The sequence below is a fragment of the Mercenaria mercenaria genome, unplaced genomic scaffold (assembly GCF_021730395.1).
Source record: "Mercenaria mercenaria strain notata unplaced genomic scaffold, MADL_Memer_1 contig_772, whole genome shotgun sequence".
Taxonomy (NCBI): Eukaryota; Metazoa; Mollusca; class Bivalvia; order Venerida; family Veneridae; genus Mercenaria; species Mercenaria mercenaria.
The window spans coordinates 1,315-73,403 of NW_026463673.1; the positions used below are offsets into that span (position 1 = coordinate 1,315).

Sequence of the window (72,089 nt, forward strand, 5' to 3'; positions counted from 1 at the left end):
ATTTAACATGGTATATCTGTAGGTCTACGTCAACATGAAGGTAAATGGCTGTTTACTATTCTCGCAGTTAGCTCCATCATAGCCGTCTACACATGTACATGTGTGCGTGTTGACGCCATCAGCACATGTACCACCATTTTGACAAGGTATTGGAGTGCAGTCATCTATGTCTGTTGAAGAAAAATATCAAATTCAAATAGAATGTTATGTAATAGGGCTGCATTTAAATCTGTTTATTCCCTCCGTATAGTACATGAATGAAATATCTTCGTGTGCCTTGACAGAAATACAGACAACAGTCTACGTTACAGGGGTAGGCATCAAAGATTGTAATCAGATATTTACAGGAAGAATGTTAGACTTACCTCGGTGAATGCTTTCTTCATTTGAATATCAGATCATATTCTTTGACTTACTAATCATCATGTGTGTTGTTATAAATAACAGTTAAATATCAATTCATATAGATCAATAATCATATTGACAATGTATAATCTTTTATATAAATATACGTTAAATAATAATTAACAACTTAATGATAACTACAATAGCTATTATATTACACAGAAATAAATAGAATAGAAGCATACTATTCTCGCATTTAGCTCCATCATAGCCATCTACACAAGTACAGGTGTGCGAGTTGACGCCATCGGCACAGGTACCGCCATTTTGACAAGGGTTTGGATCGCAGTCATCTATATCTATAACACAAAATATATTTTAATTTTGAAAATGAACTTAAATGTCGTTGTCGTGTTTCGAAATGTTTATTTCTTAATCATAATTGATTAAGAAAATTTATTTGTATATGTTCTATACAAAGTCAAAAGAAATATTTATTTTGAAAAGTATGAACGCGATTATTCACAAGAGAGCCATACAAGTGAACATTGTCACATCAAGCAAAGACAACGAATTTTCCCGATTTGAGTATATGGATTGCAATATAGTTACAGGCGGACACTCCATAGGCCTACGGCTTGCCATTATATACAGACCACCCCCTTCCAAAGAAAACGGTTTAAACACAACTTTTTTCCTGGAGCAAGAATGGCCCAATTTCTTTACTAAATATGCTACAATTGGCAAGACCACCATCATTGTAGGGGACCTTAACTTCCATCTTGATTTACCGGAAAATAGTGACACAAAAACGTTTACAAGCTGTCTAGATGCATGTAGCATGTGTCAACATGTACAAGAACCAACACATGTAGCTGTGCATACGTTGGATGTAGTGATAACCAGAGATAATGATGTCACGGTTTCAAAATATCGAGGTCATAGATCCTGGACTCTCTGATTCAAATGGAAAGATGTCACATGATCATTTTGCTGTGATATTTGACGCTAAAGCTTCCAAACCACCCCCAGTACGAAATACTGTGTCGTACAGGAAATTACGTTCAATCGACATTGACTCATTTCGAGAAGACATACGAAGAATAGATTTCTTTAACACACAGTGCACTCCATCTGATACTGATATCGATGAATTTGTGGAGGAATATTCAAATCAGCTAATTTCTATAGTAGAAAAACACGCCCCTTTGACTACCATGACTATTGTGTTAAGACCTTCATGTCCTTGGTATACCGAGCAACTCCACAAAGCAAAACATCAGAAACGAAAATTAGAACGAAAATGGCGTGAAAGTAAGCTCACAATCGATCACCAAATTTACCGAACACAGTGTGCTGAAGTGAATAAGATGCTAAAACAAGCTCGTGTTGAATACTATACAGGCAGAACTGACTCATGTGGCAGTGATCATAAGAGTTTATCAAAGATTACCAAAAATATTCTTGGCGATACAAATGAGGTGATTTTACCATCACATTCATCTCCACAGCATATCGCACACGATTTCAGTGACTTCTTTATTGGAAAGATCGAAACAATCAGAATCGATATAGCATCGCAAACACAATCTGTTTCTGATTTAGATGACATAGAAACTGAATACACAGGTGTCAGTTATGTAGAGTTTACTCAAACCTCAGAAGACGAAGTGAAATCAATTATCAAAAAGTCAGCGAACAAATAATGTGAACTAGATCCTATCCCAACATGGTTATTAAAAGAATATCTTGACGAACTAACACCAGTGATAACAAAAATTATGAATGCATCTCTAGATGCTGCGTATGTGCCCAAAGCGTTCAAACATTCACGAATAAGACCTCTTCTAAAAAAGCCAAGCCTAGATTCTAATGTCCTGAAAAACTATAGACCTGTGTCAAACTTGCCGTTTCTGTCTAAAATCTTAGAAAAGTGGTAGATGTTCGAATTGAAAATCATCTGAGGAACAACGAACTCCACGAAGTTAATCAATCTGCTTATAAAAAATTCCACTCAACCGAAACCGCCCTATTAAAAGTCCAAATTGACATTCTTCAGTCGTTGGATAAGAACAATGTGACTATTCTTGTGATATTTGATCTCTCTGCAGCATTTGACACTATTGACCACGGGACGTTGATTCATCGCCTTGAACGTCACTTTGGTGTTACAGGCAGGCCACTCGCATGGATGATGTCATACTTTAGTGACTGCTACCAGACCGTATGCATAGATGGCGAGCTATCACAACCAGTGCTAATGAAGTAAAGTGTGCCCCAAGGGTCTGTCATGGGGCCAAAGAACTACACAATGTACACAAAACCAGTCGGAGCTATCTGCAGAAAGCACGGACTGAACAATCATTTCTATGCGGACGATTCGCAGTTATATCAATCCTTCAAACCAATAAACAAAATGTCTATTGAAGAGACCATTCATCGCGTTGAAAGTTGTTTTAAGGATATAGTAAGTTGGATGAATACTAACATGTTGAAACGCAATGCTGAAAAAACAGAATTAATCATATTTTCATCTGAACACAAGACACAATCTGTTTCAAACATATCTGTGAAAGTGGACGGCTCTGAAATCAAACAATCAGGCAGTGTCAGGAACCTCGGTGCTTTCCTGGATTCGAACATGAGGATGGAGCAACATGTGAATAGTGTGTGTAGGAATTCCTATGCACAGTTGCGGCAAATTAGTCACATCAGACAATATATAACCGCAAACGCAACCAAATCTCTAATCAACTCTCTTGTTACATCACGTTTGGATTATTGCAACTCTCTTCTATATGGAATTCCAAAACAGTCAATGAACAAACTGCAATATGTCCAAAACACGGCAGCTAGAATAGTAACCAGAACATCCAGATACGACCATATAACGCCTGTTCTGCGTGAACTCCATTGGCTTCCTGTGAAATGTAGGGTAGAATACAAAATTATAACACATACATATAAGGCACTCAAAGATCAATCACCAGCTTATGTAGCGAACATGCTAGAAATATATACACAATCCAGAAATCTGAGATCGCAGAATAATGCATTAAAACTAGTGGTGCCCAATTGTCGAACAATGCGATTTGGTGAAAGGAGCATTCAGACAGCTGCTGCGAGATTATGGAATGCCCTTCCATCTGGCATAAGAGAGTGCAAGACCGTACAAAGTTTCAAAAAAGCGCTAAAGACGCATTATTTCATACAATTCTTTGGGAACTAATATCTCACTGATTACCTGATTTATAATGTAGGTACTTTGCCGGCCAATTAATTACTTTAATTAAGAACTTCAGTGTGACAGAATGATGTTAGCGGTGTTTTTTCTGTGGGATGTATCATGGATGTTCTCCGGACCGTTTAGGTGGGGATTGACCCAATCATCCGGGACGGTTTGCATGCTGTGATGCATTTCGCAGACATCATATACCGTTTAATTCTGTCTGTTCAAAATGTAAGATATCTTCTGTTCTATTCTGCTGTGACCTGTGTCTTTGATAGGTCAGTTAATGTTTTATGATATTGTATTTTTGTTTCATGTTTTAATCTGCCTACCTTCCAATTTAAAATGCTTTGTATCTTATTACCGTAATGTAATTTTAAGTTCTTCTATAATAGTTCAGTTGCCATTTTTTATTGAGCATTATATAAATGTTTTTATGTAAAGCACTTTTGAACGTATTTTTATATGAAAAGACTGCTATATAAATGTGGTATATAATACTAATAATGAACACATTCTACATTGTATATCTGTAGTTCTACATTAACATGAAGGTAAATGAATGTTTACAGATCAATGAAATATGTTCTTGTGGCTTGACAGAAATACAGACAACAGTCTATATTAAAGGGGTAGTCATCAAACAGAATCATCAGATATTTACAGGAAGAATGTCAGATTTACCTCAGTGAATCCTTCCTACATTTGATTATCAGATCATTTTCTATGACTTACTAATGATCATGTGTATTATTTTCAAGAACAGTTGTTTATAAATTCATGTAGATCAATAATCATATTGACAATGTTGTTCTGTGCCTTAATTAGCAATGAATATATATCAGAATATACTTAGAACTTTAAAATGTAAAAGAATATAAAACACAGGGAACATTGCTTATATTTTGAATTTAAGATCGTGTACTAGAATAGTGAGATAAACTTTTATATACATAATATACGTAAATTAATGATTTACAACTTAAAGATATAAATAATAGCTATTATACTACACAGAAATAAATAGAATAGAAACGTACTATTCTCGCAGTTAGCGCCATCATAGCCATCTACACAAGTACAGGTGTGCGTGTTGACGCCATCGGCACAGGTACCACCATTTTGACAAGGGTTTGGATCGCAGTCATCTATATCTATAACACAAAATATATCTTGTTTTTTAAAATGTACTTAATGACTTTGTCATGTTTCGAAATGTTTATTTCCCAATTATAACGTATTAAGAAAATTTATTTGTATATGTTCTATAAAAAGTCAAAAGAAATATTTATTTTGAATAGTATGAACACATTTAACATTGTATATCTGTAGGTCTACGTCAACATGAAGGTAAATGGTTGTTTACTATTCTCGCAGTTAGCTCCATCATAGCCGTCTACACATGTACATGTGTGCGTGTTAACGCCATCAGCACATGTACCACCATTTTGACAAGGTTCGGGTGCATTCATCATGTCTGTTGAAGTAAAATATCAAATTCATATTGAATGTTTAGTAATAGGGCAACATTTAAATTTGTTTATTCCCTCCGTATAACACATGAATGAAATATCTTCGTATGCCTTGACAGAAATACAGACAACAGTCTACATTACAGGGGTAGGCATCAAAGATTGTAATCAGATATTTACAGGAAGAATGTTAGACTTACCTCGGTGAATGCTTTCTTCATTTGAATATCAGATCATATTCCCTGACATACTAATTATCATGTGTGTTGTTATAAATACCAGTTAAATATCAATTTATATAGATCAATAATCATATTGACAATGTATAATCTTTTATATAAATATACGTAAAATAATAATTAACAACTTAATGATAATCGCAACAGCTATTATATTACACAGAAATAAATAGAATAGAAGCATACTATTCTCGCAGTTAGCTCCATCATAGCCATCTACACAAGTACAGGTGTGCGTGTTGACGCCATCGGCACAGGTACCACCATTTTGACAAGGGTTTGGATCGCAGTCATCTATATCTATAACACAAAATATATCTTGTTATTTAAAACGCACTTAATGTCTTTGTCATGTTTCGAAACGTTTATTTCCCAATTATAACGTATTAAGAAAATTTATTTGTATATCTTCAATAAAAAGTCAAAAGAAATATTCATTTTGAATAGTATGAACACATTTAACATTGTATATCTATAGGTCTATGTCAACATGAAGGTAAATGGTTGTTTACTATTCTCGCAGTTAGATCCATCATAGCCGTCTACACATGTACATGTGTGCGTGTTAACGCCATCAGCACATGTACCACCATTTTGACAAGGGTTCGGAGTGCAGTCATCTATGTCTGTTGAAGAAAAATATCAAATTCATATTGAATGTTATGTAATAGGGCAGCATTTAAATCTGTTTATTCCCTCCGTATTACAGATCAATGAAATATGTTCTTGTGGCTTGACAGAAATACAGACAACAGTCTACATTACAGGGGTAGGCATCAAAGATTGTAATCAGATATTTACATATTTACAGGAAGAATGTTAGACTTACCTCGGTGAATGCTTTCTTCATTTGAATATCAGATCATATTCTTTGACTTACTAATCATCATGTGTGTTGTTATAAATAACAGTTAAATATCAATTCATATAGATCAATAATCATACTGACAATGTATAAACTTTTATATCAATTTACGTAAAATAATAATTAACAACTTAATGATAACCACAATAGCTATTATATTACACAGAAATAAATAGAATAGAAGCATACTGTTGTCGCAGTTAGCTCCATCATAGCCATCTACACAAGTACAGGTGTGCGAGTTGTCGCCATCGGCACAGGTACCACCATTTTGACAAGGGTTTGGATCGCAGTCATCTATATCTATAACACAAAATATATCCTTTTTTTGTTAAAAGTACTTAATGTCTTTGCCATGCTTCCAAATGTTTATTTCTCAATTATAACGTATTAAGAAGATTTATTTGTATATGTTCTATAAAAAGTCAAAAGAAATATTTATTTTGAATAGTATGAACACATTTAACATTGTATATCTGTAGGTCTACGTCAACATGAAGGTAAATGGTTGTTTACTATTCTCGCAGTTATCTCCATCATAGCCGTCTACACATGTACATGTGTGCGTGTTAACGCCATCAGCACATGTACCACCATTTTGACAAGGGTTCGGAGTGCAGTCATCTATGTCTGTTGAAGAAAAGTATCAAATTCATATTGAATGTTATATAATAGGGCTGCATTTAAATCTGTTTATTATCTCCGTATAACACATCAAAATGAATATATATATCAGAATATATTTAGAACTTTAAAATGTAAAGGAATATAAAACACAGGGAACATTGCTTATATTTTGAATTTAAGATCGTGTACTAGAATAGTGAGATAAACTTTTATATACATAATATACGAAAATTAATGATTTACAACTTAAAGATATAAAAAAAAGCTATTATACTACACAGAAATAAAAAAAATAGAAGCGTACTATTCTCGCAGTTAGCGCCATCATAGCCATCTACACAAGTACAGGTGTGCGTGTTGACGCCATCGGCACAGGTACCACCATTTTGACAAGGGTTTGGATCGCAGTCATCTATATCTATAACACAAAATATATCTTGTTTTTTAAAATGTACTTAATGTCTTTGTCATGTTTCGAAATGTTTATTTCCCAATTATAACGTATTAAGAAGATTTATTTGTATATATTCTATAAGAAGTCAAAAGCAATATTTATTTTGAATAGTATGAACACATTTAAAATTGTATATCTGTAGGTCTACGTCAACATGAAGGTAAATGGTTGTTTACTATTCTCCAGTTAGCTCCATCATAGCCATCTACACATGTACATGTGTGCGTGTTAACGCCATCACACATGTACCACCATTTTGACAAAGGTTCGGAGTGCAGTCATCTATGTCTGTTGAAGAAAAATATCAAATTCATATTGAATGTTATGTAATAGGGCTGCACTTAAATCTGTTTATTCCCTAAGTGTAACACATCAATGAAATATGTTCTTGTGCCTTGACAGAAATACAGACAACAGTCTACATTACAGGGGTAGGGATCAAAGAGTATAATCAGATATTTACAGGAAGAATGTTAGATTTACCTCGGTGAATGCTTTCTACATTTGAATATTAGATCATATTATTTGGCTTACCAATCATCATGTGTGTTGTGATAAATAACAGTTAAATATCAATTGATCGGCCCGCCCACTTAGCTCAGTAGGTAAGAGCGTTGGTCTACGGATCTCGGGGTCGCGAGTTCGATCCTCGGGCGGGGCGTATGTTCTCCGTGACTATTTGATAAACAACATTGTGTCTGAAATCATTAGTCCTCCACCTCTGATTCATGTGGGGAAGTTGGAAGTTACTTGCGGAGAACAGGTTTGTACTGGTACAGAATTCAGGAATACTGGTTAGGTTAACTGCCCGCCGTTACATGACTGAAATACTGTTGAAAAACGGCGTTAAACCCAGAACAAACAAACATCAATATCAATTCATATAGATCAATAATCATATTGAAAACGAATAATCATTTATATAAATATACGTAAAATAATAATTAACAACTTAAAGATAACAGAATAGCTATTATATTCCACAAAAATGAATAAAACAGAAGCATACTATTCTCGCAGTTAGCTCCATCATAGCCATCTACACAAGTACAAGTGTGCGTGTTCACGCCATCGGCACAGGTACCACCATTTTGACAAGGGTTTGGATCGCAGTCATCTATATCTATAACACAAAATATATCCTGTTTTTTAAAAGTACTTAATGTCTTTGCCATGCTTCCAAATGTTTATTTCCCAATTATAACGTATTAAGAAGATTTATTTTTATATGTTCTATAAAAAGTCAAAAGAAATATTTATTTTGAATAGTATGAACACATTTAACATTGTATATCTGTAGGTCTACGTCAACATGAAGGTAAATGGTTGTTTACTATTCTCGCAGTTGTCTCCATCATAGCCGTCTACACATGTACATGTGTGCGTGTTAACGCCATCAGCACATGTACCACCATTTTGACAAGGGTTCGGAGTGCAGTCATCTATGTCTGTTGAAGAAAAGTATCAAATTCATATTGAATGTTATATAATAGGGCTGCATTTAAATCGGTTTATTATCTCGGTATAACACATCAAAATGAATATATATATCAGAATATATTTAGAACTTTAAAATGTAAAGGAATATAAAACACAGGGAACATTGCTTATATTTTGAATTTAAGATCGTGTACTTGAATAGTGAGATAAACTTTTATATACATAATATACGAAAATTAATGATTTACAACTTAAAGATATAAAAAAAAGCTATTATACTACACAGAAATAAAAAAAATAGAAGCGTACTATTCTCGCAGTTAGCGCCATCATAGCCATCTACACAATACAGGTGTGCGTGTTTACGCCCTCGGGACAGGGATACCACAATAGCTATTATATTACACAGAAATAAATAGAATAGGAAGCGTACTATTCTCGCAGTTAACTCCATCATAAGCCATCTACACAAGTACAGGTGTGCGAGTTGACGCCATCGGCACAGGACCGCATTTTGAAAAGGGGTTTTGGGATCGCAGTCATCTATATCTATAACACAAAATATATTTAATTTTGAAAATGTACTTAATGTCGTTGTCGTGTTTCGAAATTTTTATTTCTTAATCATAATGTATTAAAAAGATTATTTTATATGTTCTATAAAAGTCAAAAAAATTTATTTTGAAAAGTATGAACACATTCTACATTGTATATCTGTAGTTCCACTCAACATGAAGGAAAATGAAGTTTACTATTCTCGCAGTTAGCTCCATCAAGCCGTCTACACATGAAACATGTGTGCGTTTTTAAGCCATCAGCACATGTACCACCTTTTTGGGACAAGGGTTGGGGGTGCAGTCATCTATGTCTGTAAGAAAAATATCAAATTTATATTGAATTTTTATGTAAAATGGCTGAAATTTAAGTCTGTTATTCCCTCGTATAACAATCAATGAAATTTCTTGTGCCTTGACAGAAATACAGACAACAGTCTAATTAAAGGGTAGGCATCAAACAGAATCATCAGATATTTACAGGAAGAATGTCAGTTTTTCCCTCAGTGAATGCCTTCTATATTTGATTAATCAGATCATTTTCTATGGCTTGCTAATGATCATGTGTGTTATTTTCAACAACAGTTGTTTTAAATTCAGGGTAGATCAATAATCATATTGCAATGTTGTCCTGTGCCTTACTTAGCAATGAATATATATCAGGTTTATAATTAGAACTTTAAATGTAAAGGAAAATAAAACACAGGGAACATTGCTTATATTTTGAATTTAAGATCGTGTACTATAATAGTGAGATAAAGTTTTATATACTTAATATGCGCAAATTAATGATTTACAACTTAAAGATGTAAATAATAGTTTATTATACTCACGAAATAAATAGAAAAGAGGCGTACTATTTCGCAGTTAGCGCCATCATAGCCATTACACAAGTCAGGTGTGCGTGTTGACGCCATCGGCACAGGTACCACCATTTTGACAAGGGTTTGGATCGCAGTCATCTATATCTATAACACAAAATATATTTTAATTTTGAAAATGTATTTAATGTCGCAGTCGCGTTTCGAAATGTTTATTTCTTAATCATAATGTATTAAGAAGATTTATTTGTATATGTTCTATACAAAGCAAAAGGAATATTTATTTTGAAAAGTATGAACACATTCTACTTTGTATATCTGTAGTTCCACATCAACATGAAGGTAAATGAATGTTTACTATTCTCGCAGTTAGCTCCATCATTGCCGTCTACACATGTACATGTGTGCGTGTTAACGCCATCAGCACATGTACCACCATTTTGACAAGGTTCGGGGTGCAGTCATCTATGTCTGTTGAAGACCAATATAAAATTCAAATTGAATGTTATGTAACAAGGCTGCATTTAAGTCTGTTTATTCCTCTGTTTTACAGATCAATGAAATATGTTTTGTGGCTTGACGAAATACAGACAACAGTCTATAATAATCGGGTAGGCATCAAACAGAATCATCAGATATTTACAGGAAGAATGTCAGATTTACCAGGGGAATGCTTTCTACATTTGATTTTTCAGATCATTTTCTATGGCTTACAAATGATCATGCGTGTTTTTTTCAAAAACAGTTGTTTATAAATTCATGTAGATCAATAATCATATTGACAATGTTGTTATGTGCCTTACTTTGCAATGAATATATATCAGAATATACTTAGAACTTTAACTTGTAAAGGAATCTAAAACACAGGGAATATTGTTTATATTTTGAATTTAAGATCGTGTACTAGAATAGTGAGATAAACTTTTATATATATATACGTAAATTAATAATTAACAGCTTAAACATATAAATATAGCTATTATATACACAGAAATAAATAGAATAGAAGCGTACTATTCTCGCAGTTAGCGCCATCATAGCCATCTACAAAAGTACAGGTGTGCTTTGGGGACCCCCATCGGCACAGGTACCCCCATTTTGACAAGGGTTTGGATCGCAGTATCTATATCTATAACACAAAATATATCTTGTTTTTTAAAATTACTTAATGTCTTTGTCATGTTTCGAAATGTTTATTTCCAATTATAACGTATTAAGAAAATTTATTTGTATATGTTCTATAAAAAGTCAAAAGAAATATTTATTTTGAATAGTATGAAACATTTAACATTGTATATCTGTAGGTCTACGTCAACATGAAGGTAAATGGTTGCTTACTATTCTCGCGTTCGCTCCATCATAGCCGTCTACACATGTACATGTGTGCTTTGTTAACGCCACCCAGCACATGTACCACCATTTTGACAAGGGTTCGGAGTGCAAGTCATCTATGTCTGTTGAAGAAAAATATCAAATTCATTTTAAAGTTATGTTGTAGGGCTGCATTTAAATCTGTTTATACCCTCCGTATAACACATCAATGAAATATCTTCGTGTGGCTTGACAGAAAACAGACAACAGTTACATTACAGGGTAGGCATCAAAGATTGTAATCAGATATTTACAGGAAAAATGTTAGACTTCCCTCGGTGAATGCTTTCTTCATTTGAATATCAGTCATTTCTTTGACTTACTAATCATCAGTGTGTTGTTATAAATAACAGTTAAATATCAATTCATATAGATCAATAATCATATTGACAATGTATAATCTTTTATATAAATATACGTAAAATAATAATTAACAACTTAATGATAACCACAATAGCTATTATATTACACAGAAATAAATAGAATAGAAGCGTACTATTCTCGCAGTTAACTCCATCATAGCCATCTACACAAGTACAGGTGTGCGAGTTGACGCCATCGGCACAGGCACCGTCATTTTGACAAGGGTTTGGATCGCAGTCATCTATATCTATAACACAAAATATATTTAAATTTTGAAAATGTACTTAATGTCGTTGTCGTGTTTCGAAATGTTTATTTCTTAATCATAATGTATTAAGAAGATTTATTTGTATATGTTCTATACAAAGTCAAAAGAAATATTTATTTTGAAAAGTATGAACACATTCTACATTGTATATCTGTAGTTCCACATCAACATGAAGGTAAATGAACGTTTACTATTCTCGCAGTTAGCTCCATCATAGCCGTCTACACATGTACATGTGTGCGTGTTAATGCCATCAGCACATGTACCACCATTTTGACAAGGGTTCGGGGTGCAGTCATCTATGTCTGTGAAAGAAAAATATCAAATTTATATTGAATGTTATGTAAAATGGCTGCATTTAAGTCTGTTCATTCCCTCTGTATAACATATCAATGAAATATGCTCTTGTGCCTTGACAGAAATACAGACAACAGTCTATATTAAAGGGGTAGGCATCAAACAGAATCATCAGATATTTACAGGAAGAATGTCAGATTTACCTCAGTGAATGCTTTCTACATTTGATTATCAGATCATTTTCTATGGCTTGCTAATGATCATGTGTGTTATTTTCAACAACAGTTGTTTATAAATTCATGTAGATCAATAATCATATTGACAATGTTGTCCTGTGCCTTACTTAGCAATGAATATATATCAGGATATAATTAGAACTTTAAAATGTAAAGGAATATAAAACACAGGGAACATTGCTTATATTTTGAATTTAAGATCGTGTACTATAATAGTGAGATAAAGTTTTATATACATAATATGCGCAAATTAATGATTTACAACTTAAAGATGTAAATAATAGCTATTATACTACACAGAAATAAATAGAAAAGAGGCGTACTATTCTCGCAGTTAGCGCCATCATAGCCATCTACACAAGTACAGGTGTGCGTGTTGACGCCATCGGCACAGGTACCACCATTTTGACAAGGGTTTGGATCGCAGTCATCTATATCTATAACACAAAATATATTTTAATTTTGAAAATGTACTTAATGTCGTTGTCGTGTTTCGAAATGTTTATTTCTTAATCATAATGTATTAAGAATATTTATTTGTATATGTTCTATACAAAGCAAAAGGAATATTTATTTTGAAAAGTATGAACACATTCTACATTGTATATCTGTAGTTCCACATCAACATGAAGGTAAATGAATGTTTACTATTCTCGCAGTTAGCTCCATCATAGCCGGCTACACATGTACATGTGTGCGTGTTAACGCCATCAGCACATGTACCACCATTTTGACAAGGGTTCGGGGTGCAGTCATCTATGTCTGTTGAAGACAAATATCAAATTCATATTGAATGTTATGTAACAAGGCTGCATTTAAGTCTGTTTATTCCCTCTGTATTACAGATCAATGAAATATGTTCTTGTGGCTTGACAGAAATACAGACAACAGTCTATAATAATCGGGTAGGCATCAAACAGAATCATCAGATATTTACAGGAAGAATGTCAGATTTACCTCAGTGAATGCTTTCTACATTTGATTATCAGATCATTTTCTATGGCTTACTAATGATCATGTGTGTTATTTTCAAGAACAGTTGTTTATAAATTCATGTAGATCAATAATCATATAGCCCGCCCGCTTAGCTCAGTAGGTTAGAGCGTTGGTCTACGGATCGCGGGGTCGCGAGTTCGATACTCGGGCGGGGCGTATGTTCTCCGTGACTATTTGATAAACGACATTGTGTCTGAAATCATTTGTCCTCCACCTCTGATTCATGTGGGGAAGTTGGCAGTTAGTTGCGGAGAATAGGTTTGTACTGGTACAGAATCCAGGAACACTGGTTAGGTTAACTGCCCGCCGTTATATACCTGAAATACTGTTGAAAAACGGCGTTCAACCCAAAACAAACAAACAAACAATAATCATATTGACAATGTTGTTCTGTGCCTTACTTAGCAATGAATATATATCAGAATATACTTAGAACTTTAACTTGTAAAGGAATCTAAAACACAGGGAATATTGCTTATATTTTGAATTTAAGATCGTGTACTAGAATAGTGAGATAAACTTTTATATACATATACGTAAATTAATAATTAACAACTTAAAGATATAAATAATAGCTATTATACTACACAGAAATAAATAGAATAGAAGCGTACTATTCTCGCAGTTAGCGCCATCATAGCCATCTACACAAGTACAGGTGTGCGTGTTGACGCCATCGGCACAGGTACCACCATTTTGACAAGGGTTTGGATCGCAGTCATCTATATCTATAACACAAAATATATCTTGTTTTTTAAAATGTACTTAATGTCTTTGTCATGTTTCGAAATGTTTATTTCCCAATTATAACGTATTAAGAAAATTTATTTGTATATGTTCTATAAAAAGTCAAAAGAAATATTTATTTTGAATAGTATGAACACATTTAACATTGTATATCTGTAGGTCTACGTCAACATGAAGGTAAATGGTTGTTTACTATTCTCGCAGTTAGCTCCATCATAGCCGTCTACACATGTACATGTGTGCGTGTTAACGCCATCAGCACATGTACCACCATTTTGACAAGGGTTCGGAGTGCAGTCATCTATGTCTGTTGAAGAAAAATATCAAATTCATATTGAATGTTATGTAATAGGGCTGCATTTAAATCTGTTTATTCCCTCCGTATAACACATCAATGAAATATCTTCGTGTGCCTTGACAGAAATACAGACAACAGTCTACATTACAGGGGTAGGCATCAAAGATTGTAATCAGATATTTACAGGAAGAATGTTAGACTTACCTCGGTGAATGCTTTCTTCATTTGAATATCAGATCATATTCTTTGACTTACTAATCATCATGTGTGTTGTTATAAATAACAGTTAAATATCAATTCATATAGATCAATAATCATATTGACAATGTATAATCTTTTATATAAATATACGTAAAATAATAATTAACAACTTAATGATAACCACAATAGCTATTATATTACACAGAAATAAATAGAATAGAAGCATACTATTCTCGCAGTTAGCTCCATCATAGCCATCTACACAAGTACAGGTGTGCGAGTTGACGCCATCGGCACAGGTACCGCCATTTTGACAAGGGTTTGGATCGCAGTCATCTATATCTATAACACAAAATATATTTTAATTTTGAAAATGTACTTAATGTCGTTGTCGTGTTTCGAAATGTTTATTTCTTAATCATAATGTATTAAGAAGATTTATTTGTATATGTTCTATACAAAGTCAAAAGAAATATTTATTTTGAAAAGTATGAACACATTCTACATTGTATATCTGTAGTTCCACATCAACATGAAGGTAAATGAATGTTTACTATTCTCGCAGTTAGCTCCATCATAGCCGTCTACACATGTACATGTGTGCGTGTTAACGCCATCAGCACATGTACCACCATTTTGACAAGGGTTCGGGGTGCAGTCATCTATGTCTGTTCAAGAAAAATATCAAATTTATATTGAATGTTATGTAAAATGGCTGCATTTAAGTCTGTTTATTCCCTCTGTATTACAGATCAATGAAATATGCTCTTGTGCCTTGACAGAAATACAGACAACAGTCTATATTAAAGGGGTAGGCATCAAACAGAATCATCAGATATTTACAGGAAGAATGTCAGATTTACCTCAGTGAATGCTTTCTACATTTGATTATCAGATCATTTTCTATGGCTTACTAATGATCATGTGTGTTATTTTCAAGAACAGTTGTTTATAAATTCATGTAGATCAATAATCATATTGCCCGCCCGCTTAGCTCAGTAAGTTAGAGCGTTGGTCTACGGATCGCGGTAATGTATCAAGAAGATTTTTTTGTATATGTTCTATACAAAGTCAAAAGAATATCATCAAATATTTACACAGTGTATATACATATCGGATCCCTCTCTGTGGTAAATGAGAATACGGATCCCTATCTGTTAACGCACAGGACACTTTTTGTGGTAATGAATGAACTCCAACGTCAGGGAGCTCGGAAAATCAAAATTGTCGTCCTGGACACATTTTTATGCATAAAAAACGTATGAACCACGGAAAGACGTATCTATATACCGTTGCTTTTTTATCGTTACATTTGTTTTATCAGTTGACACAAGTCCAAACGAAGCTGGAATGTAGCCTGAAGTACTTGCTCGGATGAACCTTGTGCGATGTCGATGAAACTTAAATACGACTTTCCTTGAATATAGCAAGTGTCTAATACCGTATATCGGGTTAATTATGCGGGCAAAATATTCTGCGGTTTTGTCCTAAAATGGGCCAGGTTTAATTCTGCATTTTTTATTTCTGCGAACTTCGAGAAATGCAGGAATTAATTTTTGCGGTTTGCATAAACCGGACGTAAATTCTCTGCATTGGAAATAGCATGTCATAATTAACGACTCAAATGCATATCGTTCTCGTCAGTTATGTCCTGGTGGCATTATCCATGTCGGAATGTAGAACAGTGAAGTTGGCGCAGCTGATTTATGTTTAAATCTGATTTCTTTTCATTACCGTGCATTAAAAAATCAGAGTTAAAAATAACTACTGTAGGTCTAGTACCGGTAATTCGTTTTGAAAGACATTTTCATGAAATGTAACACTGCTGGTACTACTCACGCACGGTATTTGTAACGATAACTTGTTTATGTTATTATTAAGAAAAGGGGAATCGGGTAGTGAAACCATTATCCGTTACAAAATAGTTGTACTACTTTTGAAACGTATTTACTATATAATAAAGAAAACACTGATTTACCATGAAGTAAACCCTGAATTACCTATAAAGACATAATAATTTCCTATAATGTTTTCGTTATCGTTTTCTATTTAGAAAAATTTACGATTTATTTAAAAATATATACAAATGCAAAATCTAGTTACATAGTCCATTCACAGTCCATTCAGTTACAAAAGTTAGAACACACATTAATTACTTTGTTTAACTTTTCATAAACCTAGAGTGTTTTGTGATATACACTAAGTCTTGTAAACATTACACGCCCGAAACGGTAACCATTCATTCGTGGAAAATAGATTGATACTAAAACAAAAGCAATCAACCACAATCGATACGGTGTGAATAACTTGACAGCAGACGAAAAACTCGTGAGATAACGATAACGGGTCATTATATCAAGCGAAATACCAAAGTTTATCTCTGCGTCAAAAATTCTGCTGATAGTTAAAATGTGCGGAATTTACTTCTGCGTGACAGCCTCGACCCGCAGATTTAGCAAAAATAAAACCCCGCAGAATTAACCCGCTATACGGTACCTTAGATGTGAAGCCGTTGATCCAATCTTATTTGTAAATACACAATATGTGGTTATTTTCATCATATTTCCTTAAAAACGCTCTACTTTCGATTTTGTTAATGCACGGGACCCCTCTCTGTCGGCTCGAATTTGCCTCACAGGATCCCTCTTGTCTCTCTGCACACGGTACGGGAACCCTCTCGACACAGTTAATTTCTATCGGCACAGGCGCCCTCTTAATTCAACTTCAGTGTTAGAGTAACCACAATAATTATAGGCTATGCACGAGGTTTGGAGCGGAAATAGATTGCACGACTTTAGGAGCGCAATATTCTTCCGCTAAAGAACGAGTGCATATTTACCGATGCAAAGATGACAACCTTTTTATTTCAGACCCATACAATGTAATTATAGACTTCCACCTAGCGCCGAGTCATTTAATTGTCAAATATATATATATATCGAAGTGAGAAATGTTTCTGATTTGAAGCTGCGACCAATAGTTGCCGGATCTTCTTGCCAGACTCACAGGTTAAGTAGTTTACTTGACATTTTATTACGGCCACTAACAAATCATTTTTCCAGTTATCTCGGTGATGGTACAGACTTTTTAAATTTTCTTCCGCAATAAACAACCGATGGCAACTTACTAGCCTCATTTGACGTAGAATCTTTATATTCTAATATCACACACGACTTAGGAATAACAGCACTAAAATTCTGGATAGAAAAACACAGAGATGATATACCGACACGTTTCTCAACAGAGTTCATGATAAAGGCAGCAACATTAATCATAGGAAATAATACATTCTTCTTCAATGGAAACTATTATCGTCAGTTGAAGGGAACAGCTATGGGAACAAAGGTCGCTCCTATCTATGCAACACTATCTCTTGAATATCTGGAAGAAATTTTGTATCAGCAAGTTGAAACAGAATTTGGTTTGGACTTCGCAAATTACTTCAAAGCCAACTGGAAACTAAATTCTATGCTCCGTATGTTACATCCAGTCTTAAAATTTATTATACAATAACACGAAAGAGAGCTGTCATTCTTAGATGTACTAGTTAAAATCATATATGGTAAAATCGAAACTGACATATTTTACAAACCTATCGATAGCAAGCAGTACCTACTCTTTAATTCTTGCCATCCAAAGCATACCAACGTAAACATCCCTTTTTGTTTGGCTAGACGCATTTGCACAATTGTGTCGAATGATGTAATATTGCATGAACGCATGAAAGAACAGCGAGAATTTCTAATGCAAAACTATCCAAATAACATAATAGAAAATAGGATTGATAAAGCCTTGAGATTAGACAAACAGACCTTCCGACAAGTACAAGAGAAAACAAATACTAAAATAATTCCATTTATAAGCACACACAACCCTAGAAATTTAGAATTTTACAGTGCAATTAAAAATAATTTATCCATTCTACAGACAGATCCGAAAATGACAAATATTGTAGAGGATTACACCATTATTAAAAGTAAACGCCAGCCTGACAACCTGAAGAAAATTCTTACAAGGGCCAAATTTGATGAAGACATATCAGTTCCAAAAGTAACGGAATGTGGTAGATCAAGCTGTGGATTTTGTCAACATCTATTGGAGGGCAACACATTTAATTTTGGAAGCGGAAAATCAGTTACAACCAAAACCACTTTATCATGTGATGTTCAGAATTAATATACGTTATTAGATGTTGTGGCTGCCAGAAAGAATATAGTCGTGAGGCAGGGGATTTTCTACGCAAACGCATAACTGTTCACTGACAACAGATAAGAGACAAAAATACACGCATGCTATATGTAAGCGAACATATCGACACATGTGCTGGACAAAGACAACCATCATTTATGATCTTCCAATTATATAAATTACAATCTACAAACGCGATTTTAACAAAAAGAAAAGAACAATTTTTTTATCAATATATTTAAACCAGAGCTTAATTCAAGACATGATTAACTAATACAAATAACTAGTTAAGAGTAACGTCCCTTCTTCTGACGGCATTTGACGTCGTTCCTATGCGACGTTATTATTACTCCTGAAGATCTGCACAAGCAGTGAAACCGGTTGAGTTCTTTTATATTCACAATTGGACAGGACAATCTGAATAAACCGCATATGTAATATTGGTGGATCTCCTTCACTTTCTTCTTTTTTTCTGTATTTATATTCCTATTGTTGCATTACAATACATTTTGGATATATATATTCACATTTGGTAAATAAGTCATATATACTTGTCAATGGAAAGTCTCGGCATAAGATGGAAGTCTATAAATTAAATAAATAAAATAACTTCACATGCCTTTCCAACAGTATTTAATTACAAACATACACTAGTTTCGCCTATCGGCTCATCAGTGTACATACAAATCTTACATATAATTTAGCAAGACGTGTTTGGACAATTGTTTCAGATACTTACATCAGAAATCTACTCTAAAAAGGACTTATGTCATCACTTCTTAACAGAAATTATCCTACAACTGTCATCCAAAATGGAATCAACAAAGCACTTAAAATTCCAAGAGAGACATTACTTAAAACACAAATCAAACCACATGTAGTGACTGCGGTTCACTGACCCGTGGCTATGTTCAATGACCTACGACACCCGCCAAAACGAGCCAATGTACGTTGGGATAGCTGGGAACTGGGCATTCTGGTATACCGCACTCTGCAGTGAGGACGCCATCTTCAACGTTATAGAGATACATTCAGTATTCTATCGATCGAACTACGTAGCTCAACAACCACCGGGAAAGCATTTCCAATAAGTAAGTAAACCATTATTGTTATTTATTATAGAGAAACCCTATAATGGTGGCAGCGGTTTAAAAATTATCGCTGCAAACGCTACCAAATTACGACAAGAGTGGGAGGGGTAACGATTGAAACTAATCGTTACCTACCAGAAACGGAATAAGACCGTAACCTAGGTCTAAAATATCAACGTACAGCCTTACTTGGTATCTACCTACAGCACTCTTCAAAGAAAATACGGCTAATCCGAGAAGATAATATATTCCACTGAACCTAGTGGGAATATTCGATCTACATCACAAATTTTGGAAAAGATAAACTACAATTTATGAATTAGGAGAATATATTCATTTTCTTAATTAATTCTTATATTTTGCAGATCTACTTTATTACGTCGGCAGTTTTGACTGTACACCAACGGTTTTGACAGTGGTATTGCTTGGTTTGACGAAGGTGTGTAGTGGGTCTGGTCTGTTTAAAATCAACTAACAGTCTACACTTGTGGTAAGTTGTTTTATATTCTTCAAAACAATGGCGGAAACTAAGTCAGATACATCATCAACACCTATTGCCATTAATTTTGCACCTGTGGAGGTACTTGTCACTATTCCAGGCATTAAGCTGAAACTAGCTAATGCTATAGTGGCAGTAAGGGAAAGTAGTGGGAATATCACCCTGGAGATTTTATCAACTATTGCCCGCAGACCTTTTCCAGAGGAAGTCGAACAATATTGACTTCAATCTAAATCGAACCTTGCATGAACCTGAAAGTGATGATTCTCAGGAATCATCAGGTGATCATTTAGAATCTTCTGGTGAACATCCTGATGCACCAGAAAATCAAGATAGTCTTCTGAATGCTATAAAAGCAGAAGAGAAAAAAGGTACATGGGGGTCTGATTTTATGCAGTTACTCTCATCGGCTAGAAGAATAATTACACGTCAAATTGATGCGGGAGAGAAGACTTGGTAAGTAAATTACCTAGTGTCCCAGAAACATCAACACCGACATCTAGCAATGTCCAGACTACATCTCCGGGGCAGCCAAGTTCTACCATTAATCAAACAATGACTGCACCATATACTTCATTACCATCTGCAGTAAAAGGTTTCCCAAAACCTAAATTACACTTTGATGAAACACTTCATCAGCGTTCAGGTACAGTTTCGAATAATAGTCAGACAGAGATCAGTATCAAATGGTGATCAAGGCGGAATTCGACAGAAAGACCCATTAGGTGCCCTTCCAAAACATCTGAGCTATGATGGAAAGGGCAGTTGAAAGCATTTTTATGCAATTCCAGCCATATGCAAGAACATACGCATGGTCAGAAGAAGAATGCCTGAACTGTTTGTGTTTAAGTCTAAAAGGTAAGGCTTTAGAATATCTTTCGGTAGTTTCTGATGGTAAAGAAATAAACTATCAAGAAACCTTAAAAAAACTAACAGACAGATTTGACAAGCATGACACACAAGCTACTGCTCAAGCAAAATTCATGCAATCATCTCAAACTGTTGGTGAGACGTTAGAGGACTGGGCCGATAGGGTTCTTACTATGGCTGTGAGAGCTTTCAAAGGTTTACCTGAAACATTTGCAACTGAAAAGGCAGTAAACAAATTCTGCCAAGGCATGATGAATAAAGATGCTGGAGAATATGTTTGTAATCAAGCTCCAGGAAGGTACATCAAGCTATTCAAATGGTAAGAAGGTACCAACAAATCCATGTAGCTATGCATGGTAAGTCGAAACCTGATAAGCAAAACAGGAGAGTAGATTACGACTCAGAAACTGTAAGTGCTGTTAATCAAAAACAGCCTTCAAGCAGTGACTATGTTCAACAACAGGGCCTGCAGAAAGCTCTCCAAGATCTTGAGGTACGGTTAAAGAAAACAATTATAGATAAATTAGAACAACCAGGTAAGAGAATGAGGCCAACAAGACCACGATTTGAACATAAATCACGGGCTTGTTATACATGTGGAAAAGAAGGACATTTTAGAAGAAATTGTCCTAATAATTAAAGGGATAATTTAAACTTCAAAGGGTCGGGGAAGAAGGCCGCATCCCGACCGCCACGTCAGTAGGCCAAAACCTGCACACAAAGAATAGCAAATCAGAAAACCATGATTTGACTTAATCGAGTAAGAGACATGAAGTAAAGGACACTGATATGGAACAGGTAATCGTCTGTCAAATGAGGTCTGTCTCACAGTATTCCATCAATGTACAAGTATGTAACAAAAACATAACAGCAGTGGTAGATACAGCAGCACAGGTAACAATAATTTCAGATGTTATCTATAAGTCATTACCAAACCCACCGCCGATTAAACGGGAAGTGAAAATGAAAGCTGCTGCAAAAGACATGGCAATGTCTGGCTATGTAGTAGGTCCTGTAAAATTGCAGATAGGATCAAAATCTTACACAGAAGACATACATGTAGCCCCCATAGAACAAGACATGATGTTAGGTTTCGATATACTGTACAAAGGTAAGGCAGTATTAGACATGGGATGACTTTGAAGTTAAATGAGGCAAGCCACGATACAAATGAGATGCCAAACATTGCTAGAGTAACAGTATGCAAAAGACAAGTGTTACCATCACACTCTGTAGCTAAAACTCAGTGTCGTATGGACATAAACTTACCAGACTATGTTATCGAACCAGAAGAAAACATAAAAAACAAGTTTTAATCTCCGAAAGTGGTAAGAAGCTCAGGAACTAAACCCATCATGTGTCTTTTAAATACAAGTGATAGATATAGAGTGCTGAAAAAGGGTGCAAACATAGGCAATGCTTATGTCGTACAAGAATTTTTCAGATCCAATGACTCTGGTATCAATTCACAGGTAGAAAGAGTGTCACAGGTGGAACTTTTTTTTTTTTTTTTTTTGGTTGGGTTTAACGTCGCACCGACACATTTTTGGTCATATGGCGACTTTCCAGCTTTGATGGTGGAGGAAGACCCCAGGTGCCCCTCCGTGCATTATTTCATCACGAGCGGGCACCTAGGTAGAACCACCGACCTTCCGTAAGCCAGCTGGATGGCTTCCTCACATGAAGAATTCAACGCCCCGAGTGAGGCTCGAACCCACATCGATGAGGGGCAAGTGATTTGAAGTCAGCGACCTTAACCACTCGGCCACGGAGGCCCCCAGGTGGAACTTGATCCAGTTACATCTGAAACAGACCAGTTGAAACATCTACCCAATCACTTGCGACAAGTTTTCACTGAATCTAGTGAAAACTTAGAAGACCAGAAGGTAAGCTTTGCAAAGATTCTAATAGAATACCAAGATGTATTTGCTAAGAATGACTTTGATCTAGGCAACTTCACAGCTATAGAACACACTATAGATACAGGTAATGCAAAACCTATCAAACAAAGAATGCGGAAAACTCCTGCATGTTTTTCTGGTGAGGAAGAAGCTCACTTAGAAAAAATGTTACAAGTAGGAGTTATACAAGAGTCAACATCAGATTAGGCATCTGCACCAGTGCTTATCCGGAAAAGGGACGGAAATGTTAGGTGGTGCATAGATTATAGAGGCGTCAATGACCTCACGACGAAAGATGTGTTTCCATTACCTCTTGTCGACGATTGTCTAGATACAATTTCAGGTAATATGTGGTTTTCCAAGTTAGATGCTAATGCAGCTTACTGGCAGGTCAAAATACGAGAAGAAGATAGGAAAAAGACAGCGTTCATAACAAAATATGGGTTATATGAAAATGTTCGTATGGATTTTGGGCTCTGCAATGCACCAGCCACGTTCGCCAGGGTAATGAACCTGGTCCTTAAGGGATTATCTTGGAAAATTGTTTTAGCATTTCTAGATGACATAGTAGTGCTGGGTTCAAATTTTCTAGATCATTTACAATACCTTCGTGAAGTCTTAGAAAGATTTAGGACTTACGGTCTCAAACTCAAGCCTAGAAAATGTGTATTTTTTCAAAGAGAAATTGAATTCCTGGGACGAAAAGTAACTGGTAACAGCTTGCAAATGTCCAAATCAGACATAGAAACAGTCATAAATTGGCCTGTTCCAAAGAATTCAAAAGATCTGGAATGTTTTCTAGGATTAGCAAACCATCGCTTATTTGTAAAAGATTTTTCCAAATTAGCAGCTCCTTTATATGCGCTTGTTGGTCACAAAAGCAGGTCCAAGCTTTTGAAACACTTAAAAAACACTTAAAAAGCTTCTTACAAATCCCCCAGTACTAGCTCTACCAAAAACTGAAGATCAATTTATTTTAGATGTAGACGCATCTAATCTAGCGGTGAGAGGGGAGCTTCTCCAAGTTCAAAATGGGGTAGAAAAAGTAATAGCTTATGGCAGTTTTTCTTTAACAAAAGAACAACGTCGTTATTGCACAACCAGAAAAAAAGTTGTTAGCTGTAGTCCGGTTCACGAGACAGTATAGACATACTTGTTAGGAAAATCTTTCAAGGTAAAAACAGATCATGCAAGTCTACGTTGGTTACCTAGATTCAAGGAACCACAAGGTCAGTTGACGAGATGGTTGGAGGAACTATCACAGTATAATATGGTGTTGCAACACAGGCCTGGTCGTGAGCATGGAAATGCTGATGCACTGTCGATCAAGCCGGCAGATGGATGGTGTGGTGCATTTAATGATGGGGTACGACTAAAAGACTTACCTTGTGGTGGTTGTAAGTATTGTAAGCGAGCCCATGAAAAGTGGACTTCCTTCACAGAAGAAGTAGACGACGCAGTGTCAATGGTAAAGGGATCACTCCTGGAGGATATTGCAGGGGCTGGCCACTCCTGTAACCAGGTAGGTGTATCGGATTACCGAGAGGGCATGGGTACGACAGTCTACGGGCAAAAGAATGAATCAAGAGAGTAATTGCAGAAGAACGATCAGATAGATCCAATATACTCAGAAACTGAGATACTAGGACCATTATGTCCGATTGAAGGTTTGCCAAAGGCAGAACTTTCAGAAATTAAAACCTTGGAAACCATCTTGGATAACGTTTCCTCGGAAGTCTCAGAACCAGTATCCAGTGAGGTTGACATGAATACCGCTGGGATTTGGACATTACTCCACTGGAAAAGGTTACTCTTCTTAGTATCTCTTCTGAAGCCTGGGGACCAGATTCATTTCAAAGACTTGTTTGAACCATCACCTGAAGAGAAGGAACAACTTCCACACATTCCATCAGCGTTTGATCACTGTCATCTGGATCGCTGTATGAACAAACTTGGCATTACTAGTCATTCTTTGGCTGACATCAACAGTACTGTAACTGTCCGTGAAGAATATCAAGTGGAGGTTCAACATGCCGTAGGCGTATTCTGCGATCCAGAGACTTATCCAACTAGAGATCAAGTGCGTGAGTGGAAGTCCCAAGGAGTTGTTGTAGCTGTCGTTTACACCCTAGGAAAACGAACCCATCAGCGGAACAGTGGCAAAGGTTTGAGGAGTTACTTTCCTGGCCAGAAATCACTGCCCTTGGAGAAGTTGGCATATACAGGACGGAACCAGTTAATACCTGGTCTTCACAGATGTTAAACCTTGACCGTGCTCTACAGTCTCTACGACCGGACAAAGTGCTTTTACTCCATGGTAGAAGCTCGGACGACGACCCTGATGAAGCCTGGTTAACCTGTCTATTCATTCTCAAGACATGTCACCAGAGAACACCTCATTCATTGTCATTGTTTCATGGGCTCCAAGAAGTTAGTTCAGCGTTGGACCATGAGTTTCCTAACACTTACTTTGGCTTCACCAGTATTGTCTCGAGGTTTCGGAACCACAAGAACACTACCAAGTTAGACTGCATCAAATGGCTATCTGAACATCGACTCCTGCTTGAAACGGATGCTCCATACTTTCCTAAAGGAGGACATCGAAGAAGTGTCTCAGCTCTTTTGGGATATTCAGCAGACGAAGTCGCCAAAATCAGAGGAGTTACTTGGCAAGACCTGTTGAAGAAAACCAACTCCAACGCTACACGTATGTACCTAGACGGGGCAGCTCCAGCAACAGAAACGACATAAATGATGGTTCAGGTCCGGTTTGGGAGGTGCGACTCAATCGGAATATTAGGTGTAGGGTGCCAACGTGTGTCCCTATTTCCGAGTACCAAAACTGGTTCGTAACCCGGGTGGCTGTACTTCGAAACCCAAAAGTTAGCTATTAAATTATACTGGTCAGTAATAATACTTTAAATTTAATCTACTGGTTAGAAACCCAGTACTAAATACTGGTTAGAAACCCAGTACTAATTATACTGGTTAGAAATCCAGTAATAACTACTCTGGTTAGAAACCCAGTGATATCCATCCTGGTTAGAAACCTAGTAATAGTACTGCGATATCTAGGAGTACAAAGTCTGAAGACTCAAAGTGTGTATAGGACCAGTGAATACAATCCCAAGATCCACGTCAGAGGGCATTCCTTCCTAGGATAAGGAGGAGTGTAGTGGCTGCGGTTCACTGACCCTTGACTGATGTTCAATGACCTACGACACCCGCCAAAACGAGCCAATATACGTTGGGATAGCTGGGAACAGGGCATTCTGGTATACCGCACTCTGCAGTGAGGACGCCATCTCCAGCGCTATAGAGATGCGTTCAATATTCTATCGATCGAACTACGTAGTTCAACAACCACCGCGAAGCATTTCCAATAAGTAAGTAAACCATTACTTATTGTTATATATTATTGAGAAACACTATACACAAAAAGACACAATTCCTTACGTGTCTACATTCAACCCGAAAACACTGAACTATACACAATTATCACAAATAATTTACCTATAATAATGTCAGACACTAAAATGAAAGAGGTACTCGCAATTCAAAATTTATCAAACGCAAACGCAAACGACAACCACCAAACCTTAAAAAAACATTGACAAAAGCTACAATAAAGTCTGATAAAAGCTGAAATTTCACCGATACAAAATGCGAAGGACCAAACTGTAGCAAACATATAAAAGAAAGCAATTGCTACAACTTCACGGGCTGTAAACACTGGCTCCCACTCTTTATGAAGGTGAGTTGAAAAAAAGAGCCAGTGATACTTCCGAGGCGACGCTAATGACCGGAACTACACGATAAAAAATGCAAACAAAGACAGAGGGTGAGATCAATTTTTACTTCCTGTAACAAATTTAAGTCCTTATTTAAAAAAGGGGCAATTCTATTCCATTCAGAATTGGTTAAACTTCATATGTATGCAGGTCGATCTGCAGAGCGAAGGCATTTCGTGACGTGAGATCTTTTGAAAGTTGTGAAATATGACAGAATTAAACCGAAAGTAGACATATGGCGATGTATTTCGCCCCGAATTTACACAAGTCAGAGATTTCAAAGTCATCGTTCGGATATTGTTGAAAAGAATGTCTTATTACTGTATAATCTGCGTTATTTGTTGGCACATTACTACCGTCTATGTGCCAAGATGAGGAGCCAGCGACACAGAAAAGACGCTTAGAACCAGAGTAGGAGCCAAGGCACATTTAACATCAGAGTGTTCAACGCTTTTAAGTTATTAGCAAACGAACTGCTTTCCTTCAGCTGCATTTAGATATATACCTTGTCTCTATTGTTACATGTGTAATGGAACTCGAACATTAGTTGTATACATTTGATATTTGCAATGTATGGGGACTTTCCCATACGACAACAGTTTTCATAACCAACGAATTTTAGAATTTAATTGAATAGTGAAAACATTTTGACAATCGATATGATTACTATGTTTTTTTTTATTTTTGGAGTTTCTCTTTTATTGTCAGTATTTGCTTTGTTGTGTTTTTAGTCACGCTTTTATACTGAAAGGTTTTACTAAAGTTAACTTAAATGTTATCAAAACTCAGCCTTCAACAAGGTGGTTTTAAACAGAATCTCGGATGTATGGTAACTTCTTTCAGCCTCCGTGAAGCAATATTATTCGCCAAAGAAAATCATAGTAAAGCATACGTTTGCTATCTTGACTGTAAACAAGCTTTCGACAGGGTATGGCACGACGGTTTAGTGTACAAATTGCATACAAGTGAAATCGACCCTTTAACTTTATCAATATGTACTCAAATATGCGCAGTTGTGTACATAACCAATCATTCATTTCAGACTGGTTCAAAATAAAACAAGGAACCAGACAGGGAGGGAAGAGCTCTCCTATGCTCTATCTCCTATACATCAATGGACTCATTTTGGAACTTGAACAATCAAAACACGGATTTTGCATGTATAACATAAATATTAGCATCCCCACTGTCGCAGATGACATGGTACTTGTATCGCTTTCAAAACATGGCCTTGATAAAATGATTAATATTTGTTACCGTTACTCAACTAATTGGCGATTTGAGTATAATGCTACAAAATGTGCCGTTGTGGTTTACAACGAGTCAAAGACAGAACTAGAAATTGGACAATTGGTACAAAATCAATAAAACAGGATACCGAATATGTGCATCTTGGTATAATACTTAATAAATACTCACTCTTAAACGATAACATTCACAACGCTAGCACTAGGCTTCGGGGAACTCTACTTAGCATAACTAGTAGCGGGATTAATAATGGAGACGACCTTAACCCACTGACCCTATCAAAGATATATAAATCAGTAGTACAACCTAAAGCAATGTGAGGTTGCGAATTATAGAATTACATGACTAATTTTATTACATTGATTCTTGAACGTGCTCACCGTTAAATATATACAAAGATTAGATCTGTGTGAAGTTAGCAGAATAGCAGAATAGCAGAATAGCAGAATATCTCCAGCAGAATAGCAGAATAACTCCAGCAGAATGGCAGAATAACAGAATAGCAGAATAACTCCAGCAGAATGGCAGAATAGCAGAATAGCAGAATAACTCCAGAAGAATGGCAGAATAGCAGAATGACTCCAGCAGAATGGTAGAAAAGCAGAATAGTAGAATAAATCAAGCAGAATAGCAGAATAGCAGAATAACTCCAGCAGAATGGCAGAATAGTAAAATAGCAGAATAACTCCAGCAGAATGGCAGAATAACAGAATAGAAGAATGACTCCAGCAGAATGGTAGAAAAGCAGAATAACAGAATAACTCCAGTAGAATAGCAGAATAACTCCAGCAGAATGGCAGAATAGCAGAATAAGAGAATAACTCCAGCAGAATGGCAGAATAGCAGAATAACTCCAGCAAAATGGCAGAACAGCAGACTAATTCTAGCAGAATAATTCCAGCAGAATGGCAGAATAGCAGAATAACTCCAGCAGAATGGCAGAATATCAGAATATAAGAATAACTCTAGCAGAATAGTAGAATAACTCCAGCAGAATGGCAGAATAGCAGGATAGCAGAATAACTCCAGCAGAATGGCAGAATAGCAGAATAATCTCAGCAGAATGGCAGAAATGCAGAATAATATCAGCAGAATGGCAGAATAGCAGAATAGTAGAATAACTCCAGCAGAATAGCAGAATAAGAGAATAACTCCAGCAGAATGGCAGAATAGCAGAATAACTCCAGCAGAATGGCAGAATAGCAGGATAATTCTAGCAGAATAGCAGAATAACTCCAGCAGAATGGCAGAATAGCAGAATAACTCCAGCAGAATTGCAGAATATCAGAATAGCAGCATAACTCTAGCAGAATAGCAGAATAACTCCAGCAGAATGGCAGAATAGCAGAATAACTCCAGCAGAATGGCAGAATAGCAGAATAACTCCAGCAGAATAGCAGAATAATTCCAGCAGAATGGCAGAATAACAGAATAGTAGAATGACTCCAGCAGAATGGCAGAATAGCAGAATGACTCCAGCAAATTGGTAGAAAAGTAGAATAGCAGAATAACTCCAGCAGAATAGCAGAATAGCAGAATAACTCTACCAGAATGGCAGAATAGCAGAATTACTTTGAAACTGAATATTTTGAGTGGACGCCTATGTCTGTACAAAGACATATTCAATGACGTTCAAGTGTACGTAATAATAATAATAACGACAATAATGATATTAACACTCATAACAGCCTAATTTAAACAAAAGGTAACGACCGCAACCTTACCCCTGAAGTTATTTTACCTCTATTGCGAATGCCAGTGCTTAAACAGCCTTACATGGTATGCACAGACGGGCTGCATATCGACGTTCAAACCCCCTAGTTAATGGTGTTATTACAGATTATTAGAAAAAAAGAAATACTACACACAACCTTAGCAATAGTGCCTGCACCAACAATTACGTTTAATTAAAGAAACATTAAAAATATAAATGTTAAAATGTAAAACCTTTTACAAAAATTCAAAAACTATTATATGCTGCTAAAATAGTTAGCAAAACATTTAGAGCAATGACACGAAGTCTCTGAAATACAGTGTCTTAAGATTTTTTAATGTGGCAAGTGTTTTTCTTTTGCATAGTTCTAACGGCAGTTCATTCCACAGTTTTGAACCAATAGTACAAAAACTTCTATTATTGAATGTTTTGCACTTGTTGTATGGAACAACATAACGACAATCAGAATTTCCGGATTATCTCAAACCTTATGTACTATGAATATACTGTCTTAGCAATTCTGTTAAATACATTGAACTCAATCGTTGCTTTTACCGGCAACCAACAGTATGACATTGCAGTAATCCAGATGTGAAATAACTAGAGACAAACCTAAAATTTCAGTGGCTGATTTTGTTAAATATTAACGGATGTTCTTACTTCGTAGGTAATTCAACATGACTGTACGACATTTGCGATTTATATGATCTTTAAAGTTCAGTGTTTCGTCAAGAAATGCACCGAGATATCTAATTATGCTTGCACGTTTGATATCATCACCCGCAATGTTAATCGCATTTGTGAAATATTTGTTCAATTGAGGTCAGCTACAAGACATGATAAATTCAGTTTTTGAAGTGTTCATTTTCAGTTTGTTTCTATTCATCCTGCCATTCTGCTGATGTTATTCTGCTATTCTGCTATTCTGCCATTCAGATGAAGTTATTCTGCTATTCTGCCATTCTGCTGGAGTTATTCTGCTGTTCTGCCATTCTGCTAGAGTTATTCTGCTATTCTGCCATTCTGCTGGAGTTATTCTGCTATTCTGTCATTCTGCTGAAGTTATTCTGCTATTCTGCTGGAGTTATTCTGCTATTCTGTTATTCTGCCATTCTGCTGGAGTTATTCTGCTATTCTGCCATTCTGCTGGAGTTATTCTGTTATTCTGCTATACTGCCATTCTGCTGGAGTTATTCTGCTATTCTGTTATTCTGCTGGATTTATTCTGCTATTCTGCCATTCTGCTGGAGTTATTCTACTATTCTACTGTTCTGCCATTCAGCTGGAATTATTGTGCTTTTCTGCTATTCTGCCATTCTGCTGGAGTTATTCTGCTAATCTGCTATTCTGCCATTCTTCTGGTGTTATTCTGCTATTCTGCCATTCTGCCGGAGTTATTCTGCTATTCTGCTATTCTGCCACTCTGCTGGAGTTAGTCTGCTATTCTGCTATTCTGCTGGAGTTATTCTGCTATTCTGCTGTTCTGCCATTCTGCTGGAGTTATTGTGCTATTCTGTTATTCTGTCATTCTGCTGGAGTTATTCTGCTGCTATTCTGCCATTCTGCTGGAGTTATTCTGCTATTCTGCTGGAGTTATTCTGCTATTCTGCCATTCTGCTGGAGTTATTCTGCTATTCTGCCATTCTGCTGGAGTTATTCTGTTATTCTGCTATTCTGCTGGATTTATTCTGCTATTCTGCCATTCTTCTGGAGTTATTCTGCTATTCTGCTATGCTGCCATTCTGCTTGAGTTATTCTGCTATTCTGCCATTATGCCATTCTGCTGAGTTATTCTGCTATTCTGCCATTCTGCTGGAGTTATTCTGCTATTCTGCTATTCTGCCATTTTGCTGGAGTTATTCTGTTATTCTGCTATTCTGCTGGAGTTATTCTGCTATTCTGCCAACTTCACACCACAGCATAGCTCTTTTTTTCCTTGGATTACATTCCGTAACAGCAACAATAGGCTATAAAAAGCTGCAATTTCTATGAGAGAGAGAGACATAGTTTAGGGTTTATGCCAGATATATTTAAGATCCTGCAAAAAATATGATTTGATAAGTTATATGAATGCTTTATTAGAAACCTCATAGTTTCTAAGCAAAGGAGCATGGAAGTCAGTATTACAGCGTTCCGTTTTCCAGCATGAGCAAGAGAAACGCTTTGGAAACATGTGCCAGCTTATAACAATTGAAGAGTGTTTAAACATTTTTGATGTGAAAGGTCCATGTATTTTCTGGACAATTAATAGGAAATATCCGTCAACAAAAACATATTGCTTTACGGCTACAAAGATACTTAATAAGTTGCTCTCATTTAATAAGACAGAGAGGTGCCAAAACTGCATTTTTACTGTGGACAATTCTACAATACACTTAATACTTTTTTGCCCATGTAATGAGACAGTCTGTTCATGCCTATGGTCAAAACTTATCGCGGTCTGTGGCGACCGTTCTTTTAAGACGTTCATATCAAAATCACCTATGAGTCAAATCATGGACTAACTGGCCGGTTTATATTGTACCGATAATGATATAATCATATTAGATGTGATAAAAGCATGTCATAAAATAATTAAAAAGTCACTGATTTATACGTTTATATATTGAACAAATGCTGGATTTGTGAAGAAAAAGACTGTATGGAATTTGAAAGTTTATATATGCAATAATGCGATAAGGAATCAATTGAAGGTTGTCTATTGATAACCCTTTTCTGCCTTGTATTTTGTTTCTACAAGGCATAAATAGAAGGGTGATATCCATCCATATGTTGTTAATATCAAATTTTAACGAGATTGTGCCATATTGTCTATATATAGTTAAGTATATGTGCTCATAGTACTTGTAATTGATATTGTTTGCACAGAAACAATTCTAGATCATTATAATATCGGTTGCTGATATTCTTGCTTATCTTATCTTTAAAACAAAGTTGTACTTGTCTGTATCTTGTCATGTTAATGCTCTTTGTATATATATATACTTGACAATGAAAATATATCTATTTAATTTACTTATTTGTATTGACTATTGTTTGAATATTTTTGCCACGATGTTCTTCTATCTGTGGAGGTAATAAAGAATCTATCTAGCGGAAGGAAAGCAGATCGTTTGCTAATAACTTATAAGCGCTGAAAACCGTGAAATTTAATGTGCATTGGCTCCCACTCTGCTTCTAAGCGCCTTCTCTATGTCGCTGGCTCCTCATCTTCGCCAAAAATGCATACTGACATAATGCGACAACAAATCACATAGATTATACAGTAATAAGACATTCTTTTCAACAATATCCGGACGATGACTTTGATATATCGGACTTGAGTAAAATAGGGTGAAATACACAGCCATATGTCTACTTTCGGTTTAATTCTGTCCTATTTCACAACTTTCAAAAGACCTCACATCAAGAAAAGCCTTCGCTCTGCAGATCGACCTGCATACATAAGAAGTTAAATCAATTCTTAGTGGAATAGCATTGCACCTTTTTTTGAAATAAGGACTTAAATTTGTTACAGAAAGTAAAAATTAAACTCACCCTCTGTCTTTGTTTACATTTATCGTGTAGTTCTGGTCATTAGCGCCGCCTCGGAAGTATCACTGGCTCTTTTTTCAACTCACCTCCATAAAGAGAGGAAGCCAGTACTGACAGCCGTGAACTTTAACGGCAAAACATTTTAAGTAAATGAAAATATGTCCTGTGATGTAAAAAATGTACTGTATGTAATCACCTGCAACGGATGTGAAGAATATTATATTGGCCAAACTGGTGATAAATTAAGAAGAAGAAGAAGAATTATTCACGCACAACAAATAAGAGACCCTTCAACTAGAAAAATTCCACTAAGTAATCATGTAGATATTTGCAGTAATAAAGATCCAAATGTTCCCATTTTTTAAAATGAAAGTAGATAGTACTTCAGCTAGGTTAGCGAAAGAGTTTTTTTATAAAATGATTTAAACCAAAACTTAACAGATTACAGTGACAGTTAAATTCTAAATAATCAAATAATAATATTTATTACGCCCTTTTGAGACAAATATTGTCGGAATTACGTCCCTTTTTATTGACGTCGCGTCATTACCATAGTAACGTCACGTTACATTTGTATGTACACTGATGAACCGATAGGCGAAACTAGTTTGTATTTTTGTAATTAAATACTGTTGGAAAGGCATGTGAAGTCATATATATATATATATATGTAAATTAATTAAACGTACTTGATATCTTTATTATGTTTCTAAATGTGTATTCCTTTTCAAAAAAATAAGAAGATATATTTGCATACTTTCAAAACAAATACAATGGAAATATTTATTTTGTAAAATACAAATGTATGAGCACATTTAACATTATTTATCTCTAGTTCTACAAGACAATGTATAAAATTAGATGTGTACTATTCTCGCAGTTAACTCCAGTATAGCCTTCGACACATTGGCATTCGCTGCTGGAACAGGTACCGCCATTCTGACAAGGGTTTGTACTGCAATCGACTGTGGCTGTAAAAGAAAAAATCAAGTTACGTTTGAAATTGTATTTAATAGGTTGCATTTGAGTTGGTAATTCGCTCTTTATTGCGAATTAATGAAATATCTTCGTTTGTCTTGATAGAAATATTTTGTTCTATTTACAGTTAAGCGATTAAAGTAACAGAATATGATCTGATATCCACAGGCAGAGAGTCAGATTTACCTCGGCCAATGGCATTATGCCTGTAAATAACAGACCATAGTCTATGATTCACAAGTCAAAAATTGTCTTAATATATAACACTGTTCAACTTAAATTGATATTGATCAATAACTATATTGACTCTTGATTATTCTATGTCTTACATGTCAACAACATAATATTGATGTCTGATTTCATGTTGGCTTTATGATAACTCCAACAAACGTCTGGTGTCGATGGTAATGACCGTGATAAAATGGTGATGAGAAAAGATTGAAAAAGAAATGATGATGATTTATGTTGCTGATCTGTCCCCCGTCAATTAACGTGCAAGCTGAGTTGCATTGAAGAACCATGGTAACAGCGCATAGCCATGAATATCAACGAAACGTATTCTTAGACCATTAACATGTTAGAGAAAAAACACGAAATATACATTATAGTTTTATTCGTCGATTATTTTCTGGACAAAGGGGCTTCCGTGCCCGAGAGATTAAGGCCGCTGACTTAAAATCGCCTACCCCTCACTGATGTTGACGTTTCATGTGAGGAAACTGGCTTGCGGAAGTGCCCGCTCGTGATGAAATAACCTGGGGTCTTCCTCAACCATCAAAGCTGGACCTATAATCTTGTCGGTGCAACGTTAAACCAAACACAAAATGTTCTGAACAAATGAGCTACCGTTAAATTATAAGTCAGAAAACAATCCACAAATTAAAGAAATTTTAATAGGTCTAATACTACATCGATATAATAGAATAGAAGGGTATTATTCTCACAGTTATCTCCATCATAGCCGTCTACAAATGTAGAGATGTGAGTATTGATACAATCGGCAATGGTACCACTATTTTCACAAAGGTTAGGACTTGAGACTGGATCTTGCGCATCCCAAGTGGTAATGTTTTAGCGACAATATTTCAAAATCCCTTGATATCTAGCATCATAGATATCAGATAGACGCTTTACATATTTGATCCCTAGATATGACTTTGACTATGGAGCGAGTTATACATATCTCACCTGTGATAAGTGAAAAACTAGTGCCAATTTACTTTTAAAAGCTTAAGGACCTGACACGGAATGGACGCTATACACGTATGACATTGCCATTACAGCTATCAAGGGAACTGGATTTTACGTACCAAACATTGCTATGTCACGTTAAACATTTATGCAAAGTTATTTCAAAATTCATTGATGGATGAATGACTTCATTCAATCATTATGTTTTAATTTTTTATTTGCATTCTACATACAACGGAAAGTACTTTCCAAAATGCTGAAACATCGCCCTGTTTATTTGTACAGATATGATTACTTTAAAATGACGTAACCAATATGCACAAATCTATCATCGACTTGGACATATTATAGCTAAACCACTACTTGAAACAGAAAACAAATAACCGCTTCCTGCTTTTAGTACCGCCCGCAGGGCAACGTACATTCAGCAATAATTCTTCGAAAATAAATGACATAGAACAACATTTTCCTTTTTCTAAATAAATGTTACACCAATGTTATCTGTTCACATCCGTTTTCCGATAATGTAAACATGTATGGAAATTGCAAATATGAATGATAATCGTCCGCATTTATCTCCAAATTAATTTAATGATTTACATAAAACCTAAAACGGTTGAGTTTGAAATTGCTTAAAAGGCAATTACAAAATGGCATCTCTATTACATGAATAGATCACAGAAAGAAAAGTAGGCAAACGTCCGTTTATAAATCTTCGATTTAAAAAGATATTAATATAACCAAAATGGGGTTCGAATCAGGTTGCGAAACCTCCAGATATAGTCTTAATGTTGATTTATTCTACGTTTTAGAACATGAAAATCGCCTGTATGAGTGTATTCAAAAGGTAGACAGTACCTATAATTACACGTAAGGTGAGGCTATATATTTCTTTGTCCTAGAGCTACAGATAGGTCAAAGACATTCCTGTTTTAACTTTGGTTGAAAAGTGAAATTTCGTAAGTGATAACACAACCTGGTCGTTTACGACCCTCTGTAGTTCCCAAGGTACCAGATATTGTGAGGCCTTTTACATCTACGTCACTGTGTAGAAGTTTGTTAAAATGGCGAGTTAGTAAGTCGAAAGATCGTCGAAAGTTGGAGTTGTGTTAGTAGAAAGTTGGAGTTACTAAAGTAGAAAGTTGGAGTTATGTAAGTAGAAAGTTGGAGTTACTTAAGTAGAAAGTTGGAATTATGTAATCGGTAGGAAGATCCTTTGGAAGCATAGAATGCAACCCAGTAGAATATTAGCAGACTCGGTTTTACTGAGTCTATTCAGGAGTGGTAATGGAATGTGCAACACCTCTCACTCTAAATAGCACTGGCTTGACAGGTATTGAATGGACTCCAGGAGAAAATAAATCAATACTGAATCCAAGTACGGGAGCACTTTTTACAGCTGCCACAAGGTACTTAACAATTGATGTTCTTAATTCGCTTCCCTTTTCAATAGATATAGATAACTCATTAACTCTTAGCTTAAAATATTTAGCGTATGTAATATAAACAAGAGGGCCAAGATGGCCCTAGGCCGCTCACCTGAGAAAAACACCATAACAGTGTAAACATGTTTGACCTAGTGATTTTATGGAAACAAATATTCTGACCAATTTTCATTACGATTGGACCAAAAAATGTGGTCTCTTAAGTGTAAACAAGTACTTTATTCAATTTGACCTAGTGACCTAGTTTTTGAGCCAAGATGACCTATATTCGAATCTGACCTAGATTTGATCAAGGCAGTCATTCTGACTAAAGTTCATCAACCTCAATTGAAAAATGCAGCCTCTATCGTATACAAAACGTTTTCTTTTATTTGTCCTAGCGACCTAGTTTTTGACCCCAGATAAACCATATTCAAACCTGACCTTAATTTCATCAAGGCTATCATTCTGACCAAATTTCAAGAAGATCAGTTGGAAAATACAGTCTCTATTGCATACACAAGGTTTTCCTTTGCTTTGACCTAGTGATCTAGTTTTTTAACACAGATGACCCGTATTCTAATCTGACCTAGATTTCATCAAGTCAATCATTCTGACTAAATTTTATGAATATCCAGTGTAAAATGCAGCCTCTATTGCGTACACAAGGTTTATCTTTAATTTGACCGGGTGACCTATGATCCTAGATAACCCATTTTCAAACACCATCTAGATTTCATACAGACAAATATTCTGCTTAAATTTCACGAACATCTGATGTAAAATGCAGCCCCTATTGCATACACAAGGTTTCTCTTTGATTTGACATAGTGACCTAGTTTTTGACCCTGGATGACCCATATTCCAACCTGACCTTGATTTCATCAAGGTAACTATCCTGACAAAAGTTCCTACCTGTGTGTGTAGGTGGATCTACCAAAGTGATGTTAATGTTCATATACATGTAACTATGGAAGTCCGGTGTGTCATGCTAATTTCCATATCATAATTACCAAACATTAAAGCCAAATGCCTTATGCAAAATGTTTAGAAAACGAAATTACATATACATGTACCATAATGGAAGGCCGATGCACCATGCTAATTGTCAAATGCTAAGTTACAAATATGTTAATGCTTAATGCCAATTAATTACTTAATGCTAAATACGAATTACTTAATGCACCTAATACTAAGTGCTATATGCCGATTGAAGGCCGATGTGCCATTCTACTTGCCAAACTCTAAATGGCAAATCGTTGATTAAAAAAGTTATGGTACCATGTCCCTATAAAAGGTGCAACATTTTATTGCTTAAAATCAGACAGTCAGGTAGAATATTATAGTTCTTTTTTTTTTCAAATGAGTAAAAGTTACATTCATTCGTTGAAAAGACAAAGATCTTTAATCAATAAAGTTTAATAGTTTGAGAATAACCATTTAGTTTCTATGACATTTAGCATTTGACATGTACCATTTAGTATATAGTACATAACATGTAGTTTTTTTATATAGAGTTAAGTATGTGACATTTAGCATTAAACTATTGGCATTTAGCATTACGCAATTGACATTTAGTGTTAACTATTTGTTTTTTATGGTAGAGTACCCGTAATATTAATGTTTAAAAAATTGCATTAACTTGATACAGTCTTAGAGTTAACATGTTGCTTTTACCGTGTCGTTTTGCTTTTGGTTTTGTATAATTTATGATATTTCCTGAAGTTCAATTGAAGACAAATTTCAAAATAATAACCACTGTACAAAACGTTTGCAGAGAATTCATTATATCAATAATTTTGATATTAGAATCCTCAAAGTAATGGTAAACAATTATAAAACACAAAAGGAAATTTCGATAACATTTTTTCTAGGGAGGCTCAAGTAAAAGGATAAAATCGGATAGAAATTTAGCTCTAGCACTGAAACATTATGGTCGAGTCCTGTGAGACTGTTTCAAAAATAACCATGGGGGAGAAATAAAACCTACCTAGTTTTCTTCCACAATATGTAAACTAAAGAGTAAAAGTGAAATAAAGAAATTTTACCGTATGTAACTCAATATTGTCAAAGATGTCTAGCCCTGCACCTTTCTGTATCAGAGGTAAAATCCACTTAAAACAGCAAGATATTGCTTATCAAACGAAAACAAGATCCGCTTTTGTGCAATTAATCAATAATAAGTCTTGATAAACAGTTTAACTTTCTAGAAAAAAAAGTTTGATCCTAGTGGGTCTCGAACCTATGCCCTCCTGAAATATTTGTCAAAGTGGGATTATGGTGTAGTAATTGAATACTCTTCAAATGGAGGTGCACTATCACGGGTCCATAACCTTAAGAAATAATAGATATATCTCTATATTGAATCAGTTGATAAAATGTGTGTTTAGATGAGCGTAGCACGAGTGATTTAATTATATGCATCCGAACGATTTACCATTTGTATTAGTGTCATAATGCCTTTGACTAAAATGTGGTTGTCACAGTGTTTGTTATGAACATGAAATATATTATTTTCTTGTTAAAACTAATGTTTGATAATTGTTTTCTCATGTATATGTCATAGATTTGACTAAGTATATGATTAACATAACAGAAACTACTATAAAATGCACTATTTTGATTTATTCTTGTGACATTGACTTCATAATTTCATGTGTAATATTGAAGGTAGCATTCTTCTAATTTAACAATTATTGTAGTCTCTATATGGACAGCAGCATTATCTGTTTTAACATGAAATTAAGAGCCTTATTAAACTTAACTGATAAAATTATTTGAACATATTTAATATTTCTAACCACGCAAATACTTCGCATTTTACAGCATTACATTTTATCCCGATACATCTTTTTGCGCTGTTATAAACACCTCTCCACGGTATTGGCGCGAAGTTGGCAGTACTACTGTCAGCAGTTACAGCAGTTAATAAGCTGTTACACTAGTTTTATGATGTTACTGACATCAGATATTTTGTTTCCCTTTCTTCACAATAGACAGTACTATATTTATCAGTACACCTAAATGTTGTCTCATATTGGCATTTTCCCTTTATTTACTGTTATTTTACACTCAAAATTGAGGAGAGGGATGTGCTTCCTGTCCCAACACCCATGCTCCTACGCCTATGGTAAAGTTAAGTTTGTACAAGTTTGATGTAATTAATTCCCCTGATTTGCTCGTTATGAAAACGAAAGTAGAAAATAGCGATTTTCCAGATTACATGTAAATGGTTTCGTATGTGGCCCGGGTACGTTGTCTAAATAAAATGAGTAAATGTATTTTACAGGCATATTGTATTCAATGAGTTATTTTTAAGGATTATTGAAGATAGGAATTAATATTAACAGAAAGTTGCTTGCGATGAAATCCAATTTCCTGGCTCCGTATAGACAATTAGGACGAAACTAGGGATCACTCCTTTGCACAAGGTAGAATTTGGAAACATGGGAAGTTTGGCGGTTCCCAACTCCGCCTCAGACCTTTATCTTTGGGTCGGACTGGGTGGCCGTTGTAGAGAGGGTTGTCCCCGTCAGGCACGGGTGGCTGCCATTCCGGGAAAACTCTTGTTTTGGAGGAACCCGGGTCGGGGTGTGAGGCGGGGGTGGATCGGGGTTGGCCTAAACTCGTCCCAGCAGTTAATGGTTATCAAATGCGTAAATTCAATTATTTATTCTTGCCCGTACATTTTTAACGTCTGTCGTTAATTTCATGTCGCTTTGACTATGCATATTCCGACCAACTTAAAAGTCAGAATTAGCCGGGAATAAATATTGTTTGGGTTGGGGTTTTACACCCGTTTTCGTCAACATTTATTTTTTTACAAGCATACACTCTTTGTCCGCAGTAACTTTCAACTGTCCCGCTGAAACACTTTAATCACGGATAGAGAGTGACCGTACCCGACCGCTCGATTGACGGACAAACGCCCCAACCAGTGTGTCACTCGGTCTGATATGAGGGTCGGGGTATAAGAGACTATTTCCTAACTTTTTTTTCCTTGGGTCACTTGTATTAAATGTTTCAAAACTGGACATGCACATGTTTGTTAACCATGGTTGAAAATGTTCATTTATAAAGGTGTATAAAAATTGTGGGAATGGCTGTATATGCAGATGTTGAAATAATTTGTAGCCCTATCCAATTGTTGTTGTTTTATTTTGCGTTTTCATAAGATATACTTGTATTATTTTTTTGTATGAAACAAAGAGCAATCAAATATAGTAAACCTCACTTATAAGGAACTCGTATATAAGGAACACTCGGTTATAAGGAACAGGTTTCAATTCCCCGATCTAATTCCTTCTTTATTTAATGTAAAAATCCTTGGTTATAGGGAACTCGGTTATAATGAACACTCGGTTATAAGGAACACTTTTTCCAGGCCCAAAGTACGAAATGCAATGGAAAACCCCTCGGTTATAGCGGACAGACATGAAGAATAAAAATTATTGAAAACTGGAAATAAACAGGAGAATCGCTGATGACGTCAGAGCAACGTCGGCACTATCACGCGCTTTCATGCACATGAATAAACACAAATTATTTCATTTCTATGATCTTTAGTTTGTTAATTCACGGATACGATAAAAAGAAAATATATAATATCATCAAATTACCAAATACTAAACGATAGTAGACTGTATTTACTCAAGATTATGTTCGACAGCTACATGTATTGGGTATTTCATGTTAACAACAGTGAACGAAAATCCTAAATAAATGTGCTAATTACACGTGTTTAACAATGGCAAACAGTCCAGTTTACCAAATTTCCAATTTTACATACCTCTTCTTTTGTTAGACAGAGGTCTATATTTTTCTGAAAGACCTCTTTGAACAAAAGAATTCTCGTGCTGGGGTCCAGCTGTTCTGACCCAGACCTGAGCACGTGAAAAGTGACGAAATGGCATCTGTTAAAGACCCACCACGACCTAGTGACATACTTTTTCTCCTACAAGAACTTTGTGAAAATCATTCTAATAATACAGCTATATTACATAATGATAGGTGGATAATTTAGGTCATCCCTGAATATATGTTTTCACAACTTCATCTACAAACTTATTCAATCAATCGCTTTTCAGTATGGGTTTAAAAACATTGATAAATAATTATCTTTCCATGTAGAAACAAAGATTGATCTGTACTTAGTTAAATACACCAAATACTGTTCTTAATCCTACATTTATCCGAAACAATATTTAGACATTAAATACGTCTTGGCCTTAAATATCTCTCAGCAAATTTGTTAGTAGATACTAGTATTTCTCACTTTTTTCATGCAAATCATGTATAATTACCATCATGGAAACACAAAAGAATACTATTATTTTGTGGTGCCTCTTTAAACACATAAATATGTTTCAATATGCTTTTTATGGTGATTTTATCATGTTTGCTCATGATTACCTAATAAAATAGTCAGTGGTAAATAAACGGATTTTCAAAAAAAGCGTGCATAACGTTATTAACATTTCTTCTTACATGTATGCATGATTAAAAAATAGAAAAAAAAATCCAAATTTCCACACAAAGTCGTAAAAGATGAGAGGAAAAAATATGTATGTGAAATCAAAATGATAAGTCAAAATTAAGCTTGAATAATCGCTCTTCCACTGAGGCAGACAAAAAAGTTTTACAATTCACCATTTTCCAGCATATTCCACTCAAAACATTATTTTCAGTTGAATATTGAGCAATTGAATATTTAGCAACACAGATTTTAACAAGCAAATTCAATTAAAGGGAATTCCTATAGTTTTTTATGCGCATCTTTCTGCGCAGCCGACTCTTTCTATGGAAAATTGAACTGAAGTCAACATTGGTTGCCATAATAAATGTATGTGAAGTTGATCCAGACTAATGAAAATATTCTGAACGGAATTATAATTACTGTAATAGGTATATAGGCATATAGTTAACACTGGAACCTACTAAGGGCCATAACTCTGGTGTTACCTGGGCAGTCTGACTGAAACCTGACGTGCCCTATTTCCCTATAGTGGTGAACATGTATAATATGAAGTTTTATCTAAATATTTCAAACCACTTCCTAGATATGGCTCCGGACGGACGGATTTGTGTTAACTTTGTCAAATTATATTAAGTTTCTTCATAGACGCTTTCTGTAATATTTTTTAAAACAGCTTTGACAATGTCTTTTGGTGTTTTGCGACCAAAATGTGCGTATCTTTCTCTACAAAAAATGAAAGTAATTTTGTGAGGTTTCATGTTGTCTACCGATATCGAAGTACGGTTTTGGTAGGCAGGCGATTATTATCCTGCATAAACCTTTCGGGTAATATTTCATAGGGTAACATACATTCTCGGCCTTACATGTACATATTTTTCCACTTCCTACACCTATATAAACTACAGTACGAGAGCGATCATCACGCCTTAACTTTACGAATAAACGTAATTTTCTAAAAGTACCATAAATTCCTTACATGTATGTATTCTGTGTCAGACAAACCTTTCTGTCTTCAAGTTCATTATATAGATCTAATGCCTGCCATACAATTTCGTCAGAATCTAACTGCTGGACATTTTGAGAAGGAATGACGGTATGTAAGTCGGACATCGACCACGTACATCGGCCTTTCTCTGTAGGAAAGACCTGCGCACGGGCTTCTCGAAACACCTCGAGCGCTTCGCGCTCTCGGTGTTCACTCGGTCGTTATACGACTAACCCCCCGCAGAACTATTGTAAAAGTGTCTTCTTACGGTTGTAAGCGGACACTTTATAAATAGAAGTGTCACTGGCGCCAGACCGGAAAGAAAATACCTCTGTACATGTTATACCCTACCCCTAGGTATTCTATAAGAACCATGGTCATGAACGGGAAAATATACTAACCCGTTTCAATCGCGCATTTCATACCTAAAACACGCAGTTCGGTAAACGTGTACTATGGATATTAAACAAGTGGTAATTTATCTTCCATTGTGTACCGATCACATTTCTTCAATACATCTTATCTTAGAAAAACAACGCGTAGTTTATAGTTATTTCAACGTTACACAAAAAACTTGCTTGAACTTCCCTGGTGAAGTTCCATTCTAGATTACAAAACCATTCTGATTGGCTGTTGTGATAATGTATGTCAGTCGTCATAGTACTACACGTGTTCGCTAAAATATGAAAATGCTGCATAAATGTGCAAAATAAATAAAATAAACAGAACAGGTGCAGACCAATGTACGATTTCAAATTAAAGACCATATACAAGATGAATTTCATTCATCATTTCGAGTTTTAGTGTAAAATTGTGATTTTTTTAAATTCTATTTTTGTTTGTTTACATTTCGCTAAACATGTGCACACTGCAATGACCTCTAGACCGGATGTTCATTAGGGAAGGTCACGCAAGTTTTTCTGTAAAGTTGACGAAAGCATAAAATATGTTGATAATCTCAGCAATATGGAATACTGAGACAACGTGACTGGTGCACGATGGAAGATAAACTATCGCTTGTTCAATATACAAGGTACCCATTCACCGAACTTCGCGTTTAAGTTGAGAAATGTACGATTGAAACGGGTAAGTATATTTTCCCGTTCATGACCATGGTTCTTATAGAATACCTAGGGGTAGTGTATAACATGTACAGAGGCATTTTCTTTCTGGTCTGGCGCCAGTGAGAAGTGTCCTGTATTAACGCACTCTATCAGTTAACTACCTATACTTGAAAATCGTGAACTAAGTCATAAACTGTGCCTGATGTAAGAATGTCCCTTTTCAAGATGAATTAATTTTTGACTATCTTCTGTTGAAGGTATCAATAATTTAAAATTGCAATGCAAATAAAGCTTTTTAAACAACATAAGAAAGAATTATTAATTTCAACTAAACAAAATGGCACCGATTGCTTTAGACCACACTGCAATACCTGACAAATTAAAAATTAAGTGAGCCGTGCCATGTGAAAACTACGATGTTCCGTTAAGGCCAGCGACTGCTCCCTATGAAGGCGAAGGTACGATTGTACGATGACGAAGAGCGATAGTACGATGACGATAACACGACAGTCCAATGGTGGAGCGCGACAGTATGATGGTGACAGTCCATCGTACTGTCGCGCTCTGCCGTCGTATCTTCGTTCTTCACCATCGTACTGTTGCCGTCCTGTCAATCATGCGCAGAACTTATTTGTACGACATATTACCGCCCGAATGTGTAAATAGTGTTAAAACACGGTTTGCTATATATTATTTCGATTCTACTATGTCCTTTATTTAAAACAATAGATAAGATGTATTGTACTATTTTATTGACCTGTCAAAATGCATATTGATTACATGGTCGGTAATAAATTTGTTCAATAGCCGGAATAGGATTGACAATACTGAACTAAATAGAAAAAATAGTGCAAGAACAAACGCTGAATTACGCCACGCACCCGATATGAAATTCAGGCGTCAGTGTATGGAAAAATATTGACGTTTCCGGTACCAGTGTAACTTAACGGGGAATAGAAACGTGTATGTAATAATAATTAAAACAAGCTATATTCATGATTCAGTTTCGATCGCTAAAATTTCAGTACGAAACACATTTAAACGTGAAGCCCTTGAATTTTGATTTCCACGTGTCCTTTTGTAATTTAAAACATATAAACCAATAAACAATTAAATATGAAAATAAAACATGTTCTCACTTATGGGCTCGAACCAGCAATTTCCCGCTTAAAAGCCATGTGTTGTAACCACTGAGCCATCGATACGAACGACAAGTAAGGGTTTCACTTACAATACTAATAATGGCATTTAGACACTTAAACAAAATTTATTTCCGTAAAACATACGGATAGCACCAAAGTTGGACCGAATATTATAATATCGAACGCACAGAGCATAATGTATGTACATTTGACAGGTTAAAAAAATAGCACAATAGTAGCGCTCTTTTTTGGTCGCAACAAAACTTTGACGTCACCGCACGTTAACTTGATGTCATTCTAGCGTAAACTTATTTCAACAAAGACAAAGACAAGCACATTAGAATTACTAATAATCTTGTGTAACGTAAATTTATAAGAACATAACCGAACTTTATTTAAGGAACACAGATTACCAAAAGATTAGCGATAACAAACGACTGTTTTCTAGACCTAATCAAATATTATTTATATTAGGCCCGAAATATTTTTAATTTCTCACCAGAAAAGAAAACAATTTTGTTATCTGTTGATAAATAACACTCTGTCTGGTGATATTAGTTTGAGTATTGTGTTCAAGTTAGATACGCAATGATTTAGCAAGGTTATCAATATAAACACGGAGCAGGCATTCGTCGACCCTTAAGGTAACTTGACAGGGAAAACCAAGATGGCGTCATGAAATTAGGGTTGGTCACATTATTTACTCTTATAGACGATCTGCTGCTACAGAGGTCTTAAAATGCATTTTAATCATTTAACACACACATAAACACTTGTAAAAATGCATTTAATTTATAAAAAATATATAATCAAATGTTCTGAAACTCACCATGAAATCTAGTCAATTTTTGTGCGCATTTTGCGGAAAAGTTATGTATCCAAACTGAAAATAATTTATATCCTCATATCTTTGAATGTGTCCTTCAGGTGCTCCAACTATGAACAAAAGAACTTATCCACTGAGTTTTATGCTATTTGCTCTGGAATTTCATCAGTAAATTATAAATTTCTATATTTTACACCCTAAAAATTGAAACCTGCCTGCAGTATGAGGGTCGTTAACAAAATTCAAAGTACATGTAAGTTTACTTTGTCCTTATTTCTGAGACTTTACATCCTCATATATTATGAGTTTTGAGTGACGTATTCATTTCTTAGTAATTCTACATTGTTTGTATTTAAATTTTATAAAACGTTTACAATCTTTTCAATCTGTGCCCTGGTTCAAATGTGTTTGTTACTGTATGAATAACCCTCAATGTTAAAACTTTACTAAGTTGCATGGAAATCTCATGGAAAGCGTGGATCTTAGGCCATACTAAATTAATGTATGTTTAATGTAATTGATAAAGTACATTTTCTTGATTTTATGCTGTCACCCAAAAAATATATAGACAGTTTAGATAAATATTTCTTCATTTGAACATGAAAGGGTCATAAAACATAATGTAATATACCCAAAATCAGCTATGTTTAGGTTCATTTTCCATTCATAGGACTGGGTGAGTTTTACAATAAACATATTTTTGGAATTGCATAGCCCCTTGTTACTAATAAACTTTGATAATGTGGCAGTTGAGTCCAATAAGTCCAGGGGTGTTCAAAGATAATCCGTCATCGTTCTATTGTAAAGCAAATATTGGATTTACCTGTATTGGAAAATAAACAGTGTCGATTACATTGAGGTCAACTGCCACATTATCAAAGTTTATAAACTTTGATAATGTGGCAGTTGACCTCAATACAATCGACACCGTTTGTTTTCCAATACAGGTAAATCCAATATTTGCTTTGCAATAGATCTTTGATGGATTATCTTTGAACACCCCTGGGCATTTTGGACTCAACTGCCACATTATCTAAGTTTATTATTTGCAACAAAATATTGAAATTTATAATTCACTGATGAAATTCCAGAGCAAATAGCATACAACTCAGAGGATAAGTTCTTTTGTTCATAGGTGGAGCACCTGAAGGACATATTCAAACATATGATGATATAAATTATTTTCAGTTTGGATACATAACTTTTCCGCAAAATGCGCACAAAAATTGACTAGATTTCATGGTGAGTTTCAGAACATTTGATTTTATAATTTTATAAATTAAATGCATTTTTACAATTATTTATATGTGTGTTAAATGATTAAAATGCATCTTTAGACCTCTATAGCAGCATATTGTCTTTAGGGGTAAATAATGTGACCAACCCTAATTTCGTGACGCCATCTTCGTTGTTCATCAGCTGTTCATGTCAAGTTACCTTAAAGCGCATTATGTCCTCAGTTGAGCTTAGTAACCATTCTTTTTGTGAGCCTACATAGCTCACTTTACCTCTTGTGGCCTTTTTCCGTTTAACAGACTGTTTTTAAAACATTAGGGCGAGTGTATTGCTAACAGATATTGTAGACCCCTTTTACGAAGTCCAAGATTAAAATCACAACAAACCTCTATTAAACTGTTGAAACGTAATATTTATAAAATGATGAAATATATCGTACCTACATTACAAAATGACACATCCAGCAACGGAGCTCCGATGCCTCAATGTAAACAGTCAAGGATGGTACTAAGAGGTCTAGGATTTCGATCTGTTCGTTCGTTTCCTCGTCAAAAAGCGTCTGTCATTTTTAGAACTTGTATATCATGTAATAGATACAGTACGAGTTTTTCTTCAAAAGTGTCCTCTTACAGACGTAAGAAGCCGTTTCGCTAGGACGAACACCAATATTGTCCGAGGCGAAGCCGAGGATAAAATTGGTGTTCGTCCTAGCGAAACGGCTTCTAACGTCTGTAAGAGGACACTTATGAAGAAAAACGAGTAACTGTATCTGACTTATACGACGGTAAGTGTACTGAATATATTATTGAATAAATAATTAAATAAATAAATAAATGTAAATAAATAAATAAATAAATAAATATTTTTTTTATTTCGAAAGATAAACATTAAATTATTATTGTGTGCCTTTCTAGACATCTTGTATCAGCTAGTGGTATTACCCGAAATTTTCGTGCATTCAAATTTCAAACGGGTCGGTGTACATTTGTTTGTACATTGGTATGCATCACTACACGATACAAGTTGTTAAAATGACAAATGCTTTTTAACGAGGAAACGAACGAACAACACGGGATCCTAGACCTCTTAGTACTACCCCTTACTATTTACATTGAGGCTTCGAATCTCCGTTGCTGGATGTGTCATTTTGTAATGTAGGTACGATATATTTTATTTGTTTATATATATTACGTTTTACCAGTTAAATAGAGGTTTGTTGTAAATTTGATAATTGACTTTGTAGAAGGTGTCTATACTGTAATATCTGTTAGCAATACACTCGCCTTAAATGTTTTTTAAACAGACAGTTAAATGGAAAACGGAGCTATGTAGGCTCACAAAAAGAATGGTAACTAAGCTTACCTGAGCACATGATGCTCTTTAAGGATAGATGTATGCCTGGTTCACCTTAACATTGATTACACTCTAAGGTCTACCTTGCTTTATCATTGTGTATCTAACTCGAACAAAGTATTCAAACAAATATCACCAGTCAGAGAGTGTTATTTATAATCAAATAACAAATAGTTTACTCTGCACGTGTTAAATTAAAAATATCTAATATAAATAATATTTGATCAGGTCTAGAAAACAGTTGTTTGTTTTCGCTTATCTGAACGACCCTATTTTTTGTAATCTGTGTTCCTTCAATAAATTTCTGTTCAGTTCTGTTCTGTTCAATAATTTTGGCTTTTTCTTGTAAATTTACGTGACACAATATTATTAGTAATTCTTATATGCTTGTTTCTGTGAAAACACGCTTACGCTAGAATGACATGACGTTAACATGCGTTGACGTCAAAGTTTTTGTTGCGACCAAAAAAAGAGCGCTACTAAATTTTCCATTTTATTTACTGTTTTAGATTAAGGGCATATTAGAATCGAAATAATAAAATATATAGCAAACCGTGTTTGAACACTATTTTTACACTTGGGCGGTAATACGCCTTACAAATAAGTTTTGCGCATGATTGATAGGAAGGCAACAGTACGATTGTGAAGAAAGAAGATGCGATGGCGAAGCGCTACAGTACGATGGACTGTCACCATCATATTGTCGCGCTTCGCCATCGGACTGTCGTGTTATCGCCATCGTACTGGCGCGCTTCGTCATCGTTCACTTCTACCTTCGCCTTCGTAGGGAGCTGGCCCTAACGAAACACCATAGTTTTCGCATGGCGCGGCCCATTAATTTTTAATTTGTCAGGTATTGCAGATGTTTTATGATAAATGTGGTATAAAGTTATCATTTCCGTTCTGTATATAAGTGCAAATTAATATTTCGTGTTGTTTAAAAAGCTTTATTTATATTGCAATTCTAAAATACTGATATCTTCAACAGAATATTAAAATGAATGCACCTTGAAAACGGACATTCTTTACATCAGACACAGTTTATGACTTTGTTCGCGAAATTCACGTGCAGGTAGTTAACTGATTTAGTGTGTTCTAATAGGACAGTTCTATTTATAATGTGTCCGCATACAGGACAGTTCTATCTATTTATAAAGTGTCCGCATACAGGACAGTTCTATTTATAAAGTGTCTGTTTACAACCGTAAGAAGACACTTTTACAATAGCTCTGCTGGGGGTATAGTCGTATAATTAAGGTAACGGAACACAAGAGATATAGATTTTGTGTTCGGTAATGTAAATTGTAACTTAGTTTGATATATTAATACATGTGATTTAAGTTAAACCTACAGTTTAAAATGCAAAACTATACTGTTAAGAACAGAATTGTATTGTAATTTTGTTCTTTTTCAAAGGATAAAGTATGTTTAAAAGAAACTGAAGACATAAACTATAATTTGTTTGTTTGGTAACGTAAAACGTAATGTAGAATTCAATGTAACAATTCTTAAAAGTTAGAGGCTTGTAGATAAATGAATAAATAGTTGTTTTATATGTAACTTAAGAATGTTGATATAAAATTGATACGAAAACTTTTAAGAAAAACATGTTTGAATTACGTATGATTGAAAAATAGCACATTTTGGAAGAATGACGTTACATGTTAAGAATCAATAAAAGTCAGCTTTCTCTTAAGGCATCGCCTACAGTGGCAGCCATTTGACTCAAAATTTTACATGCAAATTTTCATAAAAATAAAAGATGACTAAGTGGTAACTATAAAGTCAATAAATTTGTCATAAGTATGTTTTAAATATCTATGTGAACATATGCAAGTAGAAGGATGTGCATTTTACTACCTGTATTATGCCTTTATTCGATATGTTTTATGACAAAATTTTGCAATTTTATCTGCAGTCAAACTCAATATATATTCAATACATTTCAAAGATAATTACAGCCAATTGTAAAGCAGACCGTGAAGAATAAAGTCTTCAGAAATTATTTTGAAATTTTACCTGATTACTGAATTATACACAAAAATCCCAACACCATCAATTTATCGAATTTGTGTTATCTGTTCACACATAATTTACATGTATATAAACAGGTGATATTATAGGATTATGTATAGGTTTACCTGGCTATCTGTGGTCAGTAATGCATGTACAAACAACATTTTAAATTAAATTTACATGGGGTTGTCTTTTTGTGTCTAATGCAATAACCAGGAACAATTTCGACAAAAATCCGTAGGAGTTTGCAGTATACATATTGTACTATGAAATTAACTAAATTTTGTCTTTGTAATATTTTTTATATTGGAGTTCTACTGCACATAAAATTTCAATATTTTGGGGTAAATTTTCGGTCTAAACGAGACTCAAATATTTTACAAGCGGTATATGTACTATAAATCATCATATGCTTCTTATGTTGATGATAATTTGACCAGCTGTTAAGGCTTTAGTGCAATTTTCAAGAGAAAAATACTCGGCCTGAAAATATGAACTGATACTGAGTTGTGACTGTGGCGATGCCTTAACTTATACTGGCAATCTATATATCATTGTTTTTGTTGAACATTGAACTTTGTAATAGTAACTTCATTTTTTGGATTACCCGGTCATCTAAGTTTGCAGTAAAATCTTTATTCCAAAAATGTTTGGTTTTTTAGGGTAACGTATCTTTTTCCGATATTTTTCTTCTTTTACATCACATTTTAGACATTAAAATTTAATCAAATTGCAGAATCTAGTATGCACTTTGAAAAAACATATGCAAACTTGAAATGATTTACTAACATGATGGTACGATTTGTCTTTAAAATTTGATGAAATAATTATAGGTTTTGAGGGTAACGTATTTTAAAGCTGGTTACGGAGAAAAGCCCCGCTCGCCAGTTGCAAACTTTATGCCAAAATGTTCACCACACATTGGGGTTTCAAAATAATATAGTCCACAAAATTCCCCCTGAGGGGGGAGCAAAACCCCTTCTGGCTCATGGTCTATATAATTTACACTTTAATCCGTAAGTATGGCGCCGTTGTCTAGTCGTAATACATTGTATGTCATAAATACCCTACTTTTAATTTTTAATGGGTAGTCTAATTTAACATTTTTGTAATAAAAAAATGAACATTTATTTTATATTAGTATTGATGATTATTCAGATAACATGCAGTCAAGCAAGGTAAGGGAAGTAACTGCAACATATCTTATAGCATACCTGTATGCGGACACTTTATAAATAGAACTGTCCTATTAGAACGCACTAAATCAGTTAACTACCTGCACGTGAATTTCGCGAACAAAGTCATAAACTGTGTCTGATGTAAAGAATGTCCGTTTTCAATGTGCATTCATTTTAATATTCTGTTGAAGATATCAGTATTTTAGAATTGCAATATAAATAAAGCTTTTTAAACAACACGAAATATTAATTTGCACTTATATACAGAACGGAAATGATAACTTTATACCACATTTATCATAAAACATCTGCAATACCTGACAAATTAAAAATTAATGGGCCGCGCCATGCGAAAACTATGGTGTTTCGTTAGGGCCAGCTCCCTACGAAGGCGAAGGTAGAAGTGAACGATGACGAAGCGCGCCAGTACGATGGCGATAACACGACAGTCCGATGGCGAAGCGCGACAATATGATGGTGACAGTCCATCATACTGTAGCGCTTCGCCATCGCATCTTCTTTCTTACCGACGAACATTTTGGCTTGGTTTAGGTTTAACGCCGCGTTTCAACACTCTTTAAGTCATATACATGCAGGCAGTTTACCTTACCATCTCTCCAGGATAGGACCGGCACTAGAAAAGCAACTTCCTCACATAAAGATTCAAGGTCGGCCCGGAGTGTGAACACATAGCCCTTATGAATCGTCAGTCAAATAGTGTTCGCTATACAAATTGTGTTCGTTATACAAACCTCGGTTACAAGGAACTAGTTCGCTATACGGATATAAGGAACCTCGGTTATAAGGAACAATTTTTAGAAGGCCCCTAGCTGTTTCTTATAAGCGAGGTTTACTGTATATTCAAAATAATAACAAAACTGAAGTAAGCAGTTAACTTTTCGTTTATTCATATTTTTTTATTTATTTATTAATTAATTAATTTTATTTTATTTTATTTATTTATTTTTTTTTTTTTTTTTTTTTGATAGTGCTGTTTTAAAACAGACCCTGAGCGGTCAAGTTTTGGTGGACACGGGTTCTGAATTTTTGCACAACAGTCTAGAGACGGCACCGGTCTTTCATATTTTATACTTTGGTTCATTTAAATCCTCCGGTTTTTGTTTCAAGCTGTAGTTGAAAACGACAACTTTTTAGCGGCTATATCACGCCACATGAGCCATAATATTCACGTTTTTCAAACTTGAGAGAGAAAAAATTATATTATATATATAAACTGTGGAAGTTTTTATCTGAGCGTTTAAATATGAATACGTTCAAATGCTTAGCCTCATATTTACTCTAAACATGTTTATATTTTCTTCTTCAATGTGTTCATTCTAGCTTTGGTTGAAAAGAATATAGTGTTTTTGTACACAACTATTCCTCAAATTGCGAATTATTGAAGTAACAGAGCTGGAATGAAAACATATAAAGATAAGATTTACTGACCATTCTTTTTCAAACCGACCAAACATAAACACGTATTATTAACATCTAGATATTTTTTCGTAACCTCATGCGGAGGATGATACTGCTACTCTACGAACAAAAAATATCAGAAAAGCTTTAAATACATACATACTCTTTACTTTTATTTTATCAAGTATAGCTTATATACCTTTGTTTTCCCTATTCGGGCTATAGAGAAATTATAACGTGTGCTTGGTATCATACCATTGAGGATGGTATCTTCTGAAAGTTGATTGCATAATACGAGATATCAACAGAATAACAAAATGTGACCCACCCCAAAAATAAAAGATAACGCAAAGCATAATTTTTATTTAGAAAATTTGATTGTACATTCCTGGCAATTTTTGCATAATCATTTTAGTCTGCAAGTGCTCATTTTACAGCATCCATCAAAATACAAAATAATACAATAGATTGATACGAATGAAGCGTGCATCCTCTAAAAAAATATTTTCGATTTTAAAATGGCCGGCAATAAAAAATAGCAATAACATCAAATGACGCTATAAACCTAATTTTTCAGGACTCTTTAAAAAACAAAATACCGGTAATAGTTATCCAGTCTGAGAAATCCCTTTCTCAAAAGACAGTAACCTGTTATTCTATTTATCATGCCATAATTTATTAACAACTTTTATCCTACCATTGAGCGAAATAAAGTGCAAAAAGTAGGGGTGGACTAAATTTTGCTGTTTTGCCGGACTTCTTTCTTTTTCTTGATTTTTTTCTTCAAAATGACGCCATCTTGTTTTTTAGAATAACTGCTAAAAGACATATTTACGAGAGTATTTTTATAAACGCGCTCTTAATAGGTACGTGAGACCATGCCACTAATGCGTATGCCTACCATATTTGCAATTACCACAAAAAAAGTTTTTATAACGGAAACGCTCGTAGAAAATTTGCGTTTGTTCATAATTTTAGCTCTCTGTACTTACATCATGGAATATTGCATCTGGAATGGACTGTTATGGAATAAAATCAACGGTAGATGAAATGGTAGTGCCTATTTTTTCTGCCAAGCGGCGTTATGGCGTGTGTATTTAAATCACTCCAAACGTTTGCTTGGTGAGAATGGGTATCCGTCTAGCAACTGAACTTCGGATAAAATTTCACTTGGCAACAAATTGAAATTATTCTTTCAGAACAGAGATGTCGGTTATAAAACACAAGGTTAGCATTTGTTTATTCTTCCGCTTTTTTATATTTTGGGATTTTAAAGACCTAATTCAGTGTCGTATGAGGGCGTATTAATTTTTAAATGTAAGCTGGACACAATCTGATGTCCTTGGAATTAATATTAGGTTTAAACAGTGCAAAGTGTTCTCAAGTCACTGACCTGAGAAAAACTGCTTTTCTCAGACAGGCTTCATCAGGAAGTTGTTATAGTAATGGTATGATAAATTATGATCATACGTTTTGTGAATATGTGAATTGAAAAGCCCCTTTCGCTTATGAAAAATACCAAATTACAAGCAAAATGCTACATTATAAAATAGCTTTGGCCACCTTTGAAATAGGCCCCATTTTTTCCCTAGGAAGACAGTTTCTAAATATCTGAACACATTACTGTTAGAACTAATCAGCTTGATCATGATCAAAGTCTGCAAGTATCTTACCACTAGTTGGAAAGCCAGCAATAAGCAGAACAGAAATATATATATATATCTATATGTATATAGCTTTGTAGCATTGTATTTGCCATAACGTATAGTTTATAGGGGCATGCCTTAATATGAATGTACTCAGTCATTTCTTTTAATTTATCTTTGACAATAGGTAGCTGTGGATAAATATCTGTCTTGGACATAGTTTTGTCTTAAATATGTGCAACTTCATTTAGCCGATAAAAATATTGAACTTAAAAAGATAGCAAACTACTACTAATTAAGATTTGTAGTTCGAAGCCTTTGTTCTCTGTGGCATGGCAACGAATAAACATAATTTCGTTTAAAGTCGTTTTCGTTCTCCGCATCTGATTCATGTGAAGAGGAGAAGTTATCAGTTACTTGTGGTTGTTAAGTCAATACAAGTATAGAATGTGCTTTAAACAGATGAAAGACCGTCAGGTAAACGGCGTAAGACCGACATAACGTTGTACCGAGCAAAATATTAATTTAAAGGCATAACAATATCAATATCAACTGTTAATTTGATATGGATTAACGATATTCAGCAAAATTAGAACATTCTCCAGAAAACGAGAGATGTGTTTTGATCAGTCTCCCAACCATTACTTAAAAGCTGTCTCACGTCCGGAAGCGTTATAAAACATAACACGAAATTTAACTGAATCATTTCCTAAAATACAACTTTATCGTTAATAATTGTACGGAAGTTTGTCACTATTTTCATTAGCGGATTAATAATTAACTTGTGGGAAATTTGGAGGCAATTATATCATTGTCATTATTTTTTGTTAAATAAAATGGCAGGGTGAAAAGCCAGGCTGGACTCGAGTACTGGGTCCATTTGGACTCACGGTCCTGCTTGAGTTATAATGTTAAGCGTATTATTCTTTCTTGTGTCTCCCCAATAACAGGCAATAATGACTGCATAGTGTATTCAATGGTGTAATAATGATTTGTTTCGATATGTGATCCTTTTGCAGCTTTTAGATATTAGAGGGTCAGTCAAAGAAATATTGTTGGAAAACCAAATTTTTTTGCATTGGATTTATTTGTCCAAAGATATGCGTTTGTTTCTTAGCCTCTTTACGAGAATGTTTGACGACGGTTTAGAGCTTTTTATGGCCTTTCCATTTGAAGAAAGGTGGAACGAAACATTTAACACTAAAACTAAACTAATGCTTGCATTATGTTGAGGGAAGGTTGAGAGCGGGACATTACTTAAAAACTGTTACATGGTTAAAGGTTGAAGGTCAGTAATTTAAACCCTTCTTTGTTTCATATAAAAACCGACTACTTCAGGTTCTCTTTTCGTATCTTTATGGAACATAACTTTTTCGTACACCTATTTTACATGAAAGTTCTATTATTAATTCACGCAAAAATGAAACGAAAATATAGGGCTGAACAGTTTTTAGTGAAATGCCAGTAAGTTGTGGTCTGCTACCCCAAAAATGGCGCATATTTGCTCTTGTCCTCACAATAAACCCTTACTTTCTGTTTCAATCTGCAATATTTGCCATATGGGGTGTTTAAATATTCCATGCAGAATGTATTCTAGCAGTGAAAACGTGTGATTAAAAGACTCGTTCTATACGAGTTTGCGCAAAATATAGGGAAAATTAGGATCTGTTTACTTTGAACTTCTTTCGAAGCACGTTTTCGACCGAATTACTGACCTTATTCCTGAAGTGGCATATTTTGATTACATGTTCACAATACATGTATTTTTAATGCAACTGTCTGTGGTTTGAAAGAAGGTCGGGGTATAAGTTCATTCATAATATTAAGAACAATCATTTTTATCTCTTAAGAAAATACTATACATTATCTTTTGCACGTAAAACACTGCCAGATTCCAGGATTTCAGCTCCATCTATTCTCTTCTCTGAAATTTTATATATACATAAATAAAATATTTTCTGGATTTTTCCGCGTAGATATATTTCTTGTTGACCTTAACTAAGAAAACCAGAACATTTTTTCTCATAGAACTGTAAATAAGAAATGAAAAAGAAGATCCATCCCCAGCTTTTATTTATATTTCAACTGGCATATCATAGTATGTTGTCCCCCTTGAAAGTAACCTGATAAACAATACCGGTTTCCCTATTGATAAAACTTTGAGCGATATATTATATATAAAACTATTTTCAATCGTTAATTTCAAACATTTCTTTACATTTATGAATGTTTTAGCAGTATGACGTTATACTTCATATTATAATATTCAATTTCTCTTTTTCAATTTGATGGAAAATATTTATTCTAACTGAATGTATTCTTGCTTCCAATTTTGTTTTAAAAGTATCACCATCACTTACATTGAGAATATACATATGTATATTGGAAATCACTTAAATTTACAATTTCTATCACTGCAGAGGCAAATAAATCATGTTTTTCAAAATATGACAACTTATTAGTATATATGTAGATGTTCTTGACTTTATGAACATTATGATAACATATTTACAACTTTAAAAAGGTAAAAGCTGCTTCCTTCCATGTTATGTCAAAGTTACCCAAGAAACTAAACACTGGCGGTTTTCTTATTTATTTATTTATTTTATTTTGTTGGGTTTATTGTCGCACCGACACAATTTTAGGTCATATGGCGACTTTCCAGCTTTAATGGTGGAGGAAGACCCCAGGTGCCCCTCCGTACATATTTCATCACGAGCGGGCACCTGGGTAGAACCACTGACCTTCCGTAAGCCAGCTGGATGGCTTCCTCACGTGAAGAATTCTACGCCCAAATGAGGTTTCGAACCCACATCGATGAGGGGCAAATGGTTTGAAGTCAACGACTCTAACCACTCGGCCACGGAGGCCCCGGCGGTTTTCTTAAACCTCTATTGTACCTAACTTAGGCGGCGTTGATTTAAAGAACCAAACATACCAACAACTGACAATTCAATCCAGGGATATGAAATGAGAACCTTCATTATATAGGAAAGGGAACAAAATATAACATAATAGAATAGAACAGAACAGAGTTTTTATTTCTTCCAGCTGTTTCAGGAAAATACGATCAAGGTGTTTAAGAACAATACGAATAATCATGAATTAGATCGGACAAAAAGTTAGATATTTTAGAGTATTCGACATTACAAGAAAACAAAGGTCTATAAGAGCCAGATTCTGGAAAAGAGTGTTATCATATCTGCAATTTCGGCGAACAATGTAAGCTATGAGTGGGAAACGGAATAAGTACCATTATAGCTCAGATAAATTTTATTAGCCCCCTACTGGTTGAAAAGCAGTTTCGGGGACTATAGGAATGCGCTTTTCCGTCATTCCGTCCGTCCGTCTGTCCGTCCGTCTGTCCGCCCGTCCGTCCGCAATTTAGTGTCCGGTCCATAACTCTGTCATCCACAAAGGGGTTTTAGTATTACTTGGCAAAAATGTTCCCCGTGATGAGACGACGTGTCTTGCGCAAAACCCGGACCCCTAGCTTAAAGGTTAAGGTCACAATTGGAGGTCAAAGGTCAACAGGGCTTTTTTCCTGTCCGGTCCATAACTCTCCCATCCTTGAAGGGATTTTAGTATTACTTGGCACAAATGTTCTCCATGATAAGATGACGTGTCATGTATAAATCCCGGACCCCTAGCTCAAAGGTCAAGGTAACAATTGGAGGTCAAATGTCAACAGGGCTTTTTTCCTGTCCGGTCCATAACTCTCCCATCCATGAAGGGATTTTAATATTACTTGGCACAAATGTCCCCAATGATGAGACGACGTGTCAGGCGCAAAACCTGGACCCCTAGCTTAAAGGTCAAAGTCACAATTGGAGGTCAAAGGTCAATAGGGCTTTTTTCCTGTCCGGTCCATAACTCTGCCATCCATGAAGAGATTTTAATATTACTTGGCACAAATGTACCTCATAATAAGACGATGTGTCATGCACAACTTTCAGACCCCTAGCTCAAAGGTCAAGGTCACACTTAGCAGTCAAATGTTAACATAGCATGAACAGGGTCTATTTCGTGTCCGGTCCATAACTCTGACATTCATTAAGGGATTTTAATATCACTTGGCACAAGTATTTCCCATGATAAGACGACGTGTCAGGTGCAAATCCCGGACCCCTAGCTCAAAGGTCAAGGTCACAATTGGGGGTCAAAGGTCAACAGAGTTTTTTCCTGTCCCGTCCATAACTCTGCCATCCATGAAGGGATTTTAATATATCTTGGCACAAATATTCCCCATGATGAGACAATATGTCTTGCGCAAAGCCCAGACCCTTAGCTCAAAGGTCAAGGTTACAATTGGAGGTCAAATGTCAATAAGGCTGTTTTTCCTGTCCGATCCAGAACTCTGTCATCCATCAAAGAATTACAATATTACTTGGTATAAATGTTCCCCATGATGAGACGACGTGTCATGCGCAACACCCAGTACCCTAGCTTAAAGGTCAAGGTCACACTTTGAGATCAAAGGTCAGGGGATTGTTTTCCTGTCCGGTCTATAGCTTTGTCATGCAAAACAGGATTTAGATATTAGGTGGCACAAATATTCCCTTGGATGAGACAACATGTCATGCGCAAAACCCAGGCCCAAGGTCTAATGTCAAGGTCACACTTAGAGACCAAAGGTCAGACACAAGAATGACTTTGTCTGGAGAATTTCTTCTTCATGCATAGAGGGATTGTGATGTAACTTGGCACAAATGTTCACCAACATAAGACAGATTGTCATGCGCAAGAACAAGGTCCCTAGGTCTAAGGTCCAGGTCATATTTAGAGGTCAAATGTCAAATTCAAGAATGACTTTGTATGGAACATTTCTTCTTCATGCATGGAGGGATTTTGATGTAACATGGATCAAATGTGCACCATTATGAGGCACCCTTGTTTTTAGAATTACGTCCCTTTGTTTTACTATAAATAGATTTTATTGTAACTTTTTTTATTACTGGCGGTAGAGAAAAATCGAGACCACTTTTCTGTGTTACAACATGCATGTTACATCCAATTTTTAGGTGTATTTTGACCTATCTCTACCTGGTAAAGAATTTCTTGTGGACTTATATTTTTTTTTTTTTTTTTTTTTTTTTTGTTAGGATTAATTTCCCTTCGTTGTTACTATAAATAACTTATTTGATAACTTTTTTATAATCAGCCAAAACAATTCAGTATGAAAACAACGGTGGGTTTTTATATATGCACATTTTAATCCAAGTGTGTTGTTATAACATATTGTATATATAGTACAATATTGTTTATACATCATTGACAGATATCAGTTCATTATGTTATACTGCAGTAGAGAAAATTAGGTGCCTTCCAGTAGGGGACTTTGTATTGCATGGCAATAGTTCATTCACTTGTTTCATTTTTAAACTGTAAAATCAGCGCAAACATGGATGGCACTTTCGATTTGCTTTTTTGTCAAACTTTAACACTATTACGGCTAGTTTTTCAACTCTGGCACTAACGAAGATTTAAACCAGTAATAATTAAGACATCGCTAATCCTTGAATTCTAACGGATTGTTTACTAAAACCGGGCGCGTATATTTGCAAAGTATTAGTTAAGCCTTCGTCGCACATCAGGCACCGGTTAATAGTTTCATCGAAGCGTCTTACCACTATGTGACATGTACATAAAAATTGATTTTTATTTTGAATTGTATCGGATATATCTACCATTGTGTCAAAAAAATTTGTATGTTTAATATATTGGTGACTCTATCATATCTAACCGGATGAACAGAAGTAATTTGTCATGCAGCAAAGAGCTACAGCTTTCGACCAAGATTCAACCAGTGTCTCAGCCTACACAAAGAGAAAAGCCAGCTTTTAAAAAGCCCATATATTTCAAATGTAATAAGGAAGGTCATATAGCAGAATGCAGAGACCTGTCCAAGAAGAAAGTAAGTGGTGCAGCTTTAGCTAGTAGGGGATCCTTTGAAGAAAGACAGAGAAACAGACAAGGAATGCAAGATCCTACACCCACAGACTGGAAAAAGGAAGGCCAAGCGCAGAAAAACAGACAGTCGGATGACAGAAAAGTTTCAGCTTCATGCATAGCAGTACCATTAGATGACAAAAAGGCAACAAGAAGATGGACAATTTATCTTAGCAGATGGACAATCCGTTTTGGTCATAGCAAGCACCTGTACCATTTGTTCAACAACAGGTGAAAGGCAGCTGTCAGGAAAGACCTCGTATCAGAGAACCAAATGTTAGACAAGAAGTATCTTATGTTTGCGATTGATGGACGTTCAAGGACAGTTCCTGCAGCAAAGATACAGGTTGATACACCATATTTTATAGATGAAGTTAAGGCAATGGTTTTGTCGACCATGACATGCGATTTGATAATCGGAAATATAAAAGGAGTTTCAGATGAACAAGACAAAAAAACTGGAAAGCCCGAGAAGAAAGGCAGTCTTCATCTGGCGAAGACGTTGCTGCAACTGGGATGACAATAACCCAGCATGCAATAAATATAGGAAATAAGTAAACCATCTGAGGTTTGCAAAGCCAAAGAGCAGACATTAAATGTTGAGCAAATAAAAAATGCTCAGAAAGATGATGAGACGTTGAAGAACTTATGCTACAGATAAGGCGAAACTGAAGACGAAAATATGTTTAGGTTTCAGTATGAAGTGCGGAAAACGTATTATATAGAATTTTCGAGGAGAAGAAGAGCAGAATAGTTAAAAAGATAGTTGTCTTAACAAAGTTCAGGAGGAGTGTTATGACATTAGCTCATAAGTCAAAAGTCAGGGGACACTTATCAGCTAAAGAGGTAGTTGATGAAATACGCACAAGTTTTCACTGGCCTGGTATAACAAATGTAGTAACAAGGTTTTGCCGGTCATGTGATGTATGCCATAAAGTTAAGACTGACTTGGCATCAAAGAGCATTAACGGTAGACATGGTTTGCAAGAATATAGGCATCATGATAGAACAGAAAGAAACTGGAGACAATCTGATGTCAGACCGGAGTCACACAGTTGTTATGATAGAGGATGGAACCGAAATCTTGAGAGGTCATCTATTAAGTACATAAATAGAGGACCACGTTGTGATATCAGAAAGGGTTTGGATGGAGATATAAACAAACAAAATTAAAGGCGTTATAAAGACCGTGGCTCTGATTATACGAAGTCATGGAGACAAAAAGACATGGGAGATGATCTCGATAAACGATTTATGAGTAAAAAGCGGTTTTGGTGATAACAATTATTATGTCAACAGAAAAGACAAGTACTCTTACGATCAGAGAAACAAATTGATATCATTCACGATGATAGTAAAATAAAAAGGTCAGGAGATGAACGTTGTATGGTATTCTTGAAATCATATACTTTATGTTGAGCCTTTTAGAGATGTTTGGTCTTTGATAATAATTTAATAAATATATTTCTGAATGTACAGTCGAACTTCGATGGCTCGAACTCAAGGGTCCCGTGGAAATTAGTTCGAGTTTTCCGTTGTTCGAGCCATCCAAATGGCGACCATTTTGAATTTGGAAATTTCAGGGCATGATGTGTTACAAACCTTAGATCGTAATATATTGTCATATTTTACCTAAATGTGTGTATGATACGATGATGAATAAAAAACGAACGCTGAAATATGCTTTATTATTAATTTTCAAACATGACATAGATACGAAAATAAAAGCACACATATAAAACACTGATATGATTATAAGAATTTGGTGAAGACAACATTAAATGTGAAGCAAACCTTTATGAATCATAGTCCAGTACAAATATTATCAAGTATACGAGGGGTGTTCCAAAAGTAATGTCATTTGCATCGGTTCTCCTATACTGCAAATGTTCTGATCATTTTAACTTGCTCTGCCCTTCAAAATACTCTCCGTCAGCCAGAATACACCTTTGAGCCGGTCAGTCCTCTTTTGGAAGCATTGTTCATACTCTTCTATGGGAACACCCATCAGATACTGATAAACAGCAGATCCAGGGGCATTTCTCGATTTGTATCTCTTTCCAGACAGATGATATTTAAGTTTGGGAAACAGAAAATAGTCGCAAGGGGCCAGGTCTGGCGAAAACGGAGGGTGTGGAAGGACGGTAACCTTCTCTGACTCCAAAAACTTGGTCACAATGCGTGCCTTGTGAGCGGGTGAATTATCATGCAAAAGTCGGAGGTACTTAAGCCCTGTTTTGGGGCAGCGACTTTTGTAGTAGTTCTTCAATTTTCTTAGAACAACTTTTTTATAGAATTTTCCTGTGACCGTACTGCCTTTTGATACCGGAATTTGAATGATTGGACCCTTATGAGTGAAAAAAATACATACAAAACCTTCTTCACCGTTCGTATTCGTTTGGCAATACTTGGGCGTCTCGCAATTTTGGTGACCCAAGTTCGGTTGGAATACTTCCGCTTTGGTTCAAAATAATAAAACCAGGTTTCCTCACCAGTAACTATATTATCAAAAACCTTTTTGCTGAAATTTGGGTACATGTTCTTAAGTTTTTTTTGCAATTGTTACACGGGTCCTCTTTTGTTCATCTGTTAACCAATGGGGTATCCATCTTGCATTTATTTTTCTAAGTTTTAGGTGTTTCTTCATAATTCCATGAACTCGTGCTAACGACAAGTTTGTCATTTGGGCCAATTGTCTTACGGTGAATCGGGCATCCTTTTTTAGCAAATTTAGCATGTTACCTTTCGACGTAGTTGTTGCAGGACGATCCGTGCGGGCAGCATCTTTGAGTTGCTGCTGTCCGGTCCTAAGTTTAGCTGCCCACCTACAAATAGTCCTATGAGACATTTGACCCTCCCCATAAATGTCGCACACCTCAACGTGAATATCTACAAGTTTCATGCCGAGTTGCGACCTACCTTTTATGTAGGCCCTAATTTCAAGCACATTTTCAGCCTTTTTCCAGTCATTTTGTGTAAAGTGTAATGAATACGCTATAAAGCAATGTATATTGTACCAAGGTCAGTGAACGTGTGAGCGAGATATTTACCTATGTTACGATTCAATGATCATTCTATCGACACGAGGTGGTTTTGTGTACACATGACACGATTTCCGCGAAATAAAACACAAATGACATTATTTTTGGAACACCCCTCGTATTTGTAAAAATCGAGAAATAGTAAAAAGAAAAGGAGATTTTGTACACAAATTATTCCTGGAGTTTTTGAAAAACTGCAAGTATTTTCTTGAGAAGGGGGCTATTGTCAGAATAATTTGTTGTTTAATATATTGATAACGTAACACATTAAGCACAGATAGTGTTTGACTCCCTTTCCATGCTATCATTGTTAAAATTGTTGTTGAATTGCTGTTAAGAATAGGATTTGGGTCATTTGTGGTTGATTTGTGTTAATTATGTTAATAGCTGGATCCCAACATCACACATTATGTCATATACAATAGTTAAAGGGAACTAGATATTTAATAGAGCAAGTACTTGTTGTAAAATATTACTTATAAATTTGGACCAATCAGAAAACGTTGTATTAATAGCACCAATCAAAGCTCACGTCTGCTAAGGTTTAAATAGGTAGATGGAGGACAGAGAGATCATTCGGTATCCAGCGATAGAAGAAGACGAGGATTCAACTAATAATTTATCCCAGTACCTTGATAAGAAGGTTATTGCAACTACCCTGTCAGGGTGGATAAATTAGTTGCAGTTAGAAGAGTTGCAGAATTTCAACAGGTTTCGAGCTATAGGGCCAGCGCATAGGCGTTTTACCTTAGGGGTAGTTGAATGCTATAGACAATAGCAAATATAGGCTGAGCATCGGAAAGCTGAGACAGAGACCAAGAGTTTGGTAATCTACTGAGATAGTAGGAGAATTCCAGCTTATAGACGGTTCAGCGTTATTGGCGAAGTACAGCCAAGGCAACGGGGATATACCTATATGGTAGTTGAATGCTACATGTGATAGCATACAGGCGCTGAGCATCTAAACATACACTGTGCTTCACGATTTTCGCACCGTATCCTCTTTTGATAAACTTTTTAACCCTTTTTACAAATATTTGATTAAAAAAAGGGGCTACGTTTCATGTTCCGAATTTTATAAACTACATCTCCATAGAATTCCGGGTGTGTAAAATAAAAAAGGTGGAAACTTCACAGGTCGCTGAACACGACAAAAACGAAAATGTTGCAGGCTCGGTTTGATTGAGCCTGTTAATGGACGGTAGTGGAAATGCATGCTACCGTCCACGCCCTCTAGCCCCGGGTTGAGCAGAACTCAACATTTACACATGCTAAAAGTACAAAAAGCAAATTAGAGACATCCGCAGATGTATTCAAACGGCGATGAACATGGAACCTTCAATGATACACGGGTTGTGGCGTGTAATTCCATGAAAAGCGGCGTTTGGTCCCCAGATAAAGTAATGGGTTTGCCCCAAACGAGAAAACAATGGGCAGAACTAAACAAACTGGAATTTAGAAAGGGGATCTGAGGTTATGGAGCCTGCATATCACAGGAACTGTCAAAAGACAAAATTAAAAAGCAGGCACCATATCCAAGGGGTGATCATACAATACAAAAGTCCAAGTTGTAGAAGTGTTTTAGGTTCGTATTGTATTTTTCTAACAGTTCCGATGATCTGTAGTAAAATTTACTAAACGCTTTCCGTAGGTTATGATAACGGTAACCCTGTTGTAACATTATTTTGGTGATAGGAAGATTTCTGTCATTAAAATCATCTATCTTTGAGCAAGGTCTTGCAAAACGAATAAGTTGTGAAATATAGACACCGTAAGATGTTGCTCGAGGGACATCTCCATCAAGATGAAGGAAGTTGACAATTTCAAAATTAAAATAGTCCCTTTTATCAAATATTTCAGTTTCTAGATTATTATTTACAATTGTTAAATTTAAATCCAAAAATGACGCTTCTAAATCTGAAGTATTAGCCTTGTTAAGCTGTAACTTTTTTGGGTAAATATATTTCACCATTTCTGAAAAGTATTGGTTGTCCATATTTAAAATATCATCAAGATACCTTGAGATTCCATTAAAAGCTTCAATAATTTCGAATTGTGTCTCACTGGATAAACTAAGCATGAAGACTTGTTCATAACAGTATAAGAATAAATCAGCAATGAGTGGGGCGCAGTTGGTTCCCATCGGGATACCAATTACTTGTCTGTAAGTTTTATTGCCAAATTTGATAAATATATTATCTAGTAGAAACTTTAGAGCTTCACAAACCTGATCACAACTCCATTGTTTGTATCTCTTAAATGCACTGTTAGAAAAGAATGATCTAGTTTCATTGCAAGCCAGATAGTTAACATTTTCTCTTGCAAATATTTTCTCAATTGAAGCTACTAGTTTGTCTTTAATAAGATTTTGTGGTAAATTAGTATAAAGAGTAGAAAAATCATAAGTACTTATCTTCGAACATTTGAAGTGTTTGTTTTTTAGCTTTTTGATAACATCTCCAGAGTTCTTAATTGACCAAAAACAGATTAACACCCGAGTTCTCATATACCTTGGAGCAAAAAAAAAACAAAGAAAATATCAAACAGGGAATGCCATGTTCCAAAAACGCAGCCTCCCCAAAACGAAACCCACAGCACGCAGACGTGCACACTACAAACACACACACACACACACACACACACACATTCACACGAACTCGCATACAAAGCAAACACACGAGGACAAAACGAACAAATAAAGGAACACAGTGGGGCGCCGCCTTGGAACGGTCAGTGGCAAAAACACCACTGGGGAGCTTAACGCACCTAACCTCACTCTTACCCCCACCATGTTCCAAAAATACGGGACAGTGTAAATAAAAGTAATCCCCGCCAGGTGAATCTTTAACACACGTAATGGAAACAAAAAGGCATGGCACGTAAAACACAAAAATGCTCCTGTATAAATATATACAAGAGGGTCATGATGACCCTGGATCGCTCACCTGAGTAATATGAGCTACAACTTTCAAATGTCGAACTGATGATTTTTAGAAAGTTTTTGAAAGATTTTCCGATGTACAATTAAGTAACCTCTGGGGCGGGGCCAATTTTACCCTGGGGTCATGATTTGAAAAAAGTTTGTAGAAGTCTACTAGGCAATGTTACATATCAAATATCTAAGATCTAGACCTTCTGGTTTATTTTTAGCAAATTTATGAAGATTTTCCTATGTACAATCAAGTAACCCCTGGGGCTTGGTCAATTTGACCCTGGGGGTCAAGATTTCAATATATTTTGTAGAGGTCTACTAGGCAATGCTACATGTCAAATATCTAAGCTCTAGGCCCTCTGGTTTATTTTTAGAAAATTTTGAAGACTTTTCTATGTACAATCAAGTAACCTCATGGGGCGGGGTCAAATTGACCCCGGGGGTCATGATTTAAATAAATTTTGTAGAAGTCTACTAGGCAATGCTACATGTCAAATATCTAAGCTCTAGGCCTTCTGGTTTAGTTTTAGAAAATATTTGAAGATTTCCTATAGAAATATATGTAAAACCAAATGACCCCTGGGGCGGGGTCAATTTTGATCCCAGGGTCATGATTTGAACAACTTTAGTAGAAGTCCACTAGGCAATGCTACATGTCAAATATCTTAGCTCTAGGGCTTCTGGTTTTTGAGGAGAAGATTTTTAAGATTTACCTATGTAAAATCATATGACCCCTGGGGCGGGGTCAATTTTGATCCCGGGGTCACGATTTGAACAAACTTAGTAGAGGTCGACTAGGGAATGCTTCACACCAAATATCTAAGCTCTAGACTTCTGGTTTTTGAGAAGAATATTTTTAAGTTTTTCCTTTCGGTTGCCATGGCAACCAAAGTTCTGCATGGAATTCAATTCTTTGAACAAATTTTGTAGAGCTTTACCCAAGAAAAATTCTTGTGAAGTTTGGATGAAATTGGCTTAGCGGTTTATGAGAAGATGTCTTTTAAAGTAAAAGTTTACGGACGGACAACGGACGACGGACGCCGGACGGTGAACGATCACAATAGCTCACCCTGAGCCTTTGGCGCAGGTGAGCTAAAAAAGCAATCCTTAAGAACCAAAAATGCATATACTCAATGCCTTTGCAGAAGACAGAGCAACAAGCGAAATTCCTTAAATGCCCGACGAAACAGGCCGGAAGACAGGCATCAAAACAGTTCAGTCCTTGTGGGATACTTCTGTACGTGGTCTTTGATTGCATTAAGACAAGAAGTCAAAAGTAAAGATACAAAAATGTTTTTTTGTAGTGCATAAGGTTGAATTTGCAATGAATCGAGCTTTATATAGAGTTTTGTGAAGCTTAGGAATCCAATAAAGAGTAGGGAGCTTCATTTGACTATCGTCAAGTGCGACGTTAAAATTTATACATTGATTTACATGACTTTTTGCAATAGTTTTCTCATCTAGTTGTGATAACTGGTAAGTTTTTAAGACATTGTCTGACGGGAACTTCAACAAAAGACCAGTCAAGTATAGAGTATCCAGCCTATAGGAGTTTGAGCTTATTACTGTTAGTTTGAAACATTTAGTGGTTAGCCTGATCCCTGAAATTATCTAGCTCATGATTGAAATCATTTACGAATCATTGGTACACGAATCATTTAGGCAAGGTAGCCAGAGGAAAATTCTATATACGAGATATTTGATCTCACCAGCTCTACGTTTTAACAAAGGACATTCTATTTCGTTTGTCAGCTAGTCTAAGATATGGTCACCTTAGCGATTGGACCAATTTCATTGTTCAAGATACTAAAGGAGCAGGCACTTCCCTGGGTCATATAACTCGTATCCTGACACATTGAAACAATTTTGTGGCCCCTCCCCACTTGCGGAACAGTGCGGCATATAGAAACGACAGCAATCCTTCCATCCCCGTTCCAATTAAAAACTTTAAAATGCTTTGACATAGGAACCTCAAACATGGTAGGCAGGTGTATCGTGGCCGGCAGCCGACCCTTACTAATTTTGCGGTCAGTGTTCAAAGGTCAAGGTCGTAATCTCTACTCTCAACATCTTTTTCAATGACCTCTTGTTAAAAAAAAATAGCTCATCTACAGTGCAACCTCTGTAGAGCAACACCCTTTGGGAGATACAAATATTGACTGTTATGTAGAGGTTGTTGTTCTGGAGAGGTAAATTTGATAGTATATTTCAGCTTAATAACAGTATCCGGATTTAGTTTGCAAATCCGGAATTTTCGCAAACTCAGCTACCTTTTGCCTTTGACTTTTCTCTGATTGTTTGACATTAAACGATAGTTCAAGCCCCATAGAGTAATAATTGGCCACTTCCTTCTTTATATCTGAAAGAATGAATTCATGGGACGATTTTGAAGTTGGTCCTCCTATGGGAGTATTTTTGCCTCCCACGTGGTTTTTGCTAACCCACGGGATGTTCCGCGGGAGGTTTTCTCCCACTTTACCAATTACGGGAGAATGGGTATTTTTCTAACTTTTTCAAATCAAAATATTTTGAGTCAGATTAATAATTTATACAATAAAAAAATGTTCTAACATTATTTCGCGTTGAAAACTCCCATATTCGTTATGGGAGGAAACGCCCACTGGAGATTGGGTGAATTTTTGAAATTGCATTTAATGTTTCACTTTTTGCAAATTAATTATAATATATTTTATCAATATCAACTTAAATATAACTTAAAGATGTGTTACTGTGCGAAATTAAAAAAAAATCGTAAACCCCGTGTGTGAAAACCTCCCATTGTTTTAAATGGGAGCACAATCCCGTGGGAGGTTAGAAAATAAATAAAAATAAATATTGTGACATTTTGACCGAAAAAACATCAGTATTTTATTTTAATACTAATATTCCATTATAAAGTAACTATTGGGTTTCTGCTCAGTGAAAATATTATACATTGTATAATTACAATGCCACCGCCAAGATTAAAGGTGCAAAATAAAGACAAATGAATAGATATAAATCTTAAAACAAGACTACACATTTTGAAATATACTACTAAACATTACGATAGCCGTGCAATATTGAAATCAACACATGTACAGAAAAACAAATGATTGTTTCTGTATTTTCTGAGACTGACATGGGTGGTCATTTTGTCCTACTTTCGTGTTTATCGCTTTTCCGTAATCGGTCGGAAATTCTTCGGGATCACGTGATTTTAAAATTAATTCAAACGAATATCCGTTTAAAGACGCGCAACAAAATAACTGTATTTCCATGATGGTAATTATATACGATTTGCATGAAAAATATGAGATGTACAAATTTTTAGTTTCAAGTTGACAGTGACATATATTAGGCCAAGACAATGTGCTTAATGTCTAAAATTTTATTTAATTAATGTAGCCATATGTAAATAAATCAGTGTATGTAGGTAAATTTCAATCAAATTTTGTGTTTTACATGCCATGCCTTTTTGTTTCCATTACGTGTAAGATAGTTATTCATTTATATTCTTAAAACTATGCTGAAAAAAGATTAACTGAAATAGTTTGCAGACGAAGTTGTGAAAATACTTTTATTCGGGAAGGGTCTAAATTGTCCTCCCGAAAACTTGTAGTATAGCTGTATCTTACCTGTATCATAAGATGATTTTATGAGGTTTTTGTGAGTCTTATAAAAATGTTGAATTTTCTATGCTAAGTTTGTAAAAATCACGTTATCGTTTGGGCATATAATATATGTTGCATCTATTTATAAATTATAGTCTTGTTTTGGAGGATTCTTCCGAAAAATATCCGAAGATGCGCGACGGGTTCGTAAGCAGTCGGAAAAAAAATACTTTCGGTTTGAAATTGGCAATATTTTTTGTTTATTTGTTGGTTATTCTTGAAAATATTCATGACTACTTTGTCACATCCGATGGAGTGGGTCATATTTTCAGTAAATAGGAAGTCTCAGCTACAAACTCTGGTTTTCATATAATACTCGTTCGAGTGTTAGTAGTGGACCTTTAAACACAGGCCGCCTTGCAGATTCTGACTGTAGCATTGCGATCTCAACGATGTCTCATAATTAGACGGGGTCATAAAACTTACTGAAGCATATACGATATATTTGACCTGACTTATTGACTTTTGCTGTACAGTCATCGATGGCACAATTTAAGTATGGACTCGGACAAATATACACCGCGGGACTTTTTTAATCCAAAATAAAAAAGTACAGGAGATTTGATGAAAATCTCCTTTTTAATTGAGGTTCAGAATGAAAAACATATCTAAATCTAACCCATAATGCTAGTGTCAAAGGCTTAAATCATTATTAAGTACTTCCTGTCTTATTTGAAATATCTCCATCAACTGTTAAAAAAAATACGATGCGAAGAAATCAACAATTTTCAATTAATGACATTATTAACGAAATAAACTAGCATTCAAAACAAAATGACCATGGTCTTATCACATGTCAGTCGTGCAGTCGTCTGTTTGTCCCCTTATAAAGCTTATGTACTCTGTAGATAAAAAAAAGGATAGTTTGTCGAAAATCGTAATTCCCCGACCATCCTCCAACAACCTAAACATCCCGCACCT

The 72,089-nt window shown here is 35.4% G+C and overlaps 1 protein-coding gene across 1 annotated transcript; it reads right to left on the reverse strand.

Moving 5' to 3' along the window:
- Window positions 1-590: 590 nt before the first annotated feature.
- On the reverse strand, window positions 591-18,074 carry LOC128554818 (fibropellin-1-like; the record flags this gene model as incomplete). The annotated part of the gene is made up of 18 exons (XM_053536130.1): window positions 17,951-18,074; window positions 15,378-15,491; window positions 15,052-15,165; window positions 14,518-14,631; window positions 14,192-14,305; window positions 12,905-13,018; window positions 12,240-12,353; window positions 11,914-12,027; window positions 8,566-8,679; window positions 8,241-8,354; window positions 7,082-7,195; window positions 6,667-6,780; window positions 6,340-6,453; window positions 5,798-5,911; window positions 5,472-5,585; window positions 4,941-5,051; window positions 4,615-4,728; window positions 591-704 (listed from the first exon to the last, which is right to left on the reverse strand). Coding segments are annotated over exons 1-18 (2,059 nt in total), but the record flags the coding sequence as incomplete, so codon positions are not given.
- Window positions 18,075-72,089: the final 54,015 nt, after the last annotated feature.